This window comes from Hordeum vulgare, chromosome 5H (assembly GCF_904849725.1).
Source record: "Hordeum vulgare subsp. vulgare chromosome 5H, MorexV3_pseudomolecules_assembly, whole genome shotgun sequence".
NCBI classification, from domain to species: domain Eukaryota; kingdom Viridiplantae; phylum Streptophyta; class Magnoliopsida; order Poales; family Poaceae; genus Hordeum; species Hordeum vulgare.
Genome location: NC_058522.1, coordinates 197,790,680 through 197,862,768, shown reverse-complemented (window position 1 = coordinate 197,862,768; position 72,089 = coordinate 197,790,680).

The window sequence follows — 72,089 nt, the reverse complement described above, 5'->3', positions numbered from 1 at the left end:
TAGACAGTTCATGGATCCTCACCATCAATTCAGAAAAGACAAGAAGAACTTTACCAAAGTTAAAGTTATCAAAACCTTGGCACCACTTGCGTTGATAGGCCAACAGATCCTGGAATTGTTAAACACTCTTCAGCATAATCCAGAGCGTCCAAGGTAGTCCAAGGGGTATAATTCAGAACATGGGTGGACTCACAAGACATGCTTGTGGGATCTGCCTTACTTGAAAGGCCTCCTTCTTGCACACAACATTGAAATGATGCACACAAGAAGTAATATCCAAGAGGCCATTTTTGGTACATTGTTTGGAATAGAGGGGAAGTCAAAAGATAATCCTAAGGCGAGAGTCGATCAAGAGACTCTTTGTCATAGACCGTTACCAATCATGCGACAATCGAAAGGAAACCAGAACTGGTCGAAGCCAAAGGCCTGGTTAAATCTTGGAAGGCAAGTTATGAGGGAAATTATCTTGTGGGTCAAAATGCACTTCATGTTCCCCGATGGGTATGCAGCGAATCTAAGGAGGGGAGCGAGTGTTGAAAAATTGAAAATATTTGGTCTCGAGAGTCATGTTTGGCACATATGGCTAAAGCGGGTAATGCCGGTGATGTTATGTGGCTTTATACCTGATGATGAACGGCTAGTACTGGTAGAGCTGAACTATTTCTTTTGTTTTCTTTGTGTGAAACAACTGTTGCCTAGCGTGGTAGATGGCATGGATGAGTTGGCGCCGGAGTTTCTTTGCAAGTTAGAGAAGATCTTTCTACCAGGCTTCTTCAATCCAATGCAACATATGGTTTTACACCTCCCGGCTAAGAAAATATTGGGTGGGCCCGTGCTAAATTGTTGGTGCTTTGCAACTGAGAGGATGCAAAAGACGCTTTGAGCTAAATGTAAAAATAAATGTAGAATTGAAGCATCGATGGCTGAGGCATTCGTTACTCACAAGGTTGAAAACTTCATGAAATCACACTATGAAGCCAAAAATTGTCATTTGCATAATCCAAAGCCTTGGTACAATGATGGAGACCCAAAAAAGGTGAATTCAACCTTAGCCTATTCAAAGGTATCCTCGCACCAGCTGGTGCTTCGAAACCAATAACGTTTGATGTCAAAGAATGAAGGACCATTTCGTTGTATATATTCAACAACCTAACAGAAGTGTGGCCATACATCAAGTAAGTTCTTGGTACATTTTTCATTAACTTCTAATTCCTTTGGAGTGCTCTTTATCCCGGATATTTGATACAATCGATACGTCGTCAAATTCTCGTATAGAGCGGTGATCCAAATTGATTCCATTGAAGAGTATTAGCTTTTGGCAAAGCATGGATGCGACTATCCCAGTTTCATCTCTTGGTTCAAACAAACGGTAATTATAAATAATGGACCATTTCATTTCTTGGCCTAATTTGCGGCTAATGCAACGATCATTTCATATTAAACTTGTAGGCTAATTCAGAGTCTATGGACGCGGAATTGAGACAAGCCACTAATGGTTTTGACTATAAGGTCCGTTCATTTGAGGAATACAACATCAATGGGTATCGCTTTCATACCTTTGGCAAATAGCTATCTATGACCGACTAGAAATATACAAATTGTTGTGTCTGTGTTATCGGCGAAGGAGGTACCGAGTATTATGGAAGAGTTGAAGAAATTTATGAACTTCAATTCTATGGTGAAAACCCACCAAACATCGTAGTCTTCAAATGTTATTGGTTCCAGCCGCAAGAGACTAGAAGGACTCATGAACATATAAAGCTAGTCGAAATCAATCAAACCCATTTAGATGTTCCCAACGTCTATATTACGAGTCAACAAGCGACCCAAGTTTTCTATCTACTGTGGGCCTGCCAAACTAATAATAATATGAAGTGCCACTACATGCTAGACCACGTCCCCCAGATGAAGAGGATTATGAACCTCACATTAACCTAGACACATATGATGGAGAATTCATCCAAGAAACACGTATTTTGAAGAAACATTTCAAGAACCATTGTACTTCATCCCAGGACATGGAAGTAGACAGCGATAGTGAATCCCACTTCACCCCTGAGCCATAACCAGGAGAGCCGGAACTAGAAGAGGTTACTTCTGCGGATGACCTGTAAATGCTTGAACGATTACAAAAAGGCCTTCCATAAGTTGATACCGGTGAACCCGATGAGCACGTCATTCATGAAGAAACGGGTGATAGAGATGATGATGCATCTATTGATCCAGACTATTATTAGTTTGTATGCATCCCAACTTAAATTATATATGTACATATTATTATTCATGTCAGGTATTCATATTTCTATGTTGTACTAAGTTCACGCGGGTCCAGACATTCATGAAGGTAGTTGTTGAAAGATGGTGGGCGCGGGTCCGGATCGCTCGATGGGTACTTCTTCGTCGTCATCCCACACGAGGGGTACTACCATTCCACACCAATCTCTCTAAAGAGTCTAGGCAAACAGTCTTGGGAGTCCAGCGAGTGCTTCTTCATCAACGTAGTCACCCAGCGGGAGAGGAGGTCGGGCTGAGAAGAGGGCGAAGGGTACAGGACGTGGCCGTGGGAGAGATAGGTGGACTCCTACGCCGTCCTCGCCGGCACCCCCAACTCATTCACCCGACCATAAGACTACTATGGTGGACCGGTTTGAGGTGGAGGCTACAAGGACTCCGGTCCAGGAGCCTCGGGTCGATGGGCATTCGACCCATGAGACTCTGTTTTCTGACGCATCAATCCACGAGACTCCTGTAGGAGGGGCTACATCCCAGGACACTCCCGCCTCACACGCATCGGCCAACACGGAGACGTCCGGATGGGAAACCCGGATGGATCAGACCGAGGGGCCGGGTGGCCATTTTGATGGTGGCGGGGATGATTTTACTTGCGAGGTGGTTGAGGGGGTCATCATGTACCATCGTGGTAGTACACGTCTCCCGGTTGTGACGGCAACCTACGATGAGAGGCCGGTGATTAGGCCTGAAGGGGAGAAGTAAGTGCATTTACTCATTTTGTGCCTATGCCTTCAAGTTTCTTCAAATATGTAATGTGTTGACCTTGTTATACTTTAGGGGTTGGAATGACGCCCTTGGATTCCGCAAGCCGAACTCCATCCTTGGTGTGCTTTGCCAGCAAATTTCCCAGGGTTTGTCATGTTGCCCAATGAGGGTGAGGTTCCTACATTAGGATTTACCTGGGAGCACGACTAGGCTTCCCAGGACCCACCGGAGGAGATTATCAATGGTGTCTTGTGCCACACGAGAGTCGAGATAGTGATCAACAACTTTTGGGTAATATCTCCTTTGACACAATCTAAAATTGACAATATAGCTAGTTATTGTACTAATCAGTGTTGTCTCATTTGATAGCAGATCTTCTACAGGTTTGAGGAGGGATAACAACCAATGTTATCGAGGCTCAGTGCATGCGGCCATTATAGAACTTAGGCCATGAGGCTCGGCCGCACGCTGTTATAGACTACTACACCATGCGTGGTATTAAGAAGAACAAGAAGTCGTGTCGCGGAAAGTATCTAAAGAAGGAGCAATACATCGAGGTAATTACCTATTCTTAAGGCCATGTACGCAGTTCTCTTGATTTGATTCGTAGGCGTAGTGCTCAAATTTCCCCTTTCTAACTTATATGTACCCCCAAGATGGTGTACAGATCAGATGGATTGTTGGAAGGTGTTCATGGATGAGTGGTGGACGGGCCAATGGCGAGCCGTCCATGACAATGCGAAGGACCGACATGCCCAAATGGTTGTTGTGCCACACGATCAAGGTAGCACCAACTTATTTCAGATCAGACGGAACTGAGTATGTCATTTTCTTCATGATTCATGCAATTTATTCATCATGCTAGCTTAAGCCCTTTACTAATAATGTGTTCCTCTCTTTTAGGTGCATCACAATAAGACAGAGGTCCAAAGTTGTATGACCTCTATGGCATGGCCCATACTACCTCCTAAAAGAAGGCCAAGGAATTCTCCGGGTCTGACCTCAATCATCCAGAGAAGTTCACAAACATCTCCTCCCACAACAAGCCCATGATATACAAGGAGGAGGGGAAGGCGAGGAGAGGGGAGGAATTTAACCCAAGCTAGGAACCTTTGGATCTACATCTAGTGATGATATCTGGTGGTGGGAGGCCCCATGGCTCGATAGTCATTAGAGATGGGCTGATATGTTGTCCTCTCACTCTTCCAAATATCAAGGCACGCCACATGAGCTCCTGTCGTGAGATAAGGCCTCGTCCACGGCCAATCGAGCTCGAAATCGAGGTTAGTTATACAGACTCAGAAAACTTTCATCCATTACATGGTGTTTGTGCCATCAATGATTACAATCTAACGAGGAGTGGTGCTGCAGGCTGCTCTTCAGAAAGAGAGAGCGACAACCAAGGCTGCTACTAAGGAACTTCTGTAGGAGAGGGACTGGGCCGTGAAGCAGAACACGACTCGGCTGTTGGAGGAGGAGAGGCACGGAATGAGCGGCTAACCGGGGCATATACGATCTCCTTATGTTAAGTTTCTTTTTTCACATTAGCTAAATCATGCATGTAATGTCTCTTTCATTACTAACTGATATGACTGACTCTTCAAACTCAAATGTGCACTCTATGTGCCTCCAGAACGGTCAGACCCCTCTATTGATGCCGGACATTTCTGAAGTTGGCACGGCGAGTTTCATTTCGATGGTCAATTGTTACTAGTATTAACATTTGAGTGTTATCATGCTAATGAGACACTGCAAAATATCTTTGGTGCAGAATAACTCCCAAGCCACATCGCACAACCCTTCTCTAGGCCAACCTTCTCCAAGTGAACCCACCCCTAGCAACCAGCATGATACACATCCTTGACGGCGACAATAAGTTTTCTCAAGTGTTATGTGGCATACTTAGCTTATTTTTCCCGATAAAGACGTACTTACCTAATTATCCTCCAAAATCAAATAATTATCTTATTTAATTCATTTGTGACATCATTAGCTTAGTAAGTTCAAAAATAGCACAAGAACCTTGCTTAGTTCATAACTTAGCGTGTCTTCCTCGAAAATGACATAATAAGCTCAAAATAAGATAAGTATTGTAATCATCTTCTCCTTCTTCTTCTTCCTCTCCTCCTTCTTCATATCCTCTAGTGTACCCATCAAAACCATCCTTCACCCAGTAGTGTGTGTGGAAAATCTTGGATCGGGTCTCGAAGTCTTGACGTCTCGAAGATGCGGCCTTGAGGATGCCATCATGGAGAAGTCCTCTTTGATGTAGATTCCTTCTTCTCACACCACTCTCGATCACTCAAACCAATCCCGTCTACTAAAGCATAGCATCATACTTAACAACATCCCCGGGCTTGATAATGAGTTCTGGGTTCTTACCTCATGCATTCTAATCAACTACATGATTCAATATGACTACTGGAGGGTCTCGCGAAATGGTGACACTAAATGCATTAAAAGCATAGACGTGAAAATCATTGTCAAAGTGAGCTTGCATGGTAAGTTTATGAAGATAATATCACTCTAAGAAAATTACTTGGTAGAACTATTCATCTCTCTCCGATGACAATCTATATAATCAAACATTGCACTCACATATGCAATCATACTTAAAATCACTGTAATAGATGAAGAAGAAAAAGCAAGTACCAAGCACAATAGGGACAAGATGAAGGAAATACTTCAAACAAAAGTTAAGACAACAAAACGTTGTCAAATCAACCAAGAATAGTTTTCTCTATGAATGAAATATTACCCATAGCAACAAAACATAAAAAACAAATAGATAATATAAATTATTTTACTAAATATTTTACTAAAAAAGAACTACTTTTAGCAAATTTTTGTCCTAGTCAAACTTAACAGCAAATAAAAAAATAAAATAATAGTTTAAGAAAAAAGAAAATATAAAATAACTATGATAACACAAAGTATTTTTTCCATAAAATTTTATTAGCAAAAATAAGTAATTGAAGAGCTTTTACTAAACTCTCTAATCATGATCAATGCAATGTTAACCCTGAATTAAACCAAAAACACTTCAAATTTAATACAAATAGTTTCTCATCAAAATTTAAGTTAACAAAGAATAAAACTGGAAAAAAATATTTGTAGGAATTATTTTCAAGAAGGAAATTGATTTAAGAATGAAATGAATTGCAAGCTATCATTGAACTAGAATTGATACCATGCAATCAAACTTAGAACAACACTAAATAAAATAAAATAATTTGGTTATAAGACAATTGTTAACTAATATAAAAATTATATTTGGTCAAAAATGAAAAATATAAAACAAATTCAAAAGATTTAAAACAAAGGAAATAACACTTAACCAAAAAAGGACTAAAAACAGTACTATTTTGTTGAAAACCTAAATTTAGTAACTCCTAAAAATATCCAAATTTTACCTACTTAGAAAACTATCTAATATAAAATAACAAAAAAAGATTCACCCAAAATAAAAATTTTAAACTAGAGTTATTCACAAAATAGTGATTCAAACTAATTTCAATCAATTAAAATTTAACGTACTCACATTTGAAAAGTAGTCAAACTAACAGAAGTTTTATAAAATTTGTGATCTAATGCAAAAAGAAACACACAATTTGGAGTTAAAAGATAAAATTTATGAAGATTCTAAAACAGCAAAAATAATGTTTTTAAAACAGAATCATAAAAAGAAGAAAAAACTAAACAACGATGATGGGCTACGTGGCAGATCTTTATTGCCAAAAGGGTGAACGTGGGGGTGGCTAACACGCCGACGACCGAGCGCTAGAGGAAAATATTTCGTCCGTTTATGTGATCTAATTACAAGCGTGTGATGTGGATCCAAGGATAGTGGTTTTATCAAAGGCTTACCATAGTGGCATGGAGCTCTGGCAGGGTCGACAACGAGGGCAGGGCATCGTGTTCTATGCGGGCAAGCTCTCTGATGGTCTCTGGGCTAGGGGAAGACGTCTAGGAGATGCAAACATCTATGGTGGTGTGTGGTGGCCTTGAACGGCTCGTGGGCGACATGAGTGAGCTGGGCAATGGCAAGGGTGGACGACATAATCGATTGCCATCGTCTGGGTGTTTCAAGTGGTCAGAGGAGGTAGTGGAGATGCCAAGTGGATACGGTGGAGCACAGCGACGGTGATGGTGGGGTTGAAAAGTGGCGGGGAGGTCTAGGGCATGTGGTGGAGCAACCATGGCTCGACGTCCTTTGCTAACTACGCTGAGGGATTGCATGGGCGCTCGGGCATGAGAGAGAGGGCTTTCGGTGGAATCTATCGATGGGTCGGGGGTTTTATAGCCAAGTTAGCTTGGAGCAAGGGCGAGGCGATTCGGCATCATACGGCGGAGCTCCGACGAAAGGAAAGAATGGGGAAGGAAAAAGGAATAGGGTGACGTGGGCGATCGGGCGTTCGTGGTGGTGCCATGAGGTAAATGACGAAGAGAGAGCGGGCGAGGGGCGGTTAACTCATCCGATCAGGATTCGGGATCACGAGGATTATCATTGGCAAGATTCGCTCTATTGGCCCACCTCGACACTTTCCTAAAGAAAATTATTTTACTTTTATTTAAGAACTCAAATAAAAATGCTAAAAAGGAAATTGAAAACAATTCCAAATACAAGGTTGTTATACATTAAAATGATCACATAAAGGAGAGTAAAAGGTTAACACTTGTCCAAGCAAAATAAAATACTTTGAAAAATGGTTTTTCTCAGAATACCCAAACTAAGTTTAAAATCATATTTCATTTATGAACATACCCCTCCCGTTTGTATATCAGTTACATCTCAAAAATACCCATGTAATGGAGGGTCCTGTTCCTCTTACCATTTTTTCTGAAAATGATTAGGGTATTTGAAATGAAAATGGATCCAAAATTCAATTATAATAATAATTCCAAGTGTCCACAAAATTCAAATAGTTTCCAAACCCCATTTTCCATTCTTTATTTGAATAAGCCATGTCAACTTCTCTCTAGGATTTGAATTGGATGGATTTAATTCAAAATCAAAGGGGAAAGTCATTTTATTCCCTCTCATTCAAAAGTCTTAGAACTTTCAAATTTCGCAGAATTTAAAGCAATCATTAAAACAAGGAAAACATATAAATTATTATTGCATTTCCAAATTCGGTACGTTACATTTAATTTTCTGTTCATCCAAATATTGGTTATGACATGGTGATGATGTGTGAACATTCTTATTCCTCATTGAAATCCTGTGTTGATTAAGTCGGGGGGGGATGGTTACCTCCTCAAAACCTCCTCCGTAGTGGCATGCGAGTAGTACTTGGCTTCGAGAGATCCAATAAAACCTTGCGATAAGTATGTTAGCCCTTTATGACTAATGTGAATCCATGGTTGTACGCACTCTCACCACCTCATATTTGGTAGCCTCTTCGCTATCGTGCATTGCCCATTCTCTCCCACAGGAAACGTGCGAACTTCGCCGGTGCATCCAAATCCTTATCTTGATACATTGTGTTGCACATAAACCACCTTATATCTACCTCAAATTAAACGCCATACCTACCTATCATGGCATTTCCATATCCATCGTGAGATATATTGCCATGCAAGTTCCACTGTCACATCATATGACTACTGCACTCATTGTCATATTTCTTTGTATGATCACGTAGATGACATTATATTTGTGTCAAGGCCACCATTCATCATTGTGATACATGTGCCGCTAGATAATTGTACTTCCTGGTACACTGCGAGAGGAATTCATATAGAGTAATATTGATTAATAGTTTTTCAAATAAAGTTTAAAGTAAATAGAAGTGTGATGCTATTCATTATATAAGGCACTGTCTCATTGAGGAGAGCATAATGGACATAATGTTTCCCCCACAAGTTCGGATGAGACTCCGAATGAAAAAACAAAAAAAACATAAATGAGAGAAATGAGAGAAGGGACAGTGCTACGACCTCCTTCTCTACAGTTGTTCACCAAAATAACAACATTTTTTCATATAGAGTCTCATGTTTTTTCACTTCCATATCCTAGTGGGAAATTTCCATTATAGAACTTGGCTTGTATATTCTCATGACGGGCTTGCTCAAATGCCGGAGGTCTTCATGAGCAAGCAAGTTGGATGCACACCCATGAAAGGACGTGGATGTCGTCTCGAGGGGGTGAATAGGCGCTTTATAGTACCTATGTTTTAGGCTTGATCAAATGCGAAATAAAAGTATTGTTCAATTAATCGATCACAAAACCTAAAAAAATAGGCTCGCCTATATGCACCAACAACTTATGCTAAGAAAGATAAACAACTAAGTGATATCAAGATATAAATCAAGCAACAACATGGCTATCACAAAGTAAATTGCATAAATAAAGGGCTCGAGTAAGAGATAACCGAGGCACGAGGAGATGACGATGTATTGTGAAGTTAACACCCTTGCGGATGCTATTCTCCATTTGGAGGAGTGTGGAGCCACAATCCTCCCCAAGAAACCACTAGGGCCACAAAAATCTCCTCACACCCTTGCACAATGCAAGAACCGTATTCCACCATGGGAACCTTGAGGGCGGTCACCGAACTAGTACAATTGGCAACCCTTGGGGGAGGTCAATGAACATGTACACTTTGGTAATGCTTGGGGCTGGTCAATGGAACCCATACAAATTCCTTGGGGTAAACTCCACAATCTAATTGGAGACCCTGATGCTTTCCCAAAGCTTTACACCACAATGATCGAACTCTAGGGCACTACCAACTATCTAGGGCGCCAAAGCACCCAAGACGAACAATCTCTAGGGTACCAAGCACCCAAGAGTAATAAACTTCTCAACTTTTCACTTCCACATATCACCATGGAGAACTCAAACCGATGCAACTAATGCAATGGCGAGAACACACGAAGTCGAACGTCCCTCGCGCTCAATTACCGCCACAACACCAAAATATTTGACGAATATGCGAGGAAGAACACGGAGGAAAAAAAGAAATCTAGGATCTAGATCCAATATGTTCCCCTCACATAGAGGAGAAAGTAATTGGTAGAAATGTAGATCTTGATCTCCTCTCTCTTTTCCCTCAGGCACTACCAAGAATCATTGGAGGGATTTTGAGATAGCAAGCTCGAAGAAGGTTAACAATAGAGGGAAAACACGAGCTCAAAGGATAAGTTTCATTGGGGAAGAAGACCCTTTTATAGACGGGTAGAAGTCCAACTGTTACCCCCTGGTCCCGCACACAAGTAGTACTATTGTGGCACCCCGGCTCAGAGGAAACCGGAACGCCGCGTATTCCATCCGGGGAACAAGTCTTCTGGAATACGGTACTGTTGGCATAGAACAAATCAACTCTTTATTACTATGTCAAAGGTAAAGGGTACTTGGATTACATCGCCACGACGATACTACGCCTGCCTAAGGTAATTCTATGCTAGCAATGGAACAACAAGGTGGTGATGGACTCCACTCCGCTGGGACTCTGGCTGGAACGCGTATCCTAGCTCGCAACTCGGGATCCTCGACAAGCACGCAATCATGGCATGACTTGCAAACTGGCATGACACGCCAAGAGAGTACTTTGAATGTACTCGCAAGCTCACAACAAACATCAGCATTAAGGCTAGACAACATCATAGCAATCAAGATTAGGTAAAGATTTATCATCACCGAAGGGATAGTTGAAAATAACTATACCCCGCTACTTTTACTGTACTCTAGTGACCAACTCGTGATCTCAATAAGAACCTTGAGTGAATATCCTCAAGACGGACACCAAGACTTGTTATCGGCATGACGCCCAAGTGCTACCATACGTAGATAGGTTCTTCCATCATTATTAATTTATTATACTTACTATGGTCATGATTGATCATCTAGTGAGGTCTGGACGACTTGTCCAATACCATGGACGCGGCTACTTGAATAGATTTTTCACTCCATAGGGGTTGCTCACTTTACCCACACCATGGAGTACCTGGCCTCGTGATCCCATTCAGGTGGACCAGCGTTGCTCCAACGAAACCTGCCTGACCCGTTCCTCTCCCGTCGTACCACCGGCATTCATCCTCCCCCGGAGTCCTGCCCTGGGTGGCCCCTGTTTCCTCATGACACCTGCCACCGTCATGGACAAACTATATTGTCCCTAACAGGGACGGGTACCCACATAACTCAACTGGGCTCATAAGGTTATCGTCGCCTACCGGGCCAGGGTAGCACGTGCGCATAACATTCCCTATTTAGTGGCACCAATAAAAGAACACGCGATCACACCAAGTCAAGGCCGTCCCATACCAGAAAATGTGGCTGCACGGATAAGCACGGACAGGTGACTCTCGATCAACCAAATAATTATCTTATCCCCGAATAATATTTCTGTCATAGCTAACACTCCGATATCATAGTAATCCAATAACCAATAAGCTCTAGCCACTGCTATTGATTCATATCCACCAACTGCCGGATGAAACCCAAAATAATCGTAGATAGTAATCTTCAATGTCATGGCATCAACTAGTGGGTAAAATACTAGTTACTAACAGTTCCGTACTCAACATGGTAGTCTCCTATACAAGAATTTATACAAACATAGCATAACCTAATCCATACTACAAACAATAATATTTGTGATTAAAGTAATTTTTTAAACTATGATATTGCATTGCTAATATGCAAATGAGGGTTGTGGCTTACCTGGGGGTGATGGAACCATGTAGGAGGAGGAGCGGAGAGTCCGTGAAATTGTTTGCCGGAAACAGTTCTTTCTCGGAGGGACGGTTTAGAGGCAAGGGAAAAATGGCCATTTTCTGAAAGCGAACACATAAGCAAAATAAAACCATCATAACGGGCTCGACCAGACAAAGACTTGGGCATTGGAATCACCTCGATCGGATTTACGAGTAAAAAGATATAAGGGTTTGACTGCGAGGGACTGATCTGCAATAAAGATATTCACAATCGGGTTCCATAGGAATGCGGCTGGGTAGAGGGAGAAAGCGCATTTCAGAAAATATGCCTTCCATGCAGAAAGACGGCTTTGCGGGAGGGTGCCCCCACTTATCCAGCCTGGCAGGCCTCTTTGTCACCGACAGGTGGTCCGTGACCCCACAGAGAGCAGCTGCGGCTTCGGCCTCACCTGAACCAGTGAGGGGAGGCCACGGTGGGCTTGGACGCTGCCGGGGATGGATACGCCACTCCATACCGTGCCCGTGGGTAGCGTAGAGGGCGCCGAGATGGTCGGAGTCAGCAACGGCAATGGTAGCCGACGGCAGCGGTTCGGTGGTGGAGGAGGTGCTCCGGTAGTGGAATCGGTCGGGAAAGGGCATCGGGGTGATCGTCGTGGGGTGGAGGGTCCAGAGAGGAGCTTGGAAGGAGAGGAGGAGGACGGAGTGGCACAAATTTAGGCGAGGTTCGTCGGTGACCGTGGCGGCTTTGGAGAGCCAGAGGGACTCTTCGAGCTCAAATGACTGGCCGGGGAGGAGACTAGGAGGATGTTGTGGGCGCTTGGAATGCTTGGGGAGGCTCGAAGCCATGGCTATATATATCTCGCCGATGAGAGGAGATGTGGACGGCCGCCGTGGAAACCTTTGCCAGGCACTAGAGCTCTGGTGCGACGTGGCTGGCTGGTAGCGGCGTCGAGTAGCTTCTAGGAGGGATGGGGACGGCTGACACGAGGTGTGGGAAATTCGGGAGGACTCGGGCGAGAAGACCACGACGGCGATCATTGCTAGAACAGGGGCGGAGCTTGTTGCGAAGCGACGAGTAAGAAAATAGAGGGGCAGAGGGGTCCGGTAGTAAGACGACGTCGAGGGGAAGCTGCTGCACATGGCTAGATATCGAGGGAGAGGAGGAAACGGATGAGACCGAGGGCTCCACTCCGAGAGTGCGCATATGGCATGCCAAAGGCGTGGTCACCACGTGAACTGGCGCATGCGGTGCACCCTTGTATGCAGCGTATTGTCTAACAGCGAGTCCTTCCAAGGACTAGTCCCTCTGAGGTGATAGATAGCCAAAAGAAAGTAAGGGGAGATGGGAGGATTCACTCGAAGTTCGCTGTAGCCAATTTGGCCGTATTACTAAGGTAAACAGGTGGATGGTAAGAGATAACTATGATGTATGAGATGTTAAGGGTATGAAGGAGTACAATCCTGGGAAGTTTGAGAAGAAAAAGACCAAGATTTAATAGGGTTGCTTTGCAATTGGCCAATCTGGTACATAATACAAATCTTGATGTGGCACTCACCTATCAACGGAGATGGACCTGAAATTTGTAGGAGATGAGGTATTTAGGCATATGAATATAGTGTATAAGTTCATACCATCTGGATAAACCAAAATGGAATTTCCCGCACACAGCAACCCATTGGACACAATCTTAGGAAAATTACTCACGGGAAATAGTTAGATAGAATGAGCTCAAATTTGGTTGAGAGATGTTTTATAGGTAGGAGAATGTCCTGGTAAAATTTCAGAAATTATGTAGCAACATAAAATATTGTTGCTTCATAATCCAAAATAATGACCAGAAGCAAAGATTTGGTGTTGTGGTCACACAGTTGATGGGGTGATGCTCAAGTTTGGTAGAGAGGCATGACTTGAGCCTATTGAGATGATGGTAAAATTTCAACTCAATTGAATACTTCTGGCTAGCACTTGCTTCACAAAGCTTCATGTGGATCAGGAACTTTGGATATTTGCCAAGAAGTATTTACTAGACAAATTGAGTAGAATTTTGTCATGCGGCAGTGATATGGATAGGAAAGAGTGCCCAAAACGTTTGAGAGCAAGAAAGCACATATATAGGGTACTTGCTTCACAACTTGACAGCTAGGGCAGAATGAGAAAAGGAAAATTGGTGAAATATTTTTGAACATGGCAAGGGAATATTTTGTTATATCTAAGGAAGATATGACCCAAGAAACTTATGAGAATTATTTGGGAAGTTTTGGAATGATAGAAATGTGGGTTGTTTCACAACCCAGCGCAACAGGGTTATTCCTTTAATAGAAAAAGGAATGTTCCTAGGGAAAAGATTATTCGGATTGGCTCAAGATGGAAATGACAAGGTCTTGGGATGGTTTGGAGGTTGGAAAGTCACTAGGGGAGAGAAATCAAGGGTGATCCCTTTAGGTTCAAAAATTACCAAGCGAGAGAAAAGCAAATCCATACCAAAATGAAAAGAATAAAGAAATGGGAAAAATCCAGGGTGTTACAAACCTACCCCCCTTAAAGAAATCACGTCCTCGATATTTGATTGCTCAGGGTTCAAGCATGAATATCCCCACTTGAGGAAACCGTTTCCACCTCAGGTTTCATTTTTGCCTTGGTATGATGCTCCTGCTGGGTTATCTGACTCACTGCGTGGCTTTGAGGTGGTTTGTCTCACTTGATCCTCATATGTTACTGTGACTTCCATCCGTTTATGTCTGCTGACTTGACAGACAGAGGTTCTGGCATAAAGATCTTGTTCACGACAGGCTATCCTTTGGCTGATTCCCATATTTGAGGACACATGCTATGAGGTTGTCGTCCAACATTCTGGTCGTTCCGTCTATCGACACATTTCAATGAATAGTAGGTCGTGTAATGCTTGAACACTATTGCTGCAATCGAACTGCTGAGTCTTCCTCAGAGATTCGAATATCCCCTTCTGACGAATCTGAGCATACATGGTTGGGCTGAGCGGGTTGACTCGATATAGGGTCCTTGTAAATGGAGTAGACCCCATGGGTGTGTACCCACGGTGATTGGTATCGAACCAGATGTTTTGAGTATGTGTACCATGTTGATCTTGCAACCCTTATGATACATGTATGGCCAATCTTGCTCCTTCATTATGGTTCTCTTTGCACGTTTCATTAGTTGAAAGATCTTGGTCTGATGTGTTCTTTATTCCATGGATGGCCATGGGTGCTGCCAGGTACAATATTCCGACAGGCATATTAGTTAACAAGTTTTAGCTGTAGGGTAACGACCGTCAGATCCCTTGGATGAAACCGGAAAATAAACCACTAGCCACCAGAACTGGGACATCACTGGAGTAACTCAACCCCGACTCAAGATGGATGAAAAGCATCTCAAAGCATGAGACGATGTCGATAAGAAGAAAGTAGCAGTTCCCTAAGACGGTCGAGAAACAACTCAGAGCATAGGGTCACTGCTACGGAAAGAAATTCAATAACTGCCCGAGACGGCCGAAAAAATAGCTTAGAGCACGGCTAGTTGCTGACAAGAGAAATAAAAATCGGTATCCACCTTGGATGGCCGAAAAATGCTCAGAACACACGCGTGGTGCCTTCACCAAAGAAGGACAGACAAGGGTTCACCCGTGTCCCATACAGCTTATCCATAGGTTGTTGGTCATCTCGCTGAAGTGTATAACTCGCGTTCTTCTTCTTCTTATATAGATCATGCAATAGTCGGATTCTCACCGGGCTGGCATCATTGTAGGATTAACTCATATGGCCTTAGAAACCTGTCCATCATATAGATTGGGTCTATGTGGCTGAGCGCTTGATTCCTGAAGCAGGATTGTGACCTGACTGGCTTTTTGCATTCTCACTCTTGTGTTGCGGACCCTTGAGATGCATGGTCATATGATGCTAGTTGTTGGTGGAATTGCTTGTTCTAGTGAGAATGCGATGCCTTCCCGACAAAGGTTACTTAGCTTGTGTTGTATGTCATCAAGAGTATCGTGTCACGAAAGACTGGATAGCTTGTGCTCGAAGTTTCTCCCGGGGTAGCTTCCTGAAGAAGATTGGGTACCGTATCTTATATGCTTCCCCACTTAAAGACTTGATGGGTTAGACTCGGTACCTTATGTCAGAAGCTTGTTGTGATAACTTACTGGAGAAGCATGGTTGTCTTGTATGGGAAAATATCTGTGTGTCGTATTGAGGAAGTCACAGGAACCTTGTGTCGTAAGTTGTTCTTGTAGCTTGCGGAGAAAGAGTGGGTTGCTTATACCCTAATGCTTTCTATTTTCGCCAAATGCAAGCTAAGTGCATATATATCTCCTTAATGTTTCTGCTGTCGGTTACTTGTTGTATGTACCAGGGTGTTCGGTTATCCTTCTTCCTGAACACTAAGTTCATAGCACATTATGACTTCCTTCCGTAGCATAGCAGGTTTCAAATTGTATTCATAACAGACTCAACCGCGTATATGAATCATACCTTTGACTCGAAACATAAACATCTTTGCCTTCTTGTTGATTCGAGAGTTGCTGTTGTGAAGGTTGCACTGATGTCTACTTGATGCTGATAACCCATCCAGCCAGGATATCATTTATATTCAGGCCCGATATTCCCGATATAATGTAGTCTTCTGAAAATTCTATATTGCTGAATTGAGCTTCCAAATGACTATCTCTTCACTCATTCTTTGAGTCCACTGTCGGTGAGCAACTTCCATAAGGTGAAAATATGGTAACACGATGGGCCCAAACAAAGAAGCAAGAGAAAACACTAACGAGCACACACACAAAGCAGCAAGATCACCAGGAATAGCACATACTCTGCAGCTATTCACAGCAATAATATTCATTCCTACTTAAGCACGCAAATCTGGCAAGAACTCCGGTGTTACGGTCTAGCATGTTGTGCTGGTGTGTACGAAAGTGAATCAATGTCACTACAAGAAATATGTCAACTAACGACCTTTTGTCAGTGACGCTAGAAGGAATGGTCATAAATCTATGACCATTTGACAACAATTGGTTGTAAGCTGTCTAGAGGGGTCCTAGCCCCAAAAACTAACGACCATTTTCATCAAGGTCATCACTTGCTTACTGGAAAAGGTCATAAAGCGGACAGCACCTGGCACTGCCTTATTTCTAGGTGATAATGACCAATATGAATGGTCGTTACTAAATAGTTCGATTGCACTAGGCTGGTTACGCAGCCACCTCAGCAGCCTTGCTTACTTTTCACTGAGGTAGGACCCATTTGACAGGAAGATGAGGGGCCGACGACCGAGCGGGGACATGCGCGAGCCTCGCTTAATTCCCGAAAAAACATGCGCGAGCGGGGACTTGAACCCACGACCGAGCGCTTCCGCTAAGTGTTTGCTACCGCTGGGCTAGAGAGGGACTGTTGCTCAGGTATCGGTATTTGGGGGTATATTATATTAAATCACGGGTCTCTCGTATCATTGACAAGTGGGACCGATGGGGACGGCCAACACTTGGCCAATTTCCGACACGACCCAACACTTAGCAAATTTCCGACAAGGGATGAGCAAATCTAGATCTCGGGGTCGGCGGCGACCGACGGGGACTGGGCGGCGGCGATCGACGGGGATGGCGGCGGCGGCGACCGACGGGGATGGGGGCGGCGACCAGCGGTGGTGGTGGTGATGCCACGGCCACCTCACCCATCGGCAGTTGTTGCTATTGCTATTGCTGTTGCTAACTACATCAGAGAGCTGTTACTGTTGCTATCTACATCAGAAAGCTGAATTGATATGTTGCCTGTTGCTGTTGTTTTCAGAACTGTTGTTTCCTAAAGGTTTCAGATAGCTGTTGTTTTCTGACAAAAAATAATGCGCGAGCGGGGGCTCGAACCCACGACCTGGCGCTCATTTCACTTGGTATCTACCACTCGGCTAGGAACAGGATGTTAATTTTCTACTCTATGCCCACTCTTTTCAATACATCAAACAAGTCGACCCACTCTTTATGATCAGTGAAGAAAAATAGAAGCAGCTATCGTGATCGTTGCAGCACAGAAACTCATAATAACAATAGTACACAACAACCTGCCATAACATCAAAAGTAGAACATTCCAATAGTTCACAACAACCTGCCATAACATTCCAATAGTTCATAACAACCCGCCATTTGCGCAAAAGTAAAATAGTTCACAACGACATCTAGATCATGGAGTGTGAGTAAATGGGACCTAGAGCCTTTAGGAGGGCTGCATGCTCTGCCCTGGTCTTGATGTCTGCAACACTCGTCGATAACCCGCGTGCATGCGACATAAGGTGTTCATAAATCCCATCCTTGGGCTTTGGCTTTGTGGTGTAGTAAGGGCATCTGAACATTCCCCTCTTGAAGTACGCCGCCTTCCCCTTCTCCCTGATCTTCTGGGCTTCCTTCTCAATGAAGGACTCTTTGTTTCCGTCCTCCACGTCATCTCCATAGTTATACTGCACACACAAATTAATTGTAGGAACACATTATGCATTCATATAGGCATTATGGAGCCACAACAAACAATTCTGATTCAGAATGATGCAAGGAACAAACATCAGATAATTCCCATTTACCAAATTTTAATGAACAAACAAAGAAAAAAGTCGTGTACAGTAATCTAATTAAATAAACAACATTAAAACACTCTCTACATGAATTTCATTAAAAAGCCCACCAACATGCATTCATATAGTGCTTATGCTTAACTAAAATAGTTGGCATTACCTCATACGGGTCGTCGTCGTCGTAGTCAGAGTCATACGGGCTCTTGAACCCAGTCTTGGCGAGCTTCCTCTTCATGCGTGCAGCTTCCTTTTCCTACAATATAAGTAATTCGATTAGTACAAACTATGTAACACAGTATTCAAAAGGTCAAGCATTCAACAATGTGCTTCTGATTACATAAATAGTGTTGCTGCATCAGCCACCCTATTCAGGAACATACATAGCCTGATTTATACAAAATGAAATTTAAAGATTGCACAATTGGGCTGCTCAGCCCCTGCCGTGGCCCGGTGAGGGGATAACCACAACAAATCTATATCAACATATCCGGCACATAATAACATCTAATCACATGCAACAACCAAGATCCCAATTCAAAACCTAACTCTTATTAAATCCTTACTAATAATCCAAATAAAATGCAAGAGAGGGGGCAGACCTAGGCGAAATTTAGGAATGGGTGTTCGTATATATCAAGCACATGACCTAGGTGAAATCTTTACTAATAAGAGAAAGATTCTGTTGATTCAAGCCAACAAAATGCAAAAGTTCGCCAACACATGCAAAAGCAGATTGTGTTTTGCTCTCTGAATATATGCTAAATCTCCTGCTTATCAACGATAACTATGAAAGCAGGGGAACATGAAGCATTACCACATCCACATGCACAAATCAAGATTGAAATTAAAGAAATCCAAGTCTCAATAAATCTATGTAGCATTGAAGCACGAATCAACTATAAAAAAACCAGAAAACCTCATCTAAAAGACCCACCTCATCGTCATGAGCCTGCGCAGCACCGCTCGAGGTCGTGTCCTCCTGCTTCGGCACCTCCTTCTCAAGATCCGCAGCGGCGACAGCGGTTGCAGTCGTGTCCTCGTGCTTTGGCACCTCCTTCTCAAGATCCGCAGCGGCGATAGCGGTTGCGGTCGTGTCCTCCTGCTTCGGCACCTCCAGATCCGCAACGGCGACGGTGCGACAGCGCCCTCCAATGGGTGTGGGAGACGAGAGCAATGGGGAGATGGTGCGACGGGAGAGAGCGAGAAGACGAAGTGGGAGGAGTGGGAGATGAGGCGACGAGGGAGACGATGCGCCCGGAGGCAGTTCCCTCTTTATACGATGTGACAGTTCCTGCAACGTCCCGTCCGCCACGTGCCGTCTGGGACATCTTACAAAAAAACAAATAGCATAGACACCTTAAAAAAGGACCGCTCGAACCTGGTCGGCACGAACCGGTTCGATCGGTCTTTGTGTCTCGCTCGAACCTGGTTGACCGAGCCAGTCTACTCCTTCTCGCATCAGCTCTTCTTCTCTCCTCACGCTCTTCCCCCCTCGTCGCCGAGGCTCGTCGGCCGCCACCACCTCCGCCGTGCCATGGTTACCGAGGATGAGAGTAGCAACGACCTATCGAGCCTGGACATCAGCTCTTCCTCGGACGACATGATGTACCGGGTAATTTGTAGTGCTAAGCTTAAGTTTAGGGTTTCGATTTCCTCACATTGGGGATTTAGCTCTGTTTCTTTGTTCCTCTTTAGATACCTGCTAGCATCAACGACGAAGACTACATGGGCATCGAGAATTCTGCCTTGGATGTTTGCTTGGAGCATGGGCTGCGGCCTGAGCGTCGCATAGCATTCGAAGGATTTGAGACAGGGAGAATATTTTTAGTGTGTGCTCAGCAGGTTAGTTCTATCTTCTTTAGTGTTAGATATCCATGAAGTTGCTTCTGTTTTTTCTATCTGGTTGTTCCCTGCAATTTTGTTTGTTTAGCTCAAAATATTCCGACTGTCATTGTTTGTTTAGCTCAAAAGATTCAGATTGTCATTGTTTGTTTAGCTGAAAAGATTCAAACTGTCAGTGTTTACTACATCACTATCATTGTTTATTTAGGTAAAATATTCAGACTGTCATTGTTTGTTTAGCTCAAAAGATTCAGACTGTCAGTGTTTACTACATCACTGTCATCGTTTGCTTAGCTCAAATATTCAGACTGACATTGTTTATTACAGCACTGTCATTGCTAGTTTAGCTAAACGATTCTGGCTTGTTACATCACTGTCATTGCTTGTTTATTACAGCACTGTCATTGCATGTTTATTACAGAATTCTGGCTTGTTATTTTCTGGTTATTTTGTATTGATGAAGTACTGGTTATTTTGTATTGCAGCCACCTCAAAACTGTGGTTTTGTTGGTTGGGTAGACCAAGAGTGGCCTCCCATAATGCAAAATGCATTGTTAAAACTGTGGGAAATGTTGGAAGACAACAAGAGTGCCAGGAGGGATTATAATTTGGAGAATTCACTGAAAATTCACCACCTCACAGAGGAGAAAAGAAATCTTGATGCAAACTATGACAAACTAGTAGAAGATGTGAATCAACTGCTCAACCTTGCAGAACCTCAAGGCGGGGTCATTAGGACCCAGAAGGAAAATCATTTGAAGGAGAAGGACAAACTTAATGATGAAATTGTGGTGCTCAACCTTCACATTGATGGTCTGAAGAAAGGAATTGAGAATCTGATTAAACGCAGGGATGAGCTGAAGATCCAGATTGCTAATCAGTTGAAGGCATTGGAGAAGAACCAAGAGAAGTTGAAGATGATCAGGGACATTTTGGATGGATGAGCTGATCAGATGAAGATGAATTCCACTATGCCATGGTTGATATGTTGTTGTGTTGCTGTGTTGCTCTTTTGTACCAATGTTGTAATGCAAGATGATCACAATCTCTATATTATGTATGATTAGTGTCTCCACTATGCTATGTTTGTAACTGTACTATGCTATTGTTGGTGTGTTGCTCTTTTGTAGCAATGTTGTAATGCAAGATGAGAAGAATCTCTTAATTATGTATGATTAAGTGACTTTATCTTTGTTCAACCCAAGTATGTTGATAGATTGGTTGATCTTACTTGTTGTATTTTATTTGTTCATAGGTTGGTTTAAGTGACTTCTTATTTGTTGCAAATGTCTTCAAGTGCCCATGAAAATTATGTGAAATATGCTAGCTAAAGAGAACTAGACTGGTATATGTTATTTGTTGTATTATGTGAAATCTGCTAGCTAAAGAGAGCTGTTAATTTGTTGTATTATGTGTTTAAATGTCCATGACAATGAAGTGTCCTAACTTGTTGCTATAAACAGATCATGACCATCAATCACACATAAAAATACATCATAGAACCAGCAACCAGCAAATTCACTTAATACTTATCACACATCAGTTACTACCAGCAAATACACATCATAGAACTTAGTACTGATCACTAGGTAGGAACGGTCATGCCTCCCGTTTCCACCGCATTTTCAAACGGGCATGAAAAATGAAAAAAAAAATCAAAAAAATGGGAAACATTTGCATTATGTCATCATATTTGATAAAGTTACCATGTAAAATAATAAACTTGTAATACAACAATTATATTTAAAAAGTGTTCACACAAATGAGCTATCATGTGTGAAGATTCATGGCTTTCAAGCCACATGATCAATCTCATGGCCATATTCATGGCATAGTTTGTTTAAATGGTCTCATATTTTTCATAATGGTGCATGTTGGAATGAAAAACAATGTTGATTAAGGATGTTTTCATCTTCCTTGTATGAAAAATTCATTTTTCATTTTTCAAGTGCCCAAAATGAGTTTTTTATGAAGCACCTACCATATATTTGTTTCAAAATTGGTCCAAATCATTTTTCTAACATACTAGGCCATATTTAATGTACAATTAACAAAATGGTTGGGTGTCAAAAGCTTTTATCCATCTCTCGTGAAAAAGACAAATCTATGTCGAATCAGGTGGAAGCGGGTCAAATTTGAACTACGGCTGCCTTATAGTTTGCTCTTTATTTTTTCCAAAAATCATTTCTAGGTGCACAAGTATCTATTTAATCATAGAAACACCAAAAGGTTTCCAAGATTCAACCACTAGGTAGGAACGGTCATGCCTGCCGTTTCGACCACATTTTGAAACGGGCATGAAAAATTCAAAACAAATCAAAAAATGGGAAACCTTTGCATTATGTCATCATATGTGATAAAGTTACCATGTAAATTAATAAACTTGTAACACGACAATTATTTTTAAAAAATGTTCACACAAATGACTTATCATGTGTGAAGATTCATGGCATTCAAGCCACATGATCAATCTCATGGCCATATTCATGGCATAGTTTGTTTAAATGGTCTCACATTTTTCATAATGGTGCATGTTGGAATGAAAAACGATGTTGATTAAGGAAGTTTTCATCTTCCTTGTATGAAAAATTCATTTTTCATTTTTCAAGTGCCCGAAATGAGATTTTTTGAAGGACCTACCATATATTTGTTTCCAAATTGGTCCAAATCATTTTTCTAACATACTAGACCATATTTAATGTACAATTGACAAAATGGATGGGTGGAAAAAGCTTTTATCCATCTCTCATGAAAAAGAGAAATCTATGTCGAATCAGGTTGAAGCGGGTCAAATTTGAACTGCGGCTGCCTTATAGTTTGCTCTTTATTTTTTCCAAAAATCATTTCTAGGTACACAAGTATCTATTTAATCATAGAAACACCAAAAGGTTTCGAAGATTCAACCACTAGGTAGGAACGGTTATGAGTGTCGTTTCGACCGAATTTTGAAACGGGCATGAAAAATTCGAAACAAATAAAAAAAATGGGAAACCTTGGCATTATGTCATCATATGTGATAAAGTTACCATGTAAAATAATAAACTTGTAATACGACAATTATTTTTAAAAAGTGTTCACACAAATGAGCTATCATGTGTGAAGATTCAAGGCTCTCAAGACACATGATCAATCTCATGGCCATATTCATGGCATAGTTTGTTGAAATGGTCTCATATTTTGCATAATGGTGCATGTTGGAATGAAACAATGTTGATTAAGGAAGTTTTCATCTTCCTTGTATGAAAAATTCATTTTTCGTTTTTCAAGTGCCCGAAATGAGTTTTTTTGTGAAGGACCTACCATATATTTGTTTCAAAATTGGTCCAAATCATTTTTATAACATATTAGGCCATATTTAATTTACAATTCACAAAATGGTTGGGTGTCAAAAGCTTTTATCCATCTCTCATGAAAAAGACAAATCTATGTCGAATTAGGTGGAAGCGGGTCAAATTTGAATTGCGGCTGCCTTATAGTTTTCTCAGTATTTTTTCCAAAAATCATTTCTAGGTACACAAGTATCTATTTAATCATAGAAACACCAAAAGGTTTCCAAGATTCAACCACTAGGTAGGAACGGTCATGCGTGCCGTTTCGACCGCATTTTGAAACGGGCATGAAAAATTCAAATCAAATCAAAAAATGGAATCCTTTGCATTATGTCATCATATGTGATAAACTTACCATGTAAAATAATAAACTTGTAATACGACAATTATTTTTTAAAAGTGTTCACACAAATGAGCTATCATGTGTGAAGATTAATGGCTTTCAAGCCACATGATCAATCTCATGGCCATATTCATGGCATAGTTTGTTGAAATGGTCTCATATTTTGCATAATCGTGCATGTTGGAATGAAAAACAATGTTGATTAAGGAAGTTTTTATCTTCTTTGTATGAAAAATTCATTTTTCATTTTTCAAGTGCCCGAAATGAGTTTTTTCGTGAAGAACCTACCATATATTTGTTTCAAAAGTGATCCAAATCATTTTTCTAACATACTAGGCCATATTTAATGTACAATTGACAAAATGGTTGGGTGTCAAAAGATTTTATCTATCTCTCGCGAAAAAGACAAATCTATGTCGAATTAGGTGGAAGCGGGTCAAATTTGAACTGCGGCTGCCTTATAGTTTGCTCTTTATTTTTTCCAAAAATCATTTCTAGGTACAAAAGTATCTATTTAATCATAGAAACACCAAAAGTTTTCCAAGATTCAACCACTAGTTAGGAGCGGTCATGTGTGCCGTTTCGACCGCATTTTGAAACGGGCATGAAAAATTCAAAACAAATCAAAAAAATGGGAAACATTTGCATTATGTAATCATATGTTATAAAGTTACCATGTAAAATAATAAACTTGTAATACGACAATTATTTTTAAAAAGTGTTCACACAAATGAGCTATCATGTGTGAAGATTCATGGCTTTCAAGCCACATGATCAATCTCATGGCCGTATTCATGGCATAGTTTGTTGAAATGGTCTCATATTTTGCATAATTGTGCATGTTGGAATGAAAAACTATGTTGATTAAGGAAGTTTTTATCTTCCTTGTATGAAAAATTCATTTTTCATTTTTCAAGTGCCCGAAATGAGTTTTTTTGTGAAGAACCTACCATATATTTTTTTCAAAAGTGGTCCAAATCATTTTTCTAACATACTAGGCCATATTTAATGTACAATTGACAAAATGGTTGGGTGTCAAAAGATTTTATCTATCTCTCGCGAAGAAGACAAATCTATGTCGAATTAGGTGGAAGCGGGTCAAATTTGAACTGCGGCTGCCTTATAGTTTGCTCTTTATTTTTTCCAAAAATCATTTCTAGGTACACAAGTATCTATTTAATCATAGAAACACCAAAAGGTTTCCAAGATTCAACCACTAGGTAGGAACGGTTATGAGTGCCGTTTCGACCAAATTTTGAAACGGGCATGAAAAATTCGAAACAAATAAAAAAAATGGGAAACCTTGGTATTATGTCATCATATGTGATAAAGTTATGATGTAAAATAATAAACTTGTAATACGACAATTATTTCTAAAAAGTGTTCACACAAATGAGCTATCATGTGTGAAGATTCAAGGCTCTCAAGCCACATGATCAATCTCATGGCCATATTCATGGCATAGTTTGTTGAAATGGTCTCATATTTTGCATAATGGTGCATGTTGGAATGACAAACAATGTTGATTAAGGAAGTTTTCATCTTCCTTGTATGAAAAATTCATTTTTCGTTTTTCAAGTGCCCGAAATGAGTTTTTTTGTGAAGGACCTACCATATATTTGTTTCAAAATTGGTCCAAATCATTTTTATAACATACTAGGCCATATTTAATTTACAATTGAGAAAATGGTTGGGTGTCAAAATCTTTTATCCATCTCTCGTGAAAAAGACAAATCTATGTCGAATTAGGTGGAAGCGGGTCAAATTTGAATTGCGGCTGCCTTATAGTTTTCTCAGTATTTTTTCCAAAAATCATTTCTAGGTACACAAGTATCTATTTAATCATAGAAACACCAAAAGGTTTCCAAGATTCAACCACTAGGTAGGAACGGTCATGCGTGCCGTTTCGACCGCATTTTGAAACGGGCATGAAAAATTCAAATCAAATCAAAAAATGGAAATCCTTTGCATTATGTCATCATATGTGATAAAGTTACCATGTAAAATAATAAACTTGTAATACGACAATTATTTTTTAAAAGTGTTCACACAAATGAGCTATCATGTGTGAAGATTAATGGCTTTCAAGCCACATGATCAATCTCATGGCCATATTCATGGCATAGTTTGTTGAAATGGTCTCATATTTTGCATAATCGTGCATGTTGGAATGAAAAACAATGTTGATTAAGGAAGTTTTTATCTTCCTTGTATGAAAAATTCATTTTTCATTTTTCAAGTGCCCGAAATGAGTTTTTTTGTGAATAACCTACCATATATTTGTTTCAAAAGTGGTCCAAATCATTTTTCTAACATACTAGGCCATATTTAATGTACAATTGACAAAATGGTTGGGTGTCAAAAGATTTTATCTATCTCTCGCGAAAAAGACAAATCTATGTCGAATCAGGTGGAAGCGGGTCAAATTTGAACTGCGGCTGCCTTATAGTTTGCTCTTTAGTTTTTCCAAAAATCATTTCTAGGTACACAAGTATCTATTTCATCATAGAAACACCAAAAGGTTTCCAAGATTCAACCACTAGGTAGGAACGGTCATGCGTGCCGTTTCGACCGAATTTTGAAACGGGCATGAAAAATTCAAAACAAATCAAAAAAATGGGAAACCTTTGCATTATGTAATCATATGTGATATAATTTACCATGTAAAATAATAAACTTGTAATACGACAATTATTTTTAAAAAGTGTTCACACAAATGAGCTATCATGTGTGAAGATTCATGGCTTTCAAGCCACATGATCAATCTCATGGCCGTATTCATGGCATAGTTTTTTGAAATGGTCTCATATTTTGCATAATGGTGCATGTTGGAATGAAAAACTATGTTGATTAAGGCAGTTTTTATCTTCCGTGTATGAAAAATTCATTTTTCATTTTTCAAGTGCCCGAAATGAGTTTTTTTGTGAAGAACCTACCATATATTTGTTTCAAAAGTGGTCCAAATCATTTTTCTAACATACTAGGCCATATTTAATGTACAATTGACAAAATGGTTGGGTGTCAAAAGATTTTATCTATCTCTCGTGAAAAAGACAAATCTATGTCGAATCAGGTGGAAGCGGGTCAAATTTGAACTGCGGCTGCCTTATAGTTTGCTCTTTAGTTTTTCCAAAAATCATTTCTAGGTACACAAGTATCTATTTCATCATAGAAACACCAAAAGGTTTCCAAGATTCAACCACTAGGTAGGAACGGTCATGCGTGCCGTTTCGACCGCATTTTGAAACGGGCATGAAAAATTCAAAACAAATCAAAAAAATGGGAAACCTTTGCATTATGTAATCATATGTGATATAAGTTACCATGTAAAATAATAAACTTGTAATACGACAATTATTTTTAAAAAGTGTTCACACAAATGAGCTATCATGTGTGAAGATTCATGGCTTTCAAGCCACATGATCAATCTCATGGCCATATTCATGGCATAGTTTGTTTAAATGGTCTCATATTTTGCATAATGGTGCATGTTGGAATGAAAAACAATGTTGATTAAGGAAGTTTTTATCTTCCTTGTATGAAAAATTAATTTTTCATTTTTCAAGTGCCCGAAATGAGTTTTTTTGTGAAGGACCTACCATATATTTGTTTCAAAAGTGGTCCAAATCATTTTTCTAACATACTAGGCCATATTTAATGTACAATTGAAAAAATGGTTGGGTGTCAAAAGATTTTATCCATCTCTCGCGAAAAAGAAAAATCTATGTCGAATAAGGTGGAAGCGGGTCAAATTTGAACTGCGGCTGCCTAATAGTTTGCTCTTTATTTTTTCCAAAAATCATTTCTAGGTACACAAGTATCTATTTAATCATAGAAACACCAAAAGGTTTCCAAGATTTGACCACTAGGTAGGAACGGTCATGCGTGCCGTTTCGACCGCATTTTGAAACGGGCATGAAAAATTCAAAACAAATCAAGAAAATGGGAAACCTTTGCATTATGTAATCATATGTGATAAAGTTACCATGTAAAATAATAAACTTGTAATACGACAATTATTTCTAAAAAGTGTTCACACAAATGAGCTATCATGTGTGAAGATTCAAGGCTCTCAAGCCACATGATCAATCTCATGGCCATATTCTTGGCATAGTTTGTTTAAATGGTCTCATATTTTGCATAATGGTGCATGTTGGAATGACAAAAAATGTTGATTAAGGAAGTTTTCATCTTCCTTATATGAAAAATTCATTTTTCATTTTTCAAGTGCCCGAAATGAGTTTTTTGTGAAGGACCTACCATATATTTGTTTCAAAATTGGCCCAAAACATTTTTCTAACATACTAGGCTATATTGAATGTACAATTGACAAAATGGTTGGGTGTCAAAATCTTTTATCCATCTCTCATGAAAAAGACAAATCTATGTCGAATCAGGTGGAAGCGGGTCAAATTTGAACAGCGGCTGCCTTATAGTTTGCTCTTTATTTTTTGCAAAAATCATTTCTAGGTACACAAGTATCTATTTAATCATAGAAACACCAAAAGGTTTCCAAGATTCAACCACTAGGTAGGAGCGGTCATGCGTGCCGTTTCGACCGCATTTTGAAACGGGCATGAAAAATTCAAAACAAATCAAAAAAATGGGAAACATTTGCATTATGTAATCATATGTGATAAAGTTACCATGTAAAATAATAAACTTGTAATACGACAATTATTTTTAAAAAGTGTTCACACAAATGAGCTATCATGTGTGAAGATTCATGGCTTTCAAGCCACATGATCAATCTCATGGCCGTATTCATGGCATAGTTTGTTGAAATGGTCTCATATTTTGCATAATCGTGCATGTTGGAATGAAAAACAATGTTGATTAAGGAAGTTTTTATCTTCCTTGTATGAAAAATTCATTTTTCATTTTTCAAGTGCCCGAAATGAGTTTTTTTGTGAATAACCTACCATATATTTGTTTCAAAAGTGGTCCAAATCATTTTTCTAACATACTAGGCCATATTTAATGTACAATTGACAAAATGGTTGGGTGTCAAAAGATTTTATCTATCTCTCGCGAAAAAGACAAATCTATGTCGAATCAGGTGGAAGCGGGTCAAATTTGAACTGCGGCTGCCTTATAGTTTGCTCTTTAGTTTTTCCAAAAATCATTTCTAGGTACACAAGTATCTATTTCATCATAGAAACACCAAAAGGTTTCCAAGATTCAACCACTAGGTAGGAACGGTCATGCGTGCCGTTTCGACCGAATTTTGAAACGGGCATGAAAAATTCAAAACAAATCAAAAAAATGGGAAACCTTTGCATTATGTAATCATATGTGATATAATTTACCATGTAAAATAATAAACTTGTAATACGACAATTATTTTTAAAAAGTGTTCACACAAATGAGCTATCATGTGTGAAGATTCATGGCTTTCAAGCCACATGATCAATCTCATGGCCGTATTCATGGCATAGTTTTTTGAAATGGTCTCATATTTTGCATAATGGTGCATGTTGGAATGAAAAACTAGGTTGATTAAGGCAGTTTTTATCTTCCGTGTATGAAAAATTCATTTTTCATTTTTCAAGTGCCCGAAATGAGTTTTTTTGTGAAGAACCTACCATATATTTGTTTCAAAAGTGGTCCAAATCATTTTTCTAACATACTAGGCCATATTTAATGTACAATTGACAAAATGGTTGGGTGTCAAAAGATTTTATCTATCTCTCGTGAAAAAGACAAATCTATGTCGAATCAGGTGGAAGCGGGTCAAATTTGAACTGCGGCTGCCTTATAGTTTGCTCTTTAGTTTTTCCAAAAATCATTTCTAGGTACACAAGTATCTATTTCATCATAGAAACACCAAAAGGTTTCCAAGATTCAACCACTAGGTAGGAACGGTCATGCGTGCCGTTTCGACCGCATTTTGAAACGGGCATGAAAAATTCAAAACAAATCAAAAAAATGGGAAACCTTTGCATTATGTAATCATATGTGATATAAGTTACCATGTAAAATAATAAACTTGTAATACGACAATTATTTTTAAAAAGTGTTCACACAAATGAGCTATCATGTGTGAAGATTCATGGCTTTCAAGCCACATGATCAATCTCATGGCCATATTCATGGCATAGTTTGTTTAAATGGTCTCATATTTTGCATAATGGTGCATGTTGGAATGAAAAACAATGTTGATTAAGGAAGTTTTTATCTTCCTTGTATGAAAAATTAATTTTTCATTTTTCAAGTGCCCGAAATGAGTTTTTTTGTGAAGGACCTACCATATATTTGTTTCAAAAGTGGTCCAAATCATTTTTCTAACATACTAGGCCATATTTAATGTACAATTGAAAAAATGGTTGGGTGTCAAAAGATTTTATCCATCTCTCGCGAAAAAGAAAAATCTATGTCGAATAAGGTGGAAGCGGGTCAAATTTGAACTGCGGCTGCCTAATAGTTTGCTCTTTATTTTTTCCAAAAATCATTTCTAGGTACACAAGTATCTATTTAATCATAGAAACACCAAAAGGTTTCCAAGATTTGACCACTAGGTAGGAACGGTCATGCGTGCCGTTTCGACCGCATTTTGAAACGGGCATGAAAAATTCAAAACAAATCAAGAAAATGGGAAACCTTTGCATTATGTAATCATATGTGATAAAGTTACCATGTAAAATAATAAACTTGTAATACGACAATTATTTCTAAAAAGTGTTCACACAAATGAGCTATCATGTGTGAAGATTCAAGGCTCTCAAGCCACATGATCAATCTCATGGCCATATTCTTGGCATAGTTTGTTTAAATGGTCTCATATTTTGCATAATGGTGCATGTTGGAATGACAAAAAATGTTGATTAAGGAAGTTTTCATCTTCCTTATATGAAAAATTCATTTTTCATTTTTCAAGTGCCCGAAATGAGTTTTTTGTGAAGGACCTACCATATATTTGTTTCAAAATTGGCCCAAAACATTTTTCTAACATACTAGGCTATATTGAATGTACAATTGACAAAATGGTTGGGTGTCAAAATCTTTTATCCATCTCTCATGAAAAAGACAAATCTATGTCGAATCAGGTGGAAGCGGGTCAAATTTGAACAGCGGCTGCCTTATAGTTTGCTCTTTATTTTTTGCAAAAATCATTTCTAGGTACACAAGTATCTATTTAATCATAGAAACACCAAAAGGTTTCCAAGATTCAACCACTAGGTAGGAGCGGTCATGCGTGCCGTTTCGACCGCATTTTGAAACGGGCATGAAAAATTCAAAACAAATCAAAAAAATGGGAAACATTTGCATTATGTAATCATATGTGATAAAGTTACCATGTAAAATAATAAACTTGTAATACGACAATTATTTTTAAAAAGTGTTCACACAAATGAGCTATCATGTGTGAAGATTCATGGCTTTCAAGCCACATGATCAATCTCATGGCCGTATTCATGGCATAGTTTGTTGAAATGGTCTCATATTTTGCATAATCGTGCATGTTGGAATGAAAAACAATGTTGATTAAGGAAGTTTTTATCTTCCTTGTATGAAAAATTCATTTTTCATTTTTCAAGTGCCCGAAATGAGTTTTTTTGTGAATAACCTACCATATATTTGTTTCAAAAGTGGTCCAAATCATTTTTCTAACATACTAGGCCATATTTAATGTACAATTGACAAAATGGTTGGGTGTCAAAAGATTTTATCTATCTCTCGCGAAAAAGACAAATCTATGTCGAATCAGGTGGAAGCGGGTCAAATTTGAACTGCGGCTGCCTTATAGTTTGCTCTTTAGTTTTTCCAAAAATCATTTCTAGGTACACAAGTATCTATTTCATCATAGAAACACCAAAAGGTTTCCAAGATTCAACCACTAGGTAGGAACGGTCATGCGTGCCGTTTCGACCGAATTTTGAAACGGGCATGAAAAATTCAAAACAAATCAAAAAAATGGGAAACCTTTGCATTATGTAATCATATGTGATATAATTTACCATGTAAAATAATAAACTTGTAATACGACAATTATTTTTAAAAAGTGTTCACACAAATGAGCTATCATGTGTGAAGATTCATGGCTTTCAAGCCACATGATCAATCTCATGGCCGTATTCATGGCATAGTTTTTTGAAATGGTCTCATATTTTGCATAATGGTGCATGTTGGAATGAAAAACTATGTTGATTAAGGCAGTTCTTATCTTCCTTGTATGAAAAATTCATTTTTCATTTTTCAAGTGCCCGAAATGAGTTTTTTTGTGAAGAACCTACCATATATTTGTTTCAAAAGTGGTCCAAATCATTTTTCTAACATACTAGGCCATATTTAATGTACAATTGACAAAATGGTTGGGTGTCAAAAGATTTTATCTATCTCTCGTGAAAAAGACAAATCTATGTCGAATCAGGTGGAAGCGGGTCAAATTTGAACTGCGGCTGCCTTATAGTTTGCTCTTTAGTTTTTCCAAAAATCATTTCTAGGTACACAAGTATCTATTTCATCATAGAAACACCAAAAGGTTTCCAAGATTCAACCACTAGGTAGGAACGGTCATGCGTGCCGTTTCGACCGCATTTTGAAACGGGCATGAAAAATTCAAAACAAATCAAAAAAATGGGAAACCTTTGCATTATGTAATCATATGTGATATAAGTTACCATGTAAAATAATAAACTTGTAATACGACAATTATTTTTAAAAAGTGTTCACACAAATGAGCTATCATGTGTGAAGATTCATGGCTTTCAAGCCACATGATCAATCTCATGGCCATATTCATGGCATAGTTTGTTGAAATGGTCTCATATTTTGCATAATGGTGCATGTTGGAATGAAAAACAATGTTGATTAAGGAAGTTTTGATCTTCCTTGTATGAAAAATTAATTTTTCATTTTTCAAGTGCCCGAAATGAGTTTTTTTGTGAAGGACCTACCATATATTTGTTTCAAAAGTGGTCCAAATCATTTTTCTAACATACTAGGCCATATTTAATGTACAATTGAAAAAATGGTTGGGTGTCAAAAGATTTTATCCATCTCTCGCGAAAAAGAAAAATCTATGTCGAATAAGGTGGAAGCGGGTCAAATTTGAACTGCGGCTGCCTAATAGTTTGCTCTTTATTTTTTCCAAAAATCATTTCTAGGTACACAAGTATCTATTTAATCATAGAAACACCAAAAGGTTTCCAAGATTTGACCACTAGGTAGGAACGGTCATGCGTGCCGTTTCGACCGCATTTTGAAACGGGCATGAAAAATTCAAAACAAATCAAGAAAATGGGAAACCTTTGCATTATGTAATCATATGTGATAAAGTTACCATGTAAAATAATAAACTTGTAATACGACAATTATTTTTAAAAAGTGTTCACACAAATGAGCTATCATGTGTGAAGATTCATGGCTCTCAAGCCACATGATCAATCTCATGGCCATATTCTTGGCATAGTTTGTTTAAATGGTCTCATATTTTGCATAATGGTGCATCTTGGAATGACAAAAAATGTTGATTAAGGAAGTTTTCATCTTCCTTGTATGAAAAATTCATTTTTCATTTTTCAAGTGCCCGAAATGAGTTTTTTTGTGAAGGACCTACCATATATTTGTTTCAAAATTGGCCCAAATCATTTTTCTAACATACTAGGCTATATTGAATGTACAATTGACGAAATGGTTGGGTGTCAAAATCTTTTATCCATCTCTCATGAAAAAGACAAATCTATGTCGAATCAGGTGGAAGCGGGTCAAATTTGAACTGCGGCTGCCTTATAGTTTGCTCTTTATTTTTTCCAAAAATCATTTCTAGGTACACAAGTATCTATTTAATCATAGAAACACCAAAAGGTTTCCAAGATTCAACCACTAGGTAGGAGCGGTCATGCGTGCCGTTTCGACCGCATTTTGAAACGGGCATGAAAAATTCAAAACAAATCAAAAAAATGGGAAACATTTGCATTATGTAATCATATGTGATAAAGTTACCATGTAAAATAATAAACTTGTAATACGACAATTATTTTTAAAAAGTGTTCACACAAATGAGCTATCATGTGTGAAGATTCATGGCTTTCAAGCCACATGATCAATCTCATGGCCGTATTCATGGCATAGTTTTTTGAAATGGTCTCATATTTTGCATAATGGTGCATGTTGGAATGAAAAACTATGTTGATTAAGGCAGTTTTTATCTTCCTTGTATGAAAAATTTATTTTTCATTTTTCAAGTGCCCGAAATGAGTTTTTTTGTGAAGAACCTACCATATATTTGTTTCAAAAGTGGTCCAAATCATTTTTCTAACATACTAGGCCATATTTAATGTACAATTAAAAAAATGGTTGGGTGTCAAAAGATTTTATCTATCTCTCGTGAAAAAGACAAATCTATGTCGAATCAGGTGGAAGCGGGTCAAATTTGAACTGCGGCTGCCTTATAGTTTGCTCTTTAGTTTTTCCAAAAATCATTTCTAGGTACACAAGTATCTATTTCATCATAGAAACACCAAAAGGTTTCCAAGATTCAACCACTAGGTAGGAACGGTCATGCGTGCCGTTTCGACCGCATTTTGAAACGGGCATGAAAAATTCAAAACAAATCAAAAAAATGGGAAACCTTTGCATTATGTAATCATATGTGATATAAGTTACCATGTAAAATAATAAACTTGTAATACGACAATTATTTTTAAAAAGTGTTCACACAAATGAGCTATCATGTGTGAAGATTCATGGCTTTCAAGCCACATGATCAATCTCATGGCCGTATTCATGGCATAGTTTTTTGAAATGGTCTCATATTTTGCATAATGGTGCATGTTGGAATGAAAAACTATGTTGATTAAGGCAGTTTTTATCTTCCTTGTATGAAAAATTCATTTTTCATTTTTCAAGTGCCCGAAATGAGTTTTTTTGTGAAGAACCTACCATATATTTGTTTCAAAAGTGGTCCAAATCATTTTTCTAACATACTAGGCCATATTTAATGTACAATTGACAAAATGGTTGGGTGTCAAAAGATTTTATCTATCTCTCGTGAAAAAGACAAATCTATGTCGAATCAGGTGGAAGCGGGTCAAATTTGAACTGCGGCTGCCTTATAGTTTGCTCTTTAGTTTTTCCAAAAATCATTTCTAGGTACACAAGTATCTATTTCATCATAGAAACACCAAAAGGTTTCCAAGATTCAACCACTAGGTAGGAACGGTCATGCGTGCCGTTTCGACCGCATTTTGAAACGGGCATGAAAAATTCAAAACAAATCAAAAAAATGGGAAACCTTTGCATTATGTAATCATATGTGATATAAGTTACCATGTAAAATAATAAACTTGTAATACGACAATTATTTTTAAAAAGTGTTCACACAAATGAGCTATCATGTGTGAAGATTCATGGCTTTCAAGCCACATGATCAATCTCATGGCCATATTCATGGCATAGTTTGTTGAAATGGTCTCATATTTTGCATAATGGTGCATGTTGGAATGAAAAACAATGTTGATTAAGGAAGTTTTGATCTTCCTTGTATGAAAAATTAATTTTTCATTTTTCAAGTGCCTGAAATGAGTTTTTTTGTGAAGGACCTACCATATATTTGTTTCAAAAGTGGTCCAAATCATTTTTCTAACATACTAGGCCATATTTAATGTACAATTGAAAAAATGGTTGGGTGTCAAAAGATTTTATCCATCTCTCGCGAAAAAGAAAAATCTATGTCGAATAAGGTGGAAGCGGGTCAAATTTGAACTGCGGCTGCCTAATAGTTTGCTCTTTATTTTTTCCAAAAATCATTTCTAGGTACACAAGTATCTATTTAATCATAGAAACACCAAAAGGTTTCCAAGATTCGACCACTAGGTAGGAACGGTCATGCGTGCCGTTTCGACCGCATTTTGAAACGGGCATGAAAAATTCAAAACAAATCAAGAAAATGGGAAACCTTTGCATTATGTAATCATATGTGATAAAGTTACCATGTAAAATAATAAACTTGTAATACGACAATTATTTTTAAAAAGTGTTCACACAAATGAGCTATCATGTGTGAAGATTCATGGTTCTCAAGCCACATGATCAATCTCATGGCCATATTCTTGGCATAGTTTGTTTAAATGGTCTCATATTTTGCATAATGGTGCATCTTGGAATGACAAAAAATGTTGATTAAGGAAGTTTTCATCTTCCTTGTATGAAAAATTCATTTTTCATTTTTCAAGTGCCCGAAATGAGTTTTTTTGCGAAGGACCTACCATATATTTGTTTCAAAATTGGCCCAAATCATTTTTCTAACATACTAGGCTATATTGAATGTACAATTGATAAAATGGTTGGGTGTCAAAATCTTTTATCCATCTCTCATGAAAAAGACAAATCTATGTCGAATCAGGTGGAAGCGGGTCAAATTTGAACTGCGGCTGCCTTATAGTTTGCTCTTTATTTTTTCCAAAAATCATTTCTAGGTACACAAGTATCTATTTAATCATAGAAACACCAAAAGGTTTCCAAGATTCAACCACTAGGTAGGAACAGTCATGCCTGCGTTTCGACCGCATTTTGAAATGGCCTTGAAAAATTCAAAAAAATCAAAAAAGTGGGAAACCTTCGTGTCGCATCGTAACATGTGACCTGCCGACTAGAAAAGATATATAAATTTGAGTACCGATGTATTATTGAACTATTCGGTATGATTTTAACCATTAATTATACAATGTTTATAAAAAAGAAAAATAAAAACTCTGCCTCCAAACCCCAAAAACTAGTGAAAATTTTCCATCCCACCCCACCAAATTTTCCCTCTCACCCCACCAAAATTTCCCTCCACTCCCACTGCCACTACTACGCGGGACCCACCAATACCTCTCCCACTCCCCTCTCCATTCCACTCCCCACTACCCACGCGGGATCCATTCAACTCCCCACTCTGCAGCCCCTCCCCTGCTCCGCGCCGCCCCGTCACCCCTCCCCTGCTCCGCGCCGCCCCGTCACCCCTCCCGTGCTCTGCGCCGCCCCTCCGCCCCTCTCCCCTCTCCCCGACGACGACTACATCGTCGACGTCGACGGCTACATCTACATCAACGAGGACTACATTAACGACGACGACGGCTACATCTACATCGACGACGACAGCTACATCTACATCGACATCGACGGCTACGACTACATCGACAACGACAACGGGTACATCTACATAATTGACAATCGACGATGATAGGTACCTCTCCCGTCGACCCATCTCCCGTTGATAGATCCCCTCATGTGTTCTTCCAGTAGATCTTCTAGGATTTGATAGTTCCCCCTCATGTGTTCTTCTAGGGTTCATGGGGCTAGATCAATGGGGATGGTTCGGTACATTCATGGGCTTAGGGTTAGGATTCATGGGGTAAATATGTCCTCTAACGTGGTTCTGTAGATTCATGGGGTTAGGTTGTAGTTGTCATGGGGCTGGGTCAATGGGGCTGGATCATGGGGTCCTGCATTTGTGATGGGTACATCCCCCACCTGGTCGATCTAGGGTTAGGATTCAGTCAATCTAGGAGCTCCTGGAGGTTCTTGTTCATGTTCATGGGATTTATTCCTACTGGTTCGTTCTATCCCCCTCTGGTAGTCTGCTTCATGGGGTTAGGGTTCATGTTCATGTTGCTTGACTACTATGGCTTGCTTGCTTGCTAGCATACATGGTTAATTAGAGTTTACATCAACAATACTTGCTTGTATCAGTAGCACTTGGAGAAGAAGCTACTAGGGTTGGTATCAACAGTACTTGCTTGCTTGCTCCTCTTCAATTTTCTTCCTTGCTTGCTTGTTTCTATCAGTAGCACTATGCTTGTTTCTATCAGGAGCACTTCTTTTGCTTGCTTCCTTGTATTAGTAGCACTTATGCACTTTGCTTGCTTGCTTCCTTGTATTAGTAGCACTTATGCACTTTGCTTGCTTGCTTGCACACTGCTTGCTTCTTTATTCACCAAATGTTGGGCAACCAGTTGCTATGAATGCATATGTTTGCCTCCATTAGGGATACAGGTGAGTAATTACTTTGCTTATAGATGATTGCAAGTACATGGATAAAATTGCAAGTTAAAACATAAAATTAATTCTTGTAAATAGTTAATGCATTGCTTCACATATATACTTTTCTTCAAATATCAGTTTAGTACATTACTACCTCATGTTTCACATGTTTTAATACCGATGCATTGCTACACTTGTATGTGCATGCTAGTCCAAGTGCTTCATTTTAGTTGCTTGCTTCAACTGTCAGTTTAGTACTGAAGCATTAACTATATGTGCATTGCTACACGTGTATGTGCATGCTGGTCCAAGTGTTTTACATGTATTAGTACTGACGCATTAACTACATCACTATATTGTTGATCCAACAAGTTTGCTTCACATGTATTACATGTATGTGCATGCTCGTCTAAATGCTTTCCTTTATTGATATAAGTGCATCATTTTAGTTTATCCCTGTTGTATCTGATTGTTGTTTATTCTATTTTGCAAGCACCACCTCAAGATCATCCATGTCAAGGATGACAAGTTCAAACTCGAGGCCAAACAGTGGTATGCAAGTTGCTCCTTGTGGTTATACTGTCACATTTATACAATGTGTCTTAATATGCTAAGTGAAATGTAATATGCTAAGTAAAATATATTGGAGGCTGGTGATGTAAAATACTATGAGATTTTATTATGAAAATGCATTGATGTAATCTGAATTAGCTGGCTTAGCTGTACATGTGTGCTGTTACTCTTCCTTAGCTGAATAAGTAGGATTAAATGATAGTAAAATATCATAAGATATGTTTGGATGTCTGTCCATGCATTCCAACAATTAACCTAATAATTATGTTTACTTTGCCTTGGAAAGATGAGGATCCTCTCACCGAGTACGAGAAGGTTAGGGCTAGAAATATGATGAGGAACAATCGGATATTCCAGTCCCTTGGCATTGATGCAATAGCGTCAATGATTAGGAAAACAAATGATGTACAAGAAGGTACAACTAATGGGGTTCAAGAAGGTAGTGGAGTTATCAGTGATGACCCAGAGTACAATCCTAAGGAGGATGAAGTTGACTGTTAAGGTGCAAACTCTATCTTGCTTGGAGGGTTAGGGTTCTTGTATGCTCTGTGTTCCCTTGTGCTCACATATTTATCTTGTGATCTAATTTTTTTCTGTGATATTTATACAAGGAACTGAAGGAATCTAGAACGAAGAGGCCTGGTGTTAAGAAGACAGCCAGCAAGAAGAGGAAGAGCTCAGAAGCATCTGCTGCAATGCCTCCAGGAAGGGTGATGTGGCCCCACCTCTAGGACAAACAAAGAGGATCCTGGAACCTGATGAACCTGATAGAGTCACAAGGCAGAAAGCAACTATCGTGGCTGTGAAGTTGTAGCCCACTTGATTGGTCATTCTGGTGATGAAACAATGTCTTGCTCTGTTTGAACCTATGAACCTGATGAAGTATTTTGTGAAGCTGTGCACCTGTGAAGTTGGCAATTATTTAGGTTTTGTTTGGACCATTTTGTTTGGGCAGTAAAGTTAGTTTGGACAGCAAAAAGGACGAGGCCCAAACAAGAAATAGACTAAGAAGGCTTGGGCATAAAAAAAGAGTAGGCCAAGGCCCAAATTAGAATTTGTCTAAAAAGGCTTGAGCCTAAAAAAAGAGTAGGCCAAGGCCCAATCAAGAACTGGACTAAAAAGAGTAGGCCAAGGCCCAAAAGAAAAGTGGACTAATAAAAAACCTGCGCAGTAAAAGATTCTATCCCAAAAAATAAAAGGCCAAATTATTGGGCCCGGCCCATGTAGACGACCGGAATGGACCGGGCTGAATCTTATTTACAACCTTTTCATTTGGTCATAACTCTGCCACGTCAGCCTGCCACGGTGGATCTGACGTGGTGCGGGCAGATTGCTAGTGTCCAAATCATTTGGTTGTTAAACCTACGACCTTCTGTTTGGTCATAAAATCCTATGACGAATCCAGAAAAAAGGTCGTTATAGTTCATTAAAGACCCTCAGCTTTAGACGTTCTGTTTTTGGTCATAAGAAGGTCACAAATGGAAATCAATGACCATTCAGTGACCAATATTGAAGGTTGTTAGTTGACATATTTCTTGTAGTGTGTGTGTGGAAGGAAGTTGGTGTAAACAAAGCTACACAAAACAGGGGCTTACACCGGTTCCGTCTGGACGGACACGGTGTCGAGGACGAACTTGGTGATCGTGGGTCCAAACACAGGGGTCACGACCACATCACCATTAAGCCAACAAAAGAGAACCATACTCATCCAAAGGATGGATGGAAGGGTGGGATAATAATGACAAGAAGGCTTGTGGGCATTGCCCTTTTCTGATAAGCAAGTTTAGTAAGGGTTGCCAACGCGGCTGGAGGGAAGGGCAAGAGACGGGATAGAAGCATATCTATCACCGAGACAATAGGTTGCTGAAGAGAATAAATTGGTGTGGTACCGGTGCATTAATCCGACAAGGGATCGACACAACTAGGCACCTTGGCATCACTCCACTGGGGCGAAGATGATACCACAACAAGGAGCAAATATCTAACTGGCGGGTACAGCTGGTGCATCGAGACGCATGCCAACTGCACTCATCATATCAATCATTAGTGATAAAATATCTAGTCTATATGCGTCCTATGCACAAATAAATGCAACAAACAAGTGCAGCAATCCCAAAAGATCCTATGCTATCGGTTACTAACGCTCGCGTAGTCTAGGGCGTCCTATAGCCAGACCTGACTTATACCAACGCTTGTGGCACCCCGACTCAGAGGAAACCGGAACGCCCCGTATTCCAGCCCAGGAACAAGTCTTCTGGAATACGATGCTATTGGCATAGAATAAATGAGCTCTTTATTAATATGGAAAAGGTGACAAGGGTACTTGGATTACATAGCCACGACGATACTACGCCTGCCTAGGGTAATTCTATGCTAGTAAGGGAATGACGACGGTGGTGATGGACTCCACTCCGCACGGACTCTAGCTAGAACGCGTATCCTAACTCGCAACTCGGGATCCTTGACAAGCACGCAATCATGGCATGACCTGCAAACTAGCATGACACGTCAGGTAAGTACTTTGAATGTACTCGCTAGCTCACAACAAACTTCAGCATTAAGGCAAGACAACATCATAGCAATCAAGATTAGGTAAAGATTTATCATCATCGAAGTGATAGTTGAAAATAATTATATCAGGCTACTCTCACCGTACTATGGTGACCAACTCTTGATCTCACCAAGAACCTTCAACGAATATCCTCAAGACGGAAACCAAGACTTGTCACCGGCATGATGCCCAAGTACTACCATACGCACACGAGTTCTTCCATCATTATTATCACTACTACTGTCACGATTGATAACCTAGTGAGGTTTGGATGGTTTGTCCAATACCGTGGTTCACTATGAAGAGGTTGCGCACTTTACCCACACCATGGAGTACCTGGCCTCGTGATCCCATTTGGGTGGACCAGCGTTGGTCCAACGAAACCTGCCTGACCCATGACTCTCCCATCGTACCACCGACATTCATCCTCCCTCGGAGTCCTGCCCTGGGTGGCCCCTTTGTCCTCATGACACCTGCCACCATCGTGGACAAACTAAATTGTCCCTAACGGTGACGGGTACCCACATAACTCAACTGGGCTCACAAGGTTATCGCCGCCTACCAGGCCAGGGTAGCACGTGCGCATAACCTTCCCTCTTTGGTGGTACCGATAAAAGAACACGCGATCAGACCAAGTCGAGGCCGTCCCATACCGGCAAATCTGGCTGCACAGATAAGCCCGGACAGGTGACTCTCGATGAACCAACTAATTATCTTATCTCCGAATAATATTTCTGTCATAGGTGACACGCTGATATCATAGTAATCCAATAACAAATAAGCTCAAGCCACCGCTATTGATTCATATCCACCAACTGCCGGATGAAACCCAAAATAATCATAGATAGTAATCTTCAATGCCATGGCATCAACTAGTGGGTAAAATACTAGTTAATAACAATCCCGTACTCAACATGGTAGTCACCTATTGAAGAATTTATACAAACATTGCATAACCTAATCCATACTACAAATAATTATATTTGCGATTAAACTAATTGGTTAAACTATGATATTGCAATGCAAATATGCAAACGAGGGTTGTGGATTTCCTAGGGGTGATGGAACTATGTAGGAGGAGGTGCGGAGAGTCCGCGGAATTGATTGCCGGAAAAATTTCTCTCTCGGAGGTTCTGTTTAGAGGCAAGGGAAAAATGTCCATTTTATGAATGCGACCATATAATAAAAATAAAACCATCATGACGGGCTCAACGAGATGAAGATGCAGGCTTTGGAATCACCTCGATCGGAGTTACTGGTACAAAGATATAAGGGTTTGACTGAGAGGGACTGATCTGCAATAAAGATATTCACATCCGGGTCCAAGTGCAGTGTGGCTGGGCTGAGGGCGAAAGCGCATTTTAGAAATTACACCTTCGGTGCAGAAAGATGGCTTTGCGGGAGGGTGCCTCCACTTATCCAGTCTGGTAGGACTCGAGTCGCCGACACGTGGTCCTTAACCCCACCTGACGGGTCTTCTCTCTCCTCCTTCCCTCCTCTTCTTCCTCCTCCCTTCTTCTTCCTGACAAAGAGCAGCTGCGGCTTCGGCCTCACCAAAACCAGCAACGGGAGGCCACGACGTGCTTGGACGCCGTCGGGGATGGATATGCCACTCCATACCGCGCCCGTGGGTAGCTGAGAGGGCGTCGGGATGGTCAGAATCAACCACCGCAATGCTGGCCGAGGGCGGCGGCTCCGCGGTGGAGGAGGTGCTCCGGTAGTGGAATCGACCGGGAAAGGGCATTGGGGTGATTTCCGTGGAGTGGAGGGTCCATAGAGGAGCTCGAAAGGAGAGGAGGAGGCGGAGGGGCATGAATTTAGGTGAGTTAGCCAGCGATCGTGCCGGCCGTGGAGAGCCAAAGGGGCTCTTCGAGCTCAAATGACTAGCCGGGGAGGAGAATAGGAGGATGTTGGGAGGCTCGACGCCATGGCTATATATAGCTGGCCGACAAGAGGAGATGAGGATGGCCGCCGTGGCAACCTTCGCCACACACTAGAGCTCCGGTGCGACGTGGCTGGCTGGTAGCGGCATCGAGCAGCTTCTAGGAAGGATGGGGAGGGTTCAGACGAGGTCTGGGAAGTTCGGGAGGGCTCGGGGGAGAATTCAACAACGGCAGTCACTGCTAGAACAGGGGCGGAGCTCGTTGCGACACAGCGAGGAAGAAACTAGAGCAGGAGAGGGGTCCAGGAGGAAGACGACGTCGAGGGGAAGCTTTTGGACATGGCTAGATATCGAGGGAGAGGAGGAAATGGACGATACTGAGGGCTCCACTGCTAGAGCGTGCATATGGCATGCCAAAGGCATGGTCACCACGTGAACTCGCGCACGCGGTGCACGCTTGCATGCAGTGTGTTGTCTAGCAGCGAGTCCTTCCAAGGACTAGTCCCTCTGAGGTGATAGATAGGCAAAAGAAACGAAGGGGAGATAGGAGGCTTCACTGGAACTTTGCTATAGCAAACTTGGCCATATTACTGAGGTAAACAGGTGGATGGTAGGAGCCAAATAATATGTCTGAGAGGTTAAGGGTATGAAGGACTACAATGCTACGAAGTTTGAGAAGAAAAAGACAAAGATTTAATAGGGTTCTTTGCAACTGGCCAATCTGGTCCAAAATACAAATCTTAATGTGGCACTCACCTAACAACGGAGATGGAGCTGAAATTTGTAGGAGATGAGGTATTTAGGCATATGAAGATAGAATGAGCTCAAATTTGGTGGAGAGATGTTTTATAGGTAGGAGAATGTCCTGGTAAAATTTCAGAAATTATGGAGCAACATAAAATATAGTTGCTTCATAATCCAAAATAATGACCAGATGCCAAGATTTGATGTTGTGGTCACACAATTGATGGGGTGATGCTCAAGTTTGGTGGAGAGGCATGATTTGAGCCTATTGAGATCATGGTAAAATTTCAACTCATTCGAATAATTATAGCTAGCACTTGTTTCACAAAGCTTCGTGTGGATCACGAACTTTGGAAATTTGCCAAGAATTATTTACTACCCAAATTGAGTTGAATTTTGCAATGAGGCAATGATATGGATAGGAAGGAGTGCCCAAAAATTTTGAGAGCATGAAAGCACATATAAAGGGTACTTGCTTCACAACTTGACAACTAGGGCAGAATGAGAAAAGGAATATTGGTGAAATATTTTTAAACATGGCAAGGAAATATTTTGTCATATCTGAGAAAGATATGACCCAAGAAAGTTATGAGAATTATTTCAGAATTTTTGGAATGATAGAAATGTGGGTTGCTTCACAACCCAGAGCAACAGGGTTATTCCTTTAATAGAAAAAGGAATGTTCCGAGGGAAAAGAATATTCGAATTGACCAAAGATGGAAATGACAAGGTCTTGGGATGGTTTGGAGGTTAGCAAGTCACTAGAGAAGAGAAATCAAGGGTGATCCCTTTAGGTTCAAAAATTACCAAGCCACAGAAAAGCAAATCCAGACCAAAATCAAAAGAAAAAAGAAATGGGCAAAATCGAGGGTGTTACAAACCTACCCCCCTTAAAGAAATCACGTCCTCGAGATTTGGTAGCACAGTTATCAAGCATGAATATCCCCACTTGAGGAAACCGTTTCCACCTCAGGTTTCATTTTCGCCTTGGTATGATGCTCCTGCTTGGTTATCTGACTCACTGCGTGGCTTGGAGGTGGTTTGTTTCACTCGATCCTCATATGTTACTCTGACTTCCATCCGTTTATCTTTGCTGACTTGACAAATAGAGGTTCTGGCATAAAGATCATGTTCACGGCAGGCTATCCTTTGGCTGATTCCCATATTTGAGGACACATGTTCCGAGGTTGTCGTCCAACATTATCTTCATTCCATCTGTCGACACCCTTAAATGAATAGTAGGAGATGTAATGCTTTAACACTATTGCTGCAATCAAACTGCTGAGTCTTCCTCATAGATTCGAATATCCCCTTCTTACGACTCTGAGCATATCTGGTTGGGCTGAGCGGGTTGACTCGATATAGGGTCCTTGCAAATGGAGTAGACCCCATGGATGTGTACCCACGGTGATTGGTATCAAACCACACTGTTTTGAGTATGTGTACCATGTTGATCTTGCAACCCTTATCATACATGTACGTCCAATCTTGCTCCTTCATTATGGTTCTCTTTGCACGGATCCTTAGTTGAAAGAGCTTGGTCTGATGTGTTCTTTATTCCTTGGATGGCCATGGGTGCTGCCAGGTACAATATTCCGACAAGCATATTACTTAACAAGTTTTAGCTGTAGGGTAACGACCGTCAGATCCCTTGGATGAAACCGGAAATAAACCAGTAGCCACCAGAACGGTCTTTACAACTCAGATCTGGAACATTACTGGAGTAACTCAACCCCGACTCAAGATGGATGAAAAGCATCTCAGAGCATGAGACAGTGTCGATAAGAAGAAAGTAGTAGTTCCTTAAGACGGTCGAGAAACAACTCAGAGCATAGGGTCACTGCTACGGAAAGAAATTCAACAGCTGCCCGAGATGGCCGAAAAAATAGCTCAGAGCATGGCTAGTTGCTGACAAGAGAAATAAGAGTAGGCATCCACCTCAGACGGTCGAAAACAGCTCAGAACACACGCGTGGTGCCGTCACCGAAGAAAGACACGCAAGGGTTGACCCGTGTCCCATACAGCTTATCCATAGGTTGTTGGTCATCTGACTGAAGTGTATAACTCGTGTTCTTCTTCTTCTTATATAGCTCATGCAATAGTCGTATTCTCACCGGGTTGGCATCATTGTATGATTAACTCATATGGCCTTAGAAACCTGTCCATTATATATATTGGGTCTATGTGGTTGAGCGCTTGATTCCTGAAGCAGGCTTGTGTCCTGCCTGACTTTTTTTCATTCTGACTCTTGTGGTGCGGACCCTTGAGATGCATGGTCATATGATGCTAGTTGTTGGTGGAATAGCTTGTTCTAGTTTGAATGTGATGCCTTCCGGACAAAGGTTACTTAGCTTGTGTTGTATGTCATCAAGAGTATCGTGTCACAGAAGACTGGATAGCTTGTGCTCGAAGTTTCTCCCGGGGTAGCTTCCTGAAGAAGATTGGGTACCGTATCTCATATGCTTCCCCCCTTAAAGACTTGATGGGTTAGACTCGGTACCTTATATCAGAAGCTTGTTGTGATAACTTGCTCGAGAAGCATGGATGTCTTGTATGGGAAAATATCCGTGCGTCGTATTGAGGAAGTCACGGAACCTTGTGTCGTAAGTTGTTCTGGTAGCTTGCGGAGAAAGACTGGGTTGCTTATACCTAAAGCTTTCTATTTTCGCCATATACAAGCTAAGTGCACATATATCTCCTTAATGTTCCTGTTCTCGGTTATTTGTTGTATGTAACAGGGTGTTCGGCTATCCTTCTTCCTGAACACTAAGTTCATAGCACATTATGATTTCCTTTCATAGCATAGCAGGTTTCAAATTGTATACATAACAGACTCAACCACGTATATGAATCATACCTTTGACTCGAAACGTACACATCTTTGCCTTCATGTTGATTCGACAGTTTCTGTTGTGAATGTTGCACTGATGTGTACTTGATGCTGATAACCCATCCAACCAGGATATCATTTATATTCAGGCCCGATATTCCCGATATAATGCAGTGTTCTGAAAATTCTATATTGCTGAATTGAGCTTCCAAATGAGTGTCTCTTCACTCATTCTTTGAGTCCACTGTCGGTGAGCAACTTCCATAAGGGGAAAATACGGTAACACGATGGGCCCAAACAAAGAAGCAAGAGAAAACACTAACGAGCACACACACAAAACACAAAGATCACCAGGAATAGCACATACTCTGCAACAATCCACAGAAATAATATGCATTCCTACTTAAGCACACAAATCTGGCAAGAACTCCGGTGTTATGGTCTAGCATGTTGTGCCGGTGTGCACGAAAGTGAATCAGTGTGTGGAAGGAAGTTGGTGTAAACAAAGCTACACCAAACATGGGCTTACACCGGTTCCATCTGGACGGACACGGTGGCGAGGACGAACTTGGTAATCGTGGGTCGAAACACAGGGGTAATGACCACATCACCATTAAGCGAACGAAAGAAAACTATACTCATCCAAAGGATGGATGGAAAGGTGGGATAATGATGAAAAGAAGGCTTGTGGGCATTGCCCTTTTCTGATAAGCAAGATCAGTAAGGGTTGCCAACGCGGCTGGAGGGATGGGCAAGATGCGGGATAGAAGCATATCTATCACTGAGACAATAGGTTGCTGTAGAGAATACATTGGTGTGGTACCGGTGCATTAATCCGACAAGGGATCGACACAACCAGGCACCTTGGCATCATTCCACTGGGGCGAATATGATACCACACCAAGGAGCAAATATATAACTGGCGGGTACACGTGGTGCATCGAGACCCATGCCAACTACACTCATCAGATCAATCATTAGTGATAAAATATCTAGTCTATATGCATCCCATGCACAAATAAGTGCAACAAACAAGTGCAGCAATCCAACTAGATCCTATGATATCGGTTACTAACGCTCGCGTGGTCTAGGGCGTCCTATAGCCAAACCTGCCCTGATACCAATGCTTGTGGCACCCTGACTCAGAGGAAACCGGAACGCCCCATATTCCACCCCAGGAACAAGTCTTGTGGAATACGATACTGTTGGCATAGAACAAATCAGCTCTTTATTAATATGGAAAAGGTTACAAGGGTACTTGGATTACATCGCCACGGCGATACTACGCCTGCCTGGGGAAATTCTATGCTAGCAACGGAACCACGATGGTGGTGATGGACTCCACTCCGCACGGACTCTAGCTAGAATGCGTATCCGAGCTCGCAACTCGGGATCCTTGACAAGCACGCAATCATGGCATGACCTGCAAACTGGCATGACACGTCAGGTGAGTACTTTGAATGTACTCGCTAGCTCACAACAAACTTCAGCATTAAGGAAAGACAATATCATAGCAATCAAGATTAGGTAAAGATTTATCATCATCGGAGGGATAGTTGAAAATAACTATATCAGGCTACTCTCACCATACTCTGGTGACCAACTCGTGATCTCACCAAGAACCTTCAACGAATATCCTCAAGAAGGACACCAAGACTTGTCACCAGCATGATGCCCAAGTGCTACCATACGCAGACGAGTTCTTCCATCATTATTATAACTACTATGGTCACGATTGATAACCTAGTGAGGTTTGGACGGGTTGTCCAATATCGTGGATCACTCTGCAGAGGTTGTGCACTTTGCCCACACCATGGAGTACCTGGCCTCGTGATCCAATTCGGGTGGACCAGCGTTGCTCCAACCAAACCTACCTGACCCGTGACTCTCCCATCGTACCACCGGCATTCATCCTCCCCCGGAGTCCTACCCTGGGTGGCGCCTGTGTCCTCATGACACCTGCCACCATCGTGGACAAACTAAATTGTCCCTAATGGGGACGGGTACCCACATAAGTCAACTGGCTCACAATGTTATCGCCGCCTACCGGGCCAGGGTAGCACGTGCGCATAACCTTCCCTCTTTGGTGGTACCGATAAAAGAACACGCGATTAGACCAAGTCAAGACCGTCCCATACCGGAAAATGTGGCTACACGGATAAGCCCAGACAAGTGACTCTCGATCAACCAACTAATTATATTATCTCCGAATAATATTTCTGTCATAGGTGACACTCCAATATCATAGTAATCCAATAACAAATAAGCTCAAGCCACTGCTATTGATTCATATCCACCAACTACCGGATGAAACCCAAAATAATCATATACAGTAATCTTCAATGTCATGGCATCAACTAGTGGGTAAAATACTAGTTACTAACAATCCCGTTCTCAACATGGTATTCACCTATTGAAGAATTTATACAAACATTGCATAACCTAATCCATGCTACAAACAATTATTCTTGTGATTAAAGTAATTTGTTAAACTATGATATTCAGAATGCGAACACATAATTAATGTGATACCATTATGACGGTCTCGACGAGATCAAGACATGGGCTTCGAAATCACCTCGATCGGAGTTACGGGTAAAAAGTTATAAGGGTTTGACTGCAAGGGACTGATCTCCAATAAAGATATTCATATCCGGGTCCCTGAGCAGTGCGGTTGGGCAGAGGGCGAAAGCGCATTATAGAAAATACACCTTCGGTGCAGAAAGACATCTTTGCGGGAAGGCGCCTTGATACGTCCATTTTGCATCATGCTTTCATGTTGATATTTATCACATTATGGTCTTTTATATTATTTTGTGGTACCATACTTATGCCTTTTCTCTCTTATTTTGCAAGGTTTATTTGAAGAGGGTGAATACCGGCAGCTGGAATTCTGGACTAGAAAAGGAGCAAGTCTGAGTCCTCTATTCTTCGCAACTCCAAATGCCCTGAAAATCAACGTGGAATTTTTTGGGAATATATAAAAAATACTGGGCGAAAGAAGTGCCATAGCGGAGCTACCAGGGGCCACAAGTCTGGTAGCTGCCACCTGCCCCACTGGCGGCGACTACAGGGCTTGTGGGCACCCTGGTGGCCCACTGGCCCCCCTCTTTTGCTATATGAAGGGTTTCGTCCGGAAAAAAGTCAGGGTGGAGCTTTTTCATGGATTCTCCACGCCACGAGGCGGAATTTGAGCAGAACCAATCTAGAGCTCTCGCAGGACGATCCTGTCGGGGAAACTTCTCTCACGGAGGGGGAAATCGTCGCCATCGTCATCACCAACACTCCTCTCGTTGGAGGGGAGTCATCTCCATCAACATCTTCATCAACACCATCTCCTCTCCAAACCCTAGTTCATCTCTTGTAACCAATCTCCGTCTCGCGACTCCGATTGGTACTTGTAAGGTTGCTAGTAGTGTTGATTACTCTTTGTAGTTGATGCTAGTTGGATTACGTAGTGGAAGAGTTTATGTTCAGATCCTTGATGCTACTCATTACACCTCTGATCATGATTGTGATTATGCTTTGTGAGTAGTTACTTTTGTTCCTGAGGACATGGGATAAGTCATGCTAATAGTAGTCATGTGAATTTGGTATTCGTTCGGTATTTCTATATGCTGTATGTTGTCTCTTCCTCTAGTGGTGTTATGTGAACATCGACTACATAACACTTCACCATATTTGGGCCTAGAGGAAGGCATTGGGGAGTAGTAAGTAGATGATCGGTTGCTAGAGTAACAGAAGCTTAAACCTCAGTCTATGTGTTGCTTCTTATGGGGTTGATTTGGATCCACTAGTTTAATGCTATGGTTAGACGTTGTCTTAATTCTTCTTTCATAGATGCGGATGCTTGCGAGAGGGGTTAATCATAAGTGGGATGCTTGTCCAAATAAGGGCAGTACCCAAGCGCCGGTCCACCCACATATCAAACTATCAAACTAACAAACGCGAATCACATGAACATGATGAAACAAGCATGACAGAAATTCCCGTGTGTCCTCGGGAGCATTTTTCCTCCTATAAGAGTTTGTTCAGGCTTGTTTCTTGCTACAAAAAGGATTGGGCCACTTTGCTGCACCGTTCCTACTCTTGTTTCTTGTTACTTTTCACCTGCTTCGTTTCACCTCACTACACCATCACTAGTTACCGCTACTTTCAGTGCTTGCAGTTATTACCTTGCTGAAAACTGTTTATCAGAGTCTTCTGCTCCTCGTTGGGTTCGACACTCTTACTTATTGAAAGGACTACGATTGATCCCCTCTACTTGTGGGTCATCAAGAATCTTTTATGGCGCCGTTGCCAGGGAGTGAAGAGCCTTCGGTAAGTGGGATTTGGTAAGGAAACATTTATATACTATGCTGAAATTTATTGTCACTTGTCACTATGGAAACTGTTCCTTTGAGGAATTTGTTTGGGGTATCTTCACCACGAACGGAAGCACGAGGAGTTGCTCCTCAGCCTGAGGTACCTAATGAAAATATCTTCTATGAAATTCCTTCGGGTATGCTTGAGAAACTGCTGGCTAATCCTTTTAGAGGAGATGGATCATCACATCCAGACTTGCATCTAATCTATGTAGATGAAGTTTGTGGTTTATTTAAGCTTGCAGGTTTGCCCGAGGATGAGGTAAAGAAGAAAGTTTTTCCTTTATCTTTGAAGGATAGGGCGTTGACATGGTATAGGCTATGTGATGATACTGGATCATGGGTCTACAATCGGTTCAAATTGGAATTTCATCAAAAGTTTTATCCTATGCATTTAGTACATCGTGATCGGAATTATATTTATAACTTTTGGCCTCGTGATAGGGAAAGCATAGCTCAAGCTTGGGGGAGGCTTAAATCAATGTTATATTCATGCCCCAATCATGAGCTCTCGAGAGAAATTATCACTCAAAAATTTTACGCTCGGCTTTCTCAAGATGATCGTACCATGCTTGACACTTCTTGTACCGGTTCTTTTATGAAGAAGGATATTGACCACAAGTGGAATTTATTGGAAAGAATCAAACGTAACTGTGAAGATTGGGAGCTTGAAGAAGGTAAGGAGTCAGGTATGGATTTCCAGTTTGATTGCGTTAAATCTTTTGTTGAAACAAACACATCTAGAGATTTCAGCGCTAAGTATGGACTTGACTCTGAGATAGTAGCTTCTCTACGTGAATCTTTTGCTGCTCAAGTTGATCGTCCCAAAGAGAAGTGGTTTAAGTATCATGCTCCTGTAGAAGTCAACATATTTAAACCCAATCTAGTTGGAGAAAAAGTCATTGCCTTTAGTGATCCTATTGTTCCTTGTGCCTACGCTGAGAAACCACCTTACCCTGCTAGGAAAAAGGATTATTCTAAAGCTCCAACTGCGATACGTAGGGGTTACATTAGACCACTTGCACCCCCAGAGGAAATTAGAGTTGAACCTGGTGTTACTATTATCAAAGATCTCTTAGCCGAACACATAGACGGGCATGTTATCAAATTCTTTGAGGACTCCGCTAGAATTGCTAAACCTCACGTGAAAGACAAATACAAACCTCTAGTTGGCCTTCCCGTTGTTTCTGTCAAGATAGGAGATCACTCTTATCATGGTTAATGTGATATGGGTGCTAGTGTTAGTGCAATACCCCGGTGCCTATATGATGAAATCAAAGATGAGATTGCACCTGCTGAGTTAGAACACATTGATGTCACTATTACACTAGCTAATAGAGACACTATCTGCCTTGTGGGAATTGTGAGACATGTAGAAGTCCTGTGTGGTAAGATGAAGTGTCCTACTGATTTCCTCGTCCTTGCTACTGCACAAGATAGCTTTTGTCCCATCATATTTGGTAGACCCTTTCTCAACACTGTCAATCCTCATATTGATTGCATTAAACAGACTGTCACTGTTAGTTTTGAGAATGTGTCTCATGAATTTAACTTCTCCAAGTTTGGAAGACAACCCCGTGAAAAAGAGTCGTCTGGTAGGGATGAAATCATTGCTCTTGCCTCTATTGCCGTACCTCCTACGGATCCTTTAGAGAAATATCTGCTTGAGCATGAAAATGATATGCATATGGATGAAAGAGATGAGATAGATAAAATTGTTTTAGAACAACATCCTATTCTCAAGAATAATCTGCGTGTTGAATTGCTTGGGGATCCTCCCCCACCAAAGGGTGATCCTGTGTTCGAGCTAAAACAGTTACCAGATACTCTTAAGTATGCCTACCTTGATGAGGAGGAGATATATCCTGATGTTATTAGTGCTCACCTATTGAATCACGAAGAGAAGACGTTATTAAAACTTTGAGGAAGCACCGCGCGGCTATTGGATATACTCTTAATGATCTTAAGGGTATTAGTCCCACTCTATGTCAGCACAAGATTAAAACTGATCCTGATTCTTAACCAGTTGTTGATCATCAAAGGACATTAAATCCTAGGATGAAAGAGGTCGTGAGAAAAGAAATATTAAAGCTTCTGGAAGAAGGAATCATTTATCCTGTTGCTCATAGTGATTGGGTAAGTTCAGTACATTGCGTACCTCAGAAGGGAGATATCATCGTCGTTCCTAATGATAAGAATGAACTAATCCCACAGAGGATTATTACTGGCTATAGGATGGTGATAGACTTCCAGAAACTGAACAAGGAAACCAGGAAAGACCATTATCCTTTGCCGTTTATCGACCAAATGCTAGAAAGGCTATCTAAACACACACACTTCTGCTCTCTAGACGGTTATTCAGGTTTCTCGCAAGTACCTGTTGCACAATCTGATCAGGAGAAAACAACTTTCACCTGCCCCTTCGGTACCTTTCCTTATAGATGTATGCCTTTTGGCTTATGTAATGCACCTGCCACCTTTCAAAGATGTATGCTCGCTATATTCTCTGACTTTTGTGAAAAGATTGTTGAGGTTTTCATGGATGATTTTTCCGTTTACGGTTCTTCCTTTGATGATTGACTCAACAACCTTGATCGAGTCTTACAGAGATGCAAAGATACCAACCTCGTCTTGAACTGGGAGAAGTGCCACTTCATGGTTAATGAAGGCATCGTCTTAGGACACAAAATCTCCGAGAAAGGGATTGAAGTTGATAAGCCTAAGGTTGATGCAATTGAGAAAATGCCTTGCCCCACAGATATCAGAGGTATATGAAGTTTCCTAGGTCATGCTGGTTTCTATAGAAGGTTCATTAAAGACTTCTCTAATATTTCTAGGCCCCTTACCAACCTCTTGCAGAAGGATGTTCCTTTTGTTTTTGATGAGGATTGTGAGGAAGCTTTCGAAATACTTAAGAAGGCCTTGATAACCGCACCTATTGTTCAACCACCTGATTGGAACTTTCCCTTTGAAATCATGTGCGATGCTAGTGATTATGTTGTTGGTGTTGTTCTAGGACAAAGAGTTGACAAGAAGTTGAATGTTATTCACTGCGCTAGTAAAACTCTAGACAGTGCCCAAAGAAACTATGCCACTACGGAAAAGGAGTTTTTAGCAGTCGTGTTTGCATGTGAAAAGTTTAGATCTTATATAGTTGACTCCAAAGTCACTATTCACTCTGATCATGTTGCTATTAACTACCTTATGGAGAAGAAGGACGCTAAGCCTAGGCTAATTAGATGGGTTCTCCTGCTACATGAATTTGATTTGCACGTTGTTGACCGAAAGGGTGCTGATAACCCTGTAGCAAATAACTTGTCCAGGCTAAAGAATTTCCTTGATGACCCATGACCTATTGATTATACCTTTCTTAATAAGCAATTAAATGTCATCTACACTTCACATAGTGCACCGTGGTATGCTGATTACGCAAACTATATCGTAGCCAAATACATACCACCCAATTTCACCTACCAGCAAAAGAAGAAATTGTTCTTTGATTTGAGACACTACTTTTGGGATGAACCTCACCTTTATAAGGAAGGAGTAGATGGTGTTATTAGACGTTGTGTGCCTGAACATGAACAGGAACGGATCCTGCAGAAGTGTCATTCTAAAGCCTATGGAGGACACCATGCTGGAGACAGAACTGCTCATAAGGTATTGCAATCAGGTTTCTATTGGCTCACTCTCTTCAAGGATGCCCGTAAGTTTGTCTTGTCTTGTGACAAATGCGAAAGAATAGGGAACATCAGTAAACGTCAGGAAATGCCTATGAACTATTCACTTGTCATTGAACCGTTTGATGTCTGGGGCTTTGATTGGGACCCTTCCCAAGTTCCAATGGGTATACTCACATCTTAGTCGCTGTTGATTATGTCACTAAGTGGGTAGAACCTATCCCCACTAGAAATTCTGATCATCACACCTCTATTAAGATGCTTAAAGAAGTCATTTTCCCAATATTTGGAGTCCCTAGATATCTGATGACTCATGGCGGTTCACACTTCATTCATGGTGTTTTCCGCAAGATGCTCGCTAAGTATGATGTCAACCATAGAGTTGCATCTCCTTATCATCCTCACTCTAGTGGTCAAGTGGAGTTGAATAATAGGGAGATCAAATTGATCTTACAAAAGAGTGTCAATAGATCTCGAAAGAATTGGTCTAGCAAACTTGACGATGCACTATGGGCTTATAGGACTGCTTATAAGAATCCCATGGCATATCGACATATAAAATGGTTTACAATAAGGCCTGTCATTTACCTCTTGAGCTAGAACACAAAGCTTATTGGGAAATTAAAGAGCTCAACTTCGATTTCAAACTTGCCGGTGAGAAGCGGTTGTTTGATATCAGCTCATTAGATGAATGGAAGCCCAGGCATATGAGAATGCCAAGTTGTTCAAGGAAAAGGTTAAGAGATGGCACGATAAAAGAATACAAAAAGGAGAGTTCAATGTAGGTGATTATGTCATTTTATACAATTCTCGCTTAATATTCTTCGCACGAAAGCTTCTCTCTAAATGGGAAGGTCCCTACGTTGTCGAGGAAGTATATCGTTCCGGTGCGCTCAAAATCAATAACACGGAAGGTAATTTTCCTAGAGTGGTAAATGGGCAAAGAATCAAGCATTATATCTCTGGTACTCCCATAAATGTTGAGACAAATATCATCAATATCATAACTCCAGAGGAGTACATAAGGGATTTTATCAGCGTGTTTCAGACCGTGAAAACGAAGAGGTATGTGTTTCGGTAAGTAATTGGACTCCGAAACTTTTCTAGTAGGAAATTTTCTCCGTTTTGAAAATTTTGGAAAAATAGAAAAATAAAAAGTAGTCCGGAGAGTGCACGAGGAGGCCACAAGCTTGGTAACCGCCACCTGGCCCCCCTGGCGGCGGCTACACGGCTTGTGGGTACCTGATGTGCCTCCCGGACTCTGTTTGCTTACGGAGCTCTCAATATACGCCCGAGGGTTTTGATCTCCGTATCGCGCAGTTTTCCTCTGTTTTCGTTTCGAGCCTGTTTTCTGCCGCGGATCTAGGTCGATGTCTTCTCAGGTTCAGAGGGGGAGAGCTATGTGGCTGATTACCTTGCAAACCCCAAGGTCTATGGGGACTTGGAACCATATGGGTGGACCTATGACGAGGAAGAGGACTATAATCCCAAGGGGAAGGAACAAACGAGTTCCGACGAAGAGGAGGCTCCTCTACCTCAACCTGGACGCACTCATGTGGAGTTCAATAAGTCAAGCCTCCCTGACTAGAGGAAGAAGCCTAAGACCTTATTTATCCCTTCTCATTTCTTGCAGGAGAGTAAGCAGGAACTTTTCCATAGAGTGTCGAAGCTTGAGGAGGAAAATGACGATCTGAGGGAGCAGAACTTTATGCTCAACTGGTAATTACACAAGCTCAAGACTGCTTCAACTACTCCACCACCATCACCACCAAAGGAAGACAGCTAATCATTGGCATGGGCAACTCCCTTGGCTTGTGCCAAGCTTGGGGGAGTTGCCCTCGTATCGTATCACCTTTATATCTTTTGCTTTTACCTTTGTTTTAGTTCTTTCCTTTTTAGTTTTTATTTCTTCACTTAGTGGAATAAGTCTTTAGTGTTTATTTTGAGTCTTTTTCCTTGTGTCTCCCCCGATGTATTCGAGCTTGCGAGCTATATAATAAAGAGTATCTTAGTCATGGGCTTTGTTTTGTGCCGTGATCAAAAGTATTAAAAGAACGATAGCATGAAAGATCATGCATGAGATGATCTTATGGAAAGTGATAGCTTCACATATAACAAGTATGATGATTGAAACTTGTTGAGAATAGACCAACATAGACCCCAGTCATCGTTGAAATTAATAAGAAGTAACAAGGAAAGAGAGGCTCACATATAAATATATCATCTTAGACACTTTTTACAATTGTGAGCACTCACCAAACTATTACATGCTTAGAAGTAGATGTTGGACAAGGAAGACAACATAATGAATTGTGTTTGCTTGGTTCCAAACAATGTTATATGTTTAGAGATCCCTTAGCATGTGACGATTGCTTCTACCTCATATTAGCCAAAACTCCCGCACCAAAGAGAGATACTACTTGTGCATCCATAAACCTTCAACCTAGTTTTGCCATGAGAGTACACCATACCTGCCTGTGGATTGAATAAGATCCCTCAAGTAAGTTGTGATCGGTGCAAGCAATTAAAATTGCTCTCTAATGTGTATGATCTATTAGTGTGTGGAAAATAAGCTTTGTACGAACCTGTGATGAGGAAGACATAAAAGCGACGGACTGCATAATAAAGCTCTTTATCACAGGAGGCAATATAAAGTGACGTTCCTCCGCACTAAGAGGACACGCATCCAAACCTCAAAAGCGCATGACAACCTCTGCTTCCCTCTGCGAAGGGCCTATCTTGTACCTTTACTTTTTTCCCTTGAAAGAGTCATGGTGATCTTCAGCAATTCCTTATTTTGCCTTTGTCTTGGCTACTGTCACATGCTAGGGAAATATCTATATTCATATATCAATTTGGAGATGAGTACTTATGCTTTATTATTGTTGACTTTACCCTTGAGGTAAATGGTTGGGAGGCAAAACTATAAGCCCCTATCTTTCTTTGTGTCCAGCTGAAACTTTGATACCATGAGTACCACGTGAGTTCTAACAATTGTGGAAAACAAAAGAGATGATTGAGTATGTGGGTTTGCTTTACAAGCTCTTATTTGACTCTTTCTGATGTTATGATAAATTGCAACTGCTTCAATGACTATGGACTGTTGTTGGCTACTTTCGGTAAGGTTTTTGTTTCATACTTTGCTTTTTGAAGGAATTGTTACTTTACCATAAGAATCTTTATGATGTATTGTTGTTCTATGTGTGATCATGATGCCCACATGTCCGTATTATGTTTTATCGACACCTTCATCCCTAAACTTGTAGACATGTTTATGGATCTTGGTTTTCGCTTGAGGACAAGCGAGGTCTAAGCTTGGGGGAGTTGATACGTCCATTTTGCATCATGCTTTCATGTTGATATTTATCGCTTTATGGTCTGTTATATTACTTTGTGGTACCATACTTATGCCTTTTCTCTCTTATTTTGCAAGCTTTATTTGAAGAGGGAGAATACCGGCAGCTGGAATTCTGGATTGGAAAAGGAGCAAGTCTGAGTCCTCTATTCTGCGCAACTCCAAATGCCCTAAAAATCAACATGGAATTTTTTGGGAATATATAAAAAATACTGGGCGAAAGAAGTGCCAGAGGGAAGCTACCAGGGGCCCACAAGCCTGGTAGCCATCACCTGCCCCCCTAGCGGCGGCTACAGGGCTTGTGGGCACCCTAGTGGCCCACTGCCCCCCCCCTCTTTTGCTATATGAAGGGTTTCGTCTGGAAAAAAATCAGGGTGGAGCTTTTTCGTGGATTCTCCGCCGCCACAAGGAAGAACTTGAGTAGAACCAATCTAGAGATCTGGCAGGACGATCCTGCCGGGGAAACTTTCCTCCCGGAGGGGGAAATCATCGCCATCGTCATCACCAACTCTTCTCTCGTCGGAGGGGAGTCATCTCCATCATCATCTTCATCAGCACCATCTGCTCTCCAAACCCTAGTTCATCTCTTGTAACGAATCTCCGTCTCGCGACTCCGATTGGTACTTGTAAGGTTGCTAGTAGTGTTGATTACTCTTCGTAGTTGATGCTAGTTGGATTACTTGGTGGAAGAGTTAATGTTCAGATCCTTGATGCTACTCATTACACCTCTGATCATGATTGTGATTATGATTTGTGAGTAGTTAGTTTTGTTCCTAAGGGCATGGGATAAGTCATGCTGATAATAGTCATGTGAATTTGGTATTCGTTCGGTATTTTGATATGTTGTATGTTGTCTTTTCCTCTAGTGGTGTTATGTGAACGTCGACTACATAACACTTCACGATATTTGGGCCTAGAGGAAGGCATTGGGGAGTAGTAAGTAGTTGATGGGTTGCTAGAGTAACAGAAGCTTAAACCCCAGTCTATGCGTTGCTTCGTAAGGGGCTGATTTGGATCCACTAGTTTAATGCTATGGTTAGACGTTGTCTTAATTCTTCTTTCGTAGTTGCGGATGCTTGCGAGAGGGGTTAATCATAAGTGGGATGCTTTTCCAAGTAAGGGCAGTACCCAAGCGCCGGCCCACCCACATATCAAACTATCATAGTAATGAACGTGAATCACATGAACATGATGAAACTAGCATGACTGAAATTCCCGTTTGTCCTCGGGAGCGTTTTTCCTCCCATAAGACTTTGTTCAGGCTTGTCCCTTGCTAAAAAAGGGATTGGTCCACTTTGTTGCACCGTTGCTACTCTTGTTTCTTGTTACTTTGCACCTGCTTCGTTTCACCTCACTACACCATCACTTGTTATCGCTACTTTCAGTGCTTGCAGTTATTACCTTGCTGAAAACTGTTTATCAGGGCCTTCTGCTCCTCGTTGGGTTCGACACTCTTACTTATCGAAAGGATTACGATTGATCCCCTATACTTGTGGGTCATCACGCCTCCACTTATCCAGCCTCGCAGGCCTCCGGTCACCGACAGGTGGTCCCTGACCCCACGTGTCGGGTCTTCTCTCTCCTCCTTCGCTCCTCTTCTTCATCCTCCCTCATTCTCCCCGATAAAGAGCAGCAGCTGCTTCGGCCTTGCCAAAACCGGCGATGGGAGGCCTCGGCGGGCTTGGCCACCGCCGGGGATGGATGCGCCGCTCCATACCGCGCCCCTGGATAGCGGAGAGGGCGGCGGGATGGCCGTAGTCACCCACGACAACGGTGGCCGAGGGCGGCGGCTCCGCGGTGGAGGAGTTGCTCCGATAGTGGAATCGGCCGGGAAAGGTCATCAGGGTGATCGTCGTGGAGTGGAGGGCCCAGAGAGGTGCTCTGAAGGGGAGGAGGAATTCGGAGTGGCATGAATTTAGGCGAGGTTCGCCGGCGACCGTGGCTGTCGTGGAGAGCCAGAGGGGCTCTTCGAGCTCAAATGACTGACCGTGGAGGAGACTAGGAGGATGTTGTGGGTGTTGGGGATGCTTGGGAAGGCTCGAGGCCATGGCTATCTTTAGCGACGAGAGGACATGAGGACGGCCGCCGTGGCAACCTTAGCCACACACTGGAGCTCCGGTGCGACGTGGGTGGCCGGTAGCGGTGTCGAGCAGCTTCTAGGTGCATGGGAAGGGCTCAGGTGAGGTCTGGGAAGTTCGGGAGGGCTCGGGGGAGAAGACAACAACGGCGGTCACTCCTAGAACAGGGGCGGAGCTCATCACAACATGGTGAGGTAGAAACTAGAGGGGCAGAGGGGTCCAGGAGGAAGACAACGTCGAGGGAAAGCTACTAGACATGGCTACATATCGAGGGAGAGGAGGAAACGGATGAGATCGAGGGCTCCACTACAAGGACGTGCATATGGCATGCCAAAGGCGTGGTCATCACCTGAACTGGCGCATGCGGTGCACCCTTGCATGCATCGTGTTGTCTAGCAGCGAGTCCTTCCAAGGACTAGTCCCTCTGAGGTGATACATAGGCAAAAGATACTAATGGGAGATGTGATTCTTCACTGGAAGATGAGGTATTTAGGCATATGAAGATACTGTATAAGTTTCATACCATATGGATAAACTGATATGGAGTTTCCTTCACACAACATCCCACTTGACAGAATCTTAGGAAAATTACTGAGGGGGAATGGATTGATAGAATGAGCTCAAATTTGGTTGAGAGATGTTTTATTGGTAGGAGAATGTCCTGGTAAAATATCAGAAATTATGGAGCAACATAAAATATAGTTGCTTCATAATCCAAAATAATGAGCAGAAGCAAAGCTTTGATGCTGTGGTCACACAGTTGATGGGGTGATGCTCAAATTTGGTGGAGAGGCATGATTTGAGCCTATTGAGATCATGGCAAAATTGTAACTCATTTGAATGCTCTTAGCTAGCACTTGCTTCACAAAGGTTCCTGTGGATCAGGAACTTTGGAAATTGCCAAGAATTATTTACTAGCCAAATTGAATTGAATTTTGTCATGAGGGAGTGATATGGATAGGAAAGAGTGCCCAAAAAGTTTGAGAGCAAGAAAGCACATATAAAGGGTACTTGCTTCACAATTTGACATCAAGGGCAAAATGAGAAAAGGAATATTGGTGAAATATTTTTGAACATGGCAAGGAAAGATTTTGTCATATCTAAGGAAGATATTACCCAAGAAAGTTATGAGAATTATTTGGGAATTTCTGGAATGATAGAAATGTGGGTTGCTTCACAACCCACAGCAACAGGGTTATTCCTTTAATAGAAAAAGGAATATTCCCACGGAAAAGATTATTTGGATTGGCTCAAGATGGAAATGACAAGGTCTTGGTATGGTTTGGAAGTTGGCAAGTCACTAGGGAAGAGAAATCAAGGGTGATCCCTTTAGGTTCCAAAATTACCAAGCCACAGAAAAGCAAATCCAGATCGAAATCAAAACAAAAAAGAAATAGGCAAAATCCAGGGTGTTACAACTACTCCTCTGGAGACCTGTACTACCGCTCGGACAATACACATGGCACGACAATGGCAAGGAGCCACGAGGCGGTAGTGTCGCTGGAGCGCATCGGGGGAATGACAACCTATGGGACCAGCAATGCTCCTTTATACGGTTCTATGATGACTATGGGTGTACAAAGAGCACCACCGACGGCTACACGCACCATGGTTTAGAAAGTTTCGGGCTACTTGGAAATGTAAAACGCTATGTTCTGTGTTTTGGTAGATTATGTATGTCTTCATTGCACAGGTGTACTCGCGCCGTCAAGGATGCTTGAGGGCAATAATTATGTGTGTATAATGAAAAGTGAGTTGACCTTTCTAAAGGTACCCTGGGTCCTTCTTTTATAGTCCAAGGGGTTACGACAATATATGGAACAGTCCGCACGACAGCTGCCGAAACTACTGGCATGAGCTATAGTTGGAAATACCTAACTATGATGGACTGGGACAAGCATATCAAATGTGCCGCGAGATGGCACGCTCGCGACGTTCCCCAACAAGGAATGCCTCTCCTTCTGTGGATCACCTAGTTACCTCTTAATTTCTTGACACGCCGCTTGATGAGTGTCATTAAAGCTGCTACATGTCTTTGAGTGTAGTCATCAGCCTCAGACCAGAATCACCTAAACACCTGCCCGCACGACACCTCACTAATATTGACAACCAACTTCATGAGGTGGAGCAGTGAAGATATGCAGGGGTCCTGTTGGGAACAATAACTGTTGAGTCTTCTCCCTCCCGATAAGGTGGGTTGTTGGGGTTATGTCTTGTTACTTTTTCTTAGTGGTTGGTGTTGTGCGACAAGGTCTTGCCAGCCCCGGAGGCCGTAGTTGCCTATGTACAAGTCTGGGTCCTAAGGGACTCATTTCTTAGTACACCAATAGTATCCCCCGGGACCGGGCCACACTTGCGTCTGTGACGTTGTTGGGCTAGGCCCAGAAATAGTGCACACGCACACGCGACCGCAATTCCCTCCTATTATAATAGTTTTTCCTGCTTTCCGGCAATGCGCATTGACTTCGGGTCGTGGGAGTTGTAGAGCAAAGCGGTTCGCGTAGAGCGCTTCTTGGGAAGACCTGGGCTCCTTGAACAAGGAGGGGCGGCCTCTGCGTCTTCCGTCGGCCTGGTTCCCAGTGAGTTGTCTCGTCCGTCATGATTACCTTTATGACGCGTATTGCATGCTTGGCGTGGAATTGTCAGAGGTGGGCGGTTGTTGTGGTGGTGTGCAATTGGACCCGGAGTGGCGAAGAGCCAGCTTGCCCTCTATTGCCTCTTATAAAAAAGAGGCCTTAAGGGAAGTGTTGCTGCTTCACCTCTCTTCTTGCCATTCTCTCAGCCACCGCCATACTTCTCCTCTATCTTCTTCTTTCGTTTCCAAGAGCAATCATCGCAATTCCCTCCTATTATAATAGTTTTTCCTGCTTTCCCATGATGCGCATTGACTTTGGGTCATGGGAGTTGTAGAGCAAAGCGGTTCGCGTAGAGCGCTTCTTGGGAAGCCCTGGGCTCCTTGAACAAGGAGGGGCGGCCTCTGTGTCTTCCGTCGGCCTGGTTCCCAGTGAGTTGTCTCGTCCGTTATGATTACCTTTCTGACGCGTATTGCATGCTTGGCGTGGAATTGTCAGAGGTGGGCAGTTGTTGTGGTGGTGTGCAATTGAACCCCGGAGTGGCGAAGAGCCAGCTTGCCCTCGGTTGCCTCTTATAAAAAAGAGGCCTTAAGGGAAGTGTTGCTGCTTCACCTCTCCTCTTGCCATTCTCTCAGCCACCGCCATACTTCTCCTCTATCTTCTTCTTTCGTTTCCAAGAGCAATCATCGCAATAGCTAGGGGCATAGGTCGAGGTCAAGCCTGGGAACTAGCGGTTGGCTCGTGAAGCTCCCCTCAAACGTGCATTATGATGACATCAGTGGTGTCCGGTGCCGGTTCCCATGATAGGAGCAGACCTCTCAGTCATGGAGGGCGGCACAATCCATGCCATTGCAGCCATGGCGGTGTCCTTTCTCCATCGACCCAGGCCAATCCCCCTACATGGGATGCCTAGCACAAATCTGAATGCCAAGTTTGAGGACGACAAATTCGAGTAGGCATGAAGAGGCCGTGGTGGGATTCGGAAGGCGCCGCTGCGTCTTGGCTTCGCTGGTCCAAATTTGGCTCTCCATCTGCGAGGCCTCGTTTCTAGATCAATTGCCACATCATTGTGGCATATCTCCTTCCGTGTCTAATTGCACCCTATGTAACCATGCGATAAATATCCAAATAAAATTATAGGGTACTGCCCCATAAATGTTTAAGGCTTCGTTGATTCTTTCTAAAATCCGCACTTTCTTTCTGTTTTTTTGTGGCGCGAACCCGCACCCATACATCTTTATTTCCTATGCTTTCCTAGAATGCATGTCGGCATGCTGCCGGTAGGATCATCTTGTCGTCCTTGCCATGACTACTTGGAGCGTTTGAGGAAGACATTCAATGTGCCACAATTTCGACAAGAGCCATACATGTCGCTTGCTGGTGTGCGCATCTTAGCAGTGGAAGTCCTTAGGCCTATGCCCTTAACATACCGATGAGGACGCTGCCACCGGCAAGACCACTTCATCGTGCTTGCTGCATCTGCTCGGGGTGTCAAGGTAGCTCGATACACCTACGTGCGCAACAATTTCGACAAAGACCCCTGCGTGCTGGTCTTTTTACACGAGTGCCAACTTGGTCGAGGGGAGTTTTTGAGAATCTTACACATAGCTTTTTCTATTGATGCCTCCTGTGCTGCAATGTGGTTTCCGCCGCATCTTTATGTGTCCCTGCTGTCACACCCCATGGAATACTTGCATGCGGTGGCATCTTCTCCCTTTTGAGAAAAAGAAAGAAAAGAAAATAGAGGAGGATAGAAACCTTGGTAGTCATGTATCCACCTTACACAAGTGATGAGCGACCACAACAATTCGCGCAAGAATACATAACGTAAATATGTATTTCGGCAAAAGGTTGTGGATTACTTAGCTTCATTTAATATTCATAGGGTGGTCACATGGCTTTGTACAAAGGATTACACGCCTTGTCGGGAGACTTGTACAAAAGTGGTTGTCGGATAGCCTGATAACAGCGCCTTATGGGTACAACTTGCAAAGATTCTTGATATTCCACGAGTTCTGCACCTTCCCACTTTGGCTTCAACTTGATAAAACACTTTGCGGTATGAATCCATCAAAGAACATGGTCGCCTTCCTCAATGCTCGTTGCATGCACCTTGCGGCTATGATTGCGGCACAAGGCTTGCTGGTACCGAATAGCACCCAGTGCGCCCTATAGACGATCTTCCTACACGAGCGTGGCATCGTCTTGCCTTAACTGCTCTTGTTGGTCCTTGGCAAAGGCCTTCACTCGAGGTGACTCATATTGGAGTTCCATGGGGAGCATGGCTTTTGCCCCATAGACAAGGGAGAAGGGTGTCCCACCGATGGCTCGATTGGGTGTTATTCTGATTGACTAAAGAACTGCCAGCAATTCATCGATCGAGCGCCTTCCATGCTTGTGCAACTTGTCAAAAGTTCTCATCTTGAGGCCCCGCAACCCTTCAGCAATTTCCCTCTTTGCTTTCCCGTTACTCTTGGGTGATCAACTGAATAGATCTTGGTGCTGATGTCTTGGCAGTATTCCATGAAGGTGTGGTCGGTGAACTATGTGCCGTTGTTAGTAAGAACCTTGTTTTGTGCACCAAACCGATGGACTATTCCTTTGAGAAACTTTAGTTCTTCTTGCGTCGTTACCTTTCTCATTAGTTCTACCTTAGTGCATGTCGTGAACTTGTCAACTGCAAGGAACAGGAACTCGAAGCCCTGATAGCACGGGGGGAGGGCCCGATTATGTCGAGCCCTTAGAGTGAGAAACGCCAAGAGAGCAGTATGTTCTAAAGGGCTTGTGCTGTTTGATGTGTCTGCTTGGCGTAATATTGGCATGCTTCACATGTTTTCATCACCACCTGGACGTCTTGGAGGACGGTTGGCTAGTAGAAACCTTGCTGATATGCCTCTCCAAAAAGGGCTGGTGACCCTATGTGGGAGCCACAAATCCCTCCATGTATTTCTGCCAATAGCTGTTGTCCTTCCTCCCAACCAATGCACCTCAATTTCACCCTGTATTTTCTCCTTCTGTATAGGACGATGTTTACGAATTGGTAAATACATGACTATTAGGTTACTTTTTTGGCCTGCTCTTGATCCTTGTCGAGGACTCTTGTCTGGCGGAATTAGACAATTTGTTGTTCCCATGCCGGGGCCTATGGATTGATGAAAAGGATTGAAGGCATTTGTCGAGCTGAGGGAACACTTCTTCTATGAAAAGGGCCACTAGGTTTGCTGGATCTTGCTGCTCATCGGTAGGTGTTCCGTCGTCCCCGGCAAGCTTCTTAGCGGCCACATGTGGCTCTGCAGGGAAATAGTTGCCGGAGCCAACCTTATTTTTCTTGGATTTTTGATCTAATGGCGTGACGCATGGTTGAGTTAGTTGGAGTATAAAAGTGCTTGGTTCCAGAGGCGACTAATAAGCGGCCCATTTTGACACGTCATTGGTAATGTTGTTTTCCGCATGGGGGGCATGCTCGATTTGCAAAGCATTAAAACATTCCTCCAACTTTATCACTTCATTGACATATGCTTCCATCAGAGGACTCTGGTAATCCTTGTTTACAAGGCTCATAATCAACTGGGAATCCCCTCGGACTATCAAGTTCCTGATACTAATGTCAGCTGCTATTCGTAATCCAGAGACTAGTACTTCTTACTCAGTTGTGTTGTTGGTTGATATCTCTTGTTGAAAGTGCATCTGGATCACATACTTGAGGTGCTCTCTGGTGGGTTCTCCGACACCGGCGCCTTGAAGTGAAAAATCCCTGTCAAAGTACATGATCCTCTCTTGAAGATATTCCTTGCCCTCAAGGGATGTTTCTGGGATTTCTTCATCTGGTGATGGTTGATGCGCTATGAAAAGTCAGATTAAAGCTGGCCAGTTGAAGAGCCCACTCAACAATTCTATCGGTTGCCTCCGGGTTCATAAGGATATGGTGCAGCTGGAGATGGGTAACGACGGTGATATGATGCACTTGGAAATACTGGCAGCTTCCGGGAGGCCATGAGAAGGCCGAAGAGCAGTTTGTGTATCCCAGAGGTCATTCACCTAGCCCTCTACATGAGAGAGCTAAGAAACTACACTGGTTGCTACACCACCTTCTTTCTTTGCAGAACCTGTTGCCATGCCTCTTGTGCTGCATCCATGTTGTTGGATCCATGGCTTGTTAGGGATGGCCTAGGCTCGCGTTTTCCATCTTAGGCACCACTGCCTCGTCTTCCTCATCTTCCCTCTGTACCACTAGTGCAACACTAACCACTTGGATCATAGCCGCTATATATAGAAGCAACGTCTCCTCTAGTTTAGGCACGACTAAGATTGGCGGAGAGGATACGTATTCCTTCAAGTCTTGCAGCACCGCCTCCGCTTCCGGAGTCCATGTCATGGGACATGTCTTGTTCAAGATATTGAAGAACAGATAGGCACGCTCCGTGGATTTGTAAATAAACCTCCGGATGGTGGCGATGTAGCACACCAAGCAGTGTATGTCCTTTATGCGCCTCAGGGCTTTCCACTGTTGAGGGAGTCCAGTAATAAGGGGTCCTTGGGCCGCTTACCAATTTCCATGGGGCGAACTCCTCGGACGTCCAATTGTCATTGTTGGACTCCGGATAGATGAAGGTGATGCAACATTCAAGATGTACTCTTCCGAAGACTTGGCGTGCACTCCATGGCTATGTGCAGATCAACAAGTTTCCTCGCAGATGTAACCGACGTTGTGTAACCCTAGCACCCCTAGTATCTATATAAACTAGAGGGCCTTAGTTTGTAAGATGGATTAAGCTCATTACTCCTAGGATTTTAGACCCCAAAATACGATCTCGAGGTAGATCAACTTTGTACTCGCTACTCCACCATCAATATAAACAAGAGCAGGTCGTAGGGTTTTACATCCAACAAGAGGGCCTGAACCTACGTAAACACTGTCTCCTTTATCTTCTGTTACCCATCGCTCCAAGATGCATAGTTGGGACCCCTTCCCAAAACCCCTTGTGTCGGTGCCCTGAAGACTGGGGTCTCCTGTGCCCCAGACTTGTGCACGAGCTTCGGCAACCCTTTTGACGGCACGACACGATGAAGGCTAGCAGGAAGATTAACCCACAAGATCACCAAGGCCACACCCCTCCAAGGGTGTGAGGAAAAAGTCTAAGCCATAAGGCCCCGACAAGCCTTCCTTGCCGGGAAGACAGACAAGGCCCTGGCAAGCCTTCCTTGCCGGGAAGACAGACAAGGCCCTGACAAGACTTCCTTGCCGGGAAGACAGACAAGGCCCTAGCAAGCCTCCCTTGCCAGGACGGCAGACTAGGCCTCTCGCGAGGGCACCAGCCCGGCAAGCCCCTTTCGCCTGGTAGGTGTTCCCTCTTGTCACGGTACCACTGACTACCGCAGCGCCAACGCATCCCTGATGTGCCCGCACAACATCCAGGTGTCGAAACACCTGGGTACATGTCGATACTATCCTGTTGCAGGTCAGGAGACTGACGAATCATTTACTACCCCTGACACCGCTGTAGATAGAAGGGTTTACTTTGCAGCCCGTAAACCCACTTCAGAGCACTATTGGTGACCCCTTTGCCTATAAAAGGAGGCCCAAGGCTCAGTTCTAAGGGGTTATACACTTTGGGCATTGGCCATTGGGCAATGACTGTAGCAAGTAAACCTACAACTACACCTAATACAACAAAGAAAGCAGGAGTAGGGTTTTACGCACTAAGCGGTTAGAACTTGGGTAAAAACGTTCTCAGTGCTTATCGCTAGCTCTACTCTTGGTGCCACCCCTCTCCCTGCCGAATGATCAAGGGATCCTTGGAGGTTCCCATAGGTGTTGTCCGCGATATCTTTGGCGCGCCATGTAGGGGAAGATAGCATTTGCGATAATCTGAGCAAGCTCTGTGCCGGATTTTTAGGAGTTGAGCGCACTGCTGTAGATCCTCGAAGCGGGACACATCGCTGGTCGCTCCACTCTGTTATGGCCTCCTAGCACGTGCGCGGGTGCACTGTTGCGCAACCACAGGCCGAGGAAACGGAGAACCCATGTCCGACACCATCAGGCTGATCCGCCACTCTAGGACAGTACATTGCTGGCGAGGCCTCCGATGCATACTCCGGCGGATGCACCTCTGCGGAGTGATGCATAGCCGTGGAGGATGCGCCAACATACCCCGAAGCCCCAAAAGGCACTGCAGCGAGTAATTTTCTCCCCTAGAAGTGTCTCATACACTACTGGAATCTGCTGGTTTGCCGACAGCCAGACCTGACGGCAAAGGATAGTTTAACTCATGGCAAAGGCTTTGCCGTCAGTGTGCTGTCGGCAAAGGAACCGGCCAAGATTTTATCGGCAGTCACCTTCTTCGCCGTCAGCTGAAGGTCGACCGACGGCAAAGACTTTGCCATCAGCTTTGTTGCACGGGCTGGCGGCAAAGAGCAATGGTGGCAACAACGCAGGCCGAGCCCTGTTAGAAGGTTAACGGCAGGCTTTGCCCACAGCCGTAGCAAAGCTGACGGCAAAGCGGAAACCCCTGGGTCCCCTAGGTCCCCTCTTTGCCGACAGCTAGAGCACAGCTGACGGCAAAGCCGAAAATCTGGGAAATTTGGTACTCCCAGAGTTGCCAGGATACACAGGCTGCCGCCACGTGTCTTCTTTGCCGTCAGTCCACCGACGGCAAAGCTGTTGCCATCAGTAAGCTGTAGGCAAAGACCCTCTCTGCTTTTTTTCATATTTGTTTTCTGTTAATTCCCTGCATTTGCAAAACATAGATACAAACAACAACATATATATATTTTCCCAGCCCCTAAATAGCACCACAAGTGCATCACAAAGTGCAAACAGCACAACACAAGTGCATCACCAAGTGCAAACAATACGAATATATGTAATTAAAGTGCAAACAAGATCACAATGTATTACAAAGCATCACAAGTGCATCCACAAATACAAGTGCATTACAAAGTTCATCTAAGACTACACAAGTGCATTACAAAGTCCCTCGAGCATCCATCCATATGCCATGCTGCTTTATCAAAATCTGCATAATGAGAAAGAAGTTAGAAGAAGAATACAATAAGAAAGAAGTTATCTAAATTAAGCTAAGCAATTAGAAGAAGAAGTGGAAGAAGAAGAAGAAGCAGAAGAAGAAGAAGAACAACAACAACAAGAAGAAGAAGTGGAAGCAGTGGAAGAATAAGAAGAAGAAGAAGAAGATGGAGAAAAAGAAAGAAGAGAAGTTATCTTTTCCTCCTCTTTCTTCTTCTCTTATTTCTTCATCTCTTGTTTGTTCTTCTCTTTTGGTCTCTTTAGAAACTTTCTAAACTAATTATGTCATTTTTGAGCTCTAATATCAACTAGAATTTACTAAGCTAACTAAAGCATGGCTAATATCAACTAGAATTTACTAAGCTAACTAAAGCATTGCATAATCTAAGTTGATCTAAACAATAAGAAGAATAAGAAAGAGAGGAATAACTTACCGAATGCCAAGAAACGGAGGAGAAGCTCCATCTCCGTTGGTCGCTCGGTTGCTAGGGCTCTCACCAGGAGAAGTAAAGGGATCGTGGGCTTCAACTCTGGAATGATGCTGCAACAAGGCAAGAGTTAAAATATGTGGTTAGCACGGCGACAGAGAATGGTATAAGACCGTGCAAGGTTGGCATTGAAAGGGAACTCACCGTTCCCACTGGAGAAGGCATCGGCGGAGGGGGCGGCAAACCTTGCTTCTCACACATAGCCTGCAAATTAGTTTTCAAGGAGTCAAAGAAATAGCCTTGTTGCGTCTCACACATAGCCTTGCTTCTCACACAACTAACTTACCGCAACGAAGTCGTGCATGGCCTTCGCATGGGCATTATTGCGTGCCCTCTCCTCCTCAAGCAACCTCTGCGTATTCTGGTCCCTCTCCTCCAACAAGAGCCTGGTGGCCTCCCTCTCCTTCATAAGTGCGGCCTGCAACCACTCCTCAAAAGGAATTTTCATCATCCATCCATGGACAAAAGAACGAAAGAAATAATGAAGAAAACTAACCTCGATGGCAAGATCAACTGGCCTCGCGCGTTGCCGTATTACAGGAGCGGAGCTCGTTTGCCTCGCCTTGATCTGAGATAGAGTCTCAGTGATAGGGACGAAGCCATCACACATGGCCAGCGTGCCATGACTCTTACCACCACCAGAGATCATTAACGCCTCTAGATCGATAGGATTCTGCCTCGGGTCAAAGTCAGGCTCGCTCAGCTGTTTGTCCACCTCAGAATAAGACGTCATCTTGTTGTGGGCGGACAGGCTTGTGTACGCCGACGGCCCGTCCCCCTCAGAATATGCCTTCGTCGTCTTGTACGAGCCCTTATGGGCCATGCTAAACGCGGTCTATCCCTCAGGCTCGGGCTGGTTATTGTGTTTGTCCTACACGAAAAGACAAAGAATTAGTACAACAAAAATCATGAACGAATGAATTATTGATGAAACAAAACAAGGCACACATACCCATTTCTTGGTGTATTGCTTGATGTTGGCATTGCCTTGGTGGTGTGGCACACAACCCAATTGGGCACGACTGTCCTTGGCCATAGTTTGGGTGCTCAACCAAGCCTCTGTGCACCACCTGTCCACTATCATCTCCCAACAATCCATCTTATCGGCCAACCATCTCGGGGGCACCTATGAATGTAAGTTAATGAAGAATGAAACTAAGTATTATAACTAAATAGACCTAACTAGCCCTATGAATTGATCTTTGGAATGTACATACCTCCATGTATTCGGTCTTATCAAGAAAAATCTTTCGACATTCATTCTTTGTCTTCGGCTCCCCTTGCTTGGCGTACCAATCTCGAACAGCCCGAACACGCAGCTCATGCCTCGTGTTATTCAATAAACTCTTGCACTCTTTCACGAGGTTCTTCTTGGCCCCCTCCTCCGTCCCCTCCTCGACCCTAAAGTAACTCTGCAATTATGCCAAATAGATGCACAGATGAATAGTGAAATGATTTGGAAGGAAATAAGAATATATAACATTGTATACTTTTTATTGGGTAAAATAATAGTTACCCAAAAATCAGCCAACACCTTGTCGGCCACGCTCACGCAAACAACACCATTGACATGTGTGTTTTCCGGGAGCAGAGCGGCTTGGTAGTGCTCCCACTTGAGTCCTGGCCCAAGAACCATACCCTCACCGGGAAACTGCACTATCCCGGGGAAGTGCTCCCTAAGTAAAGCGCCAAGGAGGAAGTTTGGATTCCTGGTATTCTGCGGGTAATCCCACCCCCTACATAATGATAAGGCAAAGACATTAGCTACTTGGTGAAATATAATGATATAGGGTACACAATATATATCAACTTACTTCTCGCCATCTGGCTTAATGAACGCCCTGTGCTCCAACTCCAATCGGTCTGGAACTCGTGTCATAGCACGTTGGTAGACCGACTTGCTGGCAGCCCCCTCCACCTCAGCACCCTCCGCCTCAGCCTCCGCCTCAGCACCCTCCGTCTCAGCCTCCGCCTCAGCACCCTCCGCCTCAGCCCCCTCCGCCTCAGCCTCCGCCTCAGCACCCTCCGCCTCAGCACCCTCCGCCTCAGCACCCTCCGCCTCAGCCTCCGCCTCAGCCCCCAGCATCGGTGTCTGCTCCTGGACGGGAGGATCCCGCACCGGTGACACCCTCGTCTGCAAGGGTGAAGTGGCTGAGACAGAAGTAGCCGAGGGTGGTGGCGACTGGCTCCTATCATGCAGCCTCCCTCTCCCACGACCATGTCCTCTGCCTCTCT